The sequence below is a fragment of the Nelumbo nucifera genome, chromosome 6 (genome assembly GCF_055504915.1).
Source record: "Nelumbo nucifera cultivar China Antique chromosome 6, China Antique-T2T, whole genome shotgun sequence".
Classification (NCBI taxonomy): Eukaryota; Viridiplantae; Streptophyta; class Magnoliopsida; order Proteales; family Nelumbonaceae; genus Nelumbo; species Nelumbo nucifera.
This window is the reverse complement of record NC_142654.1, coordinates 66,667,140-66,738,694: the sequence shown is the minus strand read 5'-3', so window position 1 is coordinate 66,738,694 and position 71,555 is coordinate 66,667,140. Positions and strand designations below refer to the sequence as shown.

The 71,555-nt window shown below is 40.5% G+C and overlaps 3 protein-coding genes and 1 long non-coding RNA gene across 6 annotated transcripts; 2 read left to right on the top strand and 2 right to left on the bottom strand.

Annotated features, from left to right (window-relative positions):
* Window positions 1–7,560: 7,560 nt before the first annotated feature.
* SWI3B (switch subunit 3) lies at window positions 7,561–13,124 on the top strand. The gene is made up of 6 exons (XM_010272263.3): window positions 7,561–7,981; window positions 8,359–8,792; window positions 9,851–10,258; window positions 11,602–11,752; window positions 12,513–12,643; window positions 12,718–13,124. The coding sequence occupies exons 1-6, from the start codon at window positions 7,801–7,803 to the stop codon at window positions 12,943–12,945; spliced, it is 1,533 nt and encodes a 510-aa protein (XP_010270565.1). The 5' UTR covers window positions 7,561–7,800; the 3' UTR covers window positions 12,946–13,124.
* A 1,596-nt stretch (window positions 13,125–14,720) lies between these two features.
* Window positions 14,721–20,235, top strand: LOC104606858 (uncharacterized). The gene is made up of 3 exons (XR_736845.3): window positions 14,721–15,768; window positions 16,102–16,274; window positions 16,385–20,235. It is a non-coding gene; the product is annotated as an uncharacterized LOC104606858 (long non-coding RNA).
* A 3,936-nt stretch (window positions 20,236–24,171) lies between these two features.
* On the bottom strand, window positions 24,172–27,335 carry LOC104606857 (Photosystem II reaction center PsbP family protein). Of its 3 annotated transcripts, none has more exons than XR_016077208.1 (10): window positions 27,136–27,333; window positions 26,971–27,043; window positions 26,764–26,888; window positions 26,582–26,647; window positions 25,618–25,698; window positions 25,455–25,537; window positions 25,258–25,333; window positions 24,616–24,734; window positions 24,439–24,528; window positions 24,172–24,367 (listed from the first exon to the last, which is right to left on the bottom strand). XR_016077208.1 is itself a non-coding variant. In XM_010272258.2 (10 exons), the coding sequence occupies exons 1-10, from the start codon at window positions 27,209–27,211 to the stop codon at window positions 24,341–24,343; spliced, it is 771 nt and encodes a 256-aa protein (XP_010270560.1). In that variant the 5' UTR covers window positions 27,212–27,331; the 3' UTR covers window positions 24,172–24,340. The 3 variants fall into 3 exon arrangements, 2 of the variants coding, with proteins under 2 accessions (XP_010270560.1, XP_010270562.1); XM_010272258.2 differs by having other exon boundaries at window positions 24,439–24,483; window positions 27,136–27,331; XM_010272260.2 differs by lacking the exon at window positions 24,616–24,734 and having other exon boundaries at window positions 24,439–24,483; window positions 27,136–27,335.
* A 6,219-nt stretch (window positions 27,336–33,554) lies between these two features.
* Window positions 33,555–54,776, bottom strand: WDR55 (transducin family protein / WD-40 repeat family protein). Its single transcript, XM_010272257.2, has 15 exons — window positions 54,398–54,776; window positions 54,283–54,315; window positions 54,078–54,142; window positions 53,838–53,925; window positions 53,623–53,695; window positions 44,605–44,711; window positions 44,188–44,230; window positions 44,018–44,074; window positions 41,912–41,988; window positions 36,560–36,608; window positions 36,436–36,482; window positions 36,159–36,232; window positions 34,964–35,019; window positions 34,260–34,380; window positions 33,555–33,868 (listed from the first exon to the last, which is right to left on the bottom strand). The coding sequence occupies exons 1-15, from the start codon at window positions 54,490–54,492 to the stop codon at window positions 33,795–33,797; spliced, it is 1,059 nt and encodes a 352-aa protein (XP_010270559.1). The 5' UTR covers window positions 54,493–54,776; the 3' UTR covers window positions 33,555–33,794.
* Between the last annotated feature and the right edge of the window lie 16,779 nt (window positions 54,777–71,555).

Sequence of the window (71,555 nt, the reverse complement as noted above, 5' to 3'; positions counted from 1 at the left end):
GGAGATCTTCTTGCGATACGCCAAACTACTCTTCTGTACCGAGCTACCCTACAAGTGGCTAGCTGCCCGGGGGAGCAATGCCGAGTTTATCGGTGGGCGTCTTATGGGTTGCCAAGTCGGCCAGGTCGGGCCGTGTGCCAGGCTAATCCAGGTCGGCTAGGTCGGCTTGGTCGGATCATGTGCCAGGCTGATCCAGGTCGGCTAGGTCGCGCAGGCCGCGTGCCAGGCAGCACACAGGCCGCGTGCCAGGCAGCACACAGGCCGCGTGCAGGCCGTGCCAGGCCAGCCAGGCCGGTGCCCGAGTGGGACACCAACTTGGTAAGTTGTTGCCTAGGTGTCGCCTAGTTGTCACGAGGTGCCACGTGTCACAATTTCACTAGAGGGCCAAATCTGCCCTCATCAGAAACCACAGTCAAAGTTTTTCCTCCCTCTCACACAGGCACTTGGCTGCAATTGTAGCATTGGTAGATGCTGCATAGAAATGGATTCTGCAAGTGTATCCATGAGCCACACACTAGTGAGAATTGAGAAATGAGGATTTGGAGAGCTCGATTTGGAAGGAGAAATTGTATAAGAAAGTATTTGCCCCGTGCTCGTCTTTAGGCTTTCAAAGTCGGGTTGTCGGATTTCAATAATTTCAACTACAATAGGCTTTATGGGGTTCGGGCAAAAAATTGACAATTCCCAACTCAAACCAACACCCGACTTGTCTTTGGGCAGCTATAGTCACCTTCCAGGCTTCCATCCACCAAGAAATTAGTGATTGGTAGGGGTGCAAGTCGGGCGGGTTGGGTTGGGTTTATTGTCAATCCAACCCCAACCCTATGATTTAGGCCTAACGCCTGAGCTTGAGATTAAGCCCAATCTTTTTAACCTGAGCATAGCCCGCATTGTACTTTGATGCATTCGAATTGGGCTTGGGCTCGGGCTAGGCTCGGATTGGCCAATGAACTCATTCTAAAATTATACATGTATGTATGCATTCATATATGTTTGTATATATGAAAATATATATGCAAATATGTGTGTATATATATATATATATATATAACATGTAAATACATATCTATATATGTATATATGAATGTGTATAGTTGGCCCGGGCTCTGGTTGGGACAAGGTTGGGTTTGGTTTGGGCTACTAAGGGTTAGGCTGGGCCTAGCCTCAAAAATAAAAATCTTGAATTCTTGGTCTCGAGCCTAGCTCAAGGACCGAAAATCCAAGCCCAGCCCATGCAAAATTTTGGGTAGGGTTGCTTTGGGCTCGGGTTGGGCCTGCCCAAGTTGCAACCCTAGTCCCCTAGCAAGGTTCAAAATTTTGATGCATATCGGGGCATATCAGTCGATACGTATGAACGTATCATATCAGTGACTTCCCGATATGCCCTTATAAGGGTGTTTTGGGGTCTAACCTAGTTCAAGGGGTAGACGGGCCTTAAATTGACCCCTCTAAACCAGTTTGAAAGAAAACCTAAAAAAAGGTGAGCCAAGGTGATACGCCACAGGCGATCGTCAATCAGTCTGTGTACAACTATAGTGACCTTCCATAAACAAAACCCCATGATCAGTAAAACCCTTTAGCTAAAGCATACACCACATTGTTGTTGTCATGGGTTGTGTGGTCTTGTTTAAACCATTGTTGTTGCAGGAGAAAATGAGCAACTTTTTCGATCGTCAAGGAAGAAAATTTAAGTCACACATGTTCTCACATGATACAAATAACTGATGGACTGCTAACAATGGGCACTATTGGCAATTTCCAGGAGTTCGGGTAATGTAGTGGCACACTTTGAAGTTTGGGTACTAAAGTGAGACTAGCCCCAAAGTACAGGGTACTAATATGCAATTTACCTAATAATAATAGGATCTCCCATCAAATCCAATGAGATTGGGCAATTAGGGGTGCAATTGAGCCAAGCCAAGCCGAACTTTGGCATATCTTGGCTCGACTCAACTAAAATAATACTAGGTCCACGTTCGAGTTTGAATTCAATTTGAACTATATTTTCCATTTTGAGCTTGATTTGATTAAATATTTGAAGCTTGAGTTCGAATCAAAAGCTCAAAAATGAATATATTTTTAATGTTTACCAAAAGGAATGATATATTTTTGTAATATATAGGATATTATTATATTATACACAAAATATACAATATATTTTCATAATATATATATATATATATATATATTATAAAATATTCTTTTACATTCTATAATATATACGTAATGATGAGGGACAATCTTCCCCTCCAATTATGTCCTGCCACGTAGCGACGGAAACACTTTATGGCACCTCGACAACTCATGTGGCAGGAACTCGCTTAAAGGCACCTCATCAAATCGGCTTAGGGGTTTGGAGCACATGTTCGATTTAGTTACACTACAATTTCGACCTACTCATCCGATCCGACATCCCATGACCCAAGGGACCTCTCTAACCTCAATACTCATTCGACCAACGTGGCAAGTTCTCTCTTTTCCTATCTACATGGAATGACTAGCCCAAAATGTACGTGGGCGTAAAGGCCACCTAACAGCGTTAAAAGATCACTCCCTCCACTTCATGAGGAAGTGGATAAAGACACCTACCATGCCGTATGGGTGCATCTCGTAAATGGCAGATGCATAACCATCAACCACCCGAGTGTGCCAGCCGCGTTTCAACTAAGCCTTGAGGTCTATATAAGGGTAAGCCTCCACCCTCTGAATATATGCATACTTTACACATTGATTCCTACTCAAGCACTTTCTACCACCTCGGAGAGCTAGAGCTTGGCATTCACTAACTTAAGCATCAGAGTTCCTTGCCCAGGAAATCCACCTAGGCCCTCTAACATTGTTTTTTGTAGATGTGCCACCAAAGTTTGCACTTGAGCCCAGATCATCGATCATAGCCAACAAGGATCATGACTTTTGATCTCCATAAATTGGCGTCTGCTGTGTAAACTTCCTGAACACAAAGATTGTTCCCTCTTGCTTTCATCATCATGTCATCTTCGAAAAGCAAGGACACTCATCATTCCAATGGAGGATCCTCCTCCGGGGGACATCCTCAAAATGTCGGGCCCTTTGCTCCACCATAGGGGGTGACTAAGGAGTAGATCGAGGACCTTGTGTAGTTGGTCCGGAGCACAAACATTTGCCTCTGGGCTCGGGAGGAGTGAGAAGCAACAACAAACAACCACCTCAAGAGCAGCCTGTCACATTGGCAGGAAGACAACTTCCAATGCAAATACCGAATGTTCAACTACCCGTTCCTCTAGTGATTCCTCTAGCTCCCACAATGCCTCAAAATAACAATGGAAGCCTCACTAAAACCTGTACGTCGGAGTAGCGGGACAACACTTATGTTCCCGAGGAATAGAGGAGGGCAAACTCTTCCTCCAGGATGGATCACTCGCACTCCATGGTGACCTCAAGGCGAGACAGGTATAGAAGGCATCATCGACGAGCTCCCATGAAAAGCCGACTTAGACCTAGAAGTGACCAGTGTGGCAGCCCATCAAGGGACCAGGAAGCCAACCAATCTAACACCTTTGGTGTTCATAAAGTAACTAGAGCATCTCCCCTCTCACTTGAGATACTCTTAGAGCCACACCCCAATGACTTCAAGACATCGACCCTAGAAACCTATGATGGGACCTCCTACCCACTGGACCATGTGGAGAGTTTTCAAGCTCTCATGTTAGTACATAGGGCCTTAGAAGCAAGCATGTGCATGGCTTTCCCAACCATTGTACAAAAAGCAACTCGACTATGGTACTCGAGGCTTTCGCCTTGTTCCATAAATAGTTGGGACCAACTCTCCAACATGTTTGTGGCCCACTTCACAAACAAGTTGTAGGTACTAGAAGACCATGAAGAGCTTGATGCACATCCAACAGCGGTCTGAGGAGACCCTTCAGGAGTACATACATAGATTCAACTATGAGGCCCTTGAGGTCTGCGACCTTGATTCGATGATAGCAGTAGTAGTGCCCTCCCACAGAGTTAAGGATTTGTGCTTCGCATTCTCCTTAGTGAAGAAATCGCCTCAAGACATGATCGAGTTCCTCAATCGAGCTGAGAAGTACATGAATGCTAAAGAGGTCGTTCAAGCGTGAAGAGATTAAGGAGAAAGGAAGAAAAGAAAGGATCAGGACAAGGACCGAAGTGGAAGCAGTAGCAAGTGGAGCCGGAATGAAGGGAGCTTGTCCAAATGATCTCAAAATTCACCCTTAAGGTACCGTACCTACACTCCTCTCAATGCCAAGCGAGGTGAGATGCTCATGCAGACCAATCACTTTGATTATTTGAAGTGGCCCCCATGCATGAGAAACAATCAGACAAAGAGAAATCATGACCGACATTGCAATTTCCACCACACTGTCGACCATGGCATCGAGTACTATAAAGAATTGAAGAACAAGATTGAGGAGCTTATCCAGCACGACTACCTTAAGTAGCTTGTCAAAGACAATTGACTTACCGAACAACCCAAAGACTGTGACAAGGAGATTGAGAAGGAAGGCCCTACTAGAGTAATTGTAGTTATCATGAGAGGATTGGTAGTGGCCAGGTGCAGCCACATTGCCCAAAGAGCATCAGTCTGAGAACTACAGACCTATCTTGACACCCAACCTCCGAAGTGGCCAAAGCAGGTCGAGACGACCTTGTCCATTGAAGATCTAAAGCATGTCCGCCTACCTCATGACAAACTACGAGGTAAGACGGATTCTAATTGATAGTGGGACTTCTTCTGACATTTTTGTTCTTTGTGGCTTTTGAATAGATGAAACTCAACAGGAAGCAACTCATCCCAACTAATGTACCACTAAACAGTTTCAATGGCAACATCGTTCACCTAATTGGGAAGATTAGATTGTCGGTAACAACAGGGACCGTGCTGAATAGGGTTACTATCATTACACGATTTCTTCTCGTGAAAACACCATCACATAACAATGTTATTTTGGGCCGCCCATGTTTACACGCCCTCTGAGCAGTTGTGTCGACCTACCACCTCGCCGTGAAGTTCCAATTGAGAGAGGAATCAATGTCATTCGGGGTGATGAACTCAAGTCAAGGAAATGCTACGTGGTGGCATTAAAGGGGAAGGGAAAGTAATCCCTATCTATTAACTTGGACTTGCCCAATGAGATCGGCAACAATCGAGGACAACCCGTGGAGTAGGTGGTCTCGGTGTCTCTTTCTGAGACCGACCTAGAGAAGAAGGTGCAGATTGAATCACTCCTTCAAGACCCCCTTCGAGCCGAATTGGTAAGTTTCCTTTGTTTAAATTCTAATGTTTTTGCATGGCCTACCGTTGATATGCCAGGGATCGACCCATTGGTCATAACTCATAAGCTTAATGTGGACTCAAAGTTTAGACCTATAAAACAAAAAAATGGAGAAACTTCACCCCATATAAGTGGAGGGCAATTGACGAAAAGGTCAGGAAGCTCCTGAACGACAAGTTCAAATAAGAAATACCTAGATTGGAATGCCAACGTGGTACTCGTCAAGAAGGAGAATGGGAAGTGGTGCATTTGCATCGACTTCACTGACTTGAACAAAGCCTATTTAAAGGATAGTTTCCCGCTCCTACAAATAGATCAGCTAGTAGACGCAACCTTGGGATTCGAGCTACTGAGCTTCATGGACATCTTCTTAGGCTATAACCAGATCCTAATGCACCATAATGATCAGGAAAAAACTTCTTTTATAACTAAGACTGGCTTGTATTGTTACCGATTTATTCCTTTCAGCCTTAAGAATGTCGGGGCGACCTACCAACACCTTGTAAACAAAATTTTTCATAATTTAATTAGAAAAAAATGTTGAAGTCTATATTAATGATATGGTAGCTAAAAGTAGGACCATTAAACTCATGCATAGACAACTTGACTGTAGTGTTTGGGGTGTTAAGAAAATATCAATTGAAACTCAACCCAAACAAGTGTGTTTTCAGTGTCATGTTGGGAAAATTCCTCGGGTACATGGTAACTTGATGTGGTATAGAAGTTAATCTGGAGAAGATCAAAGCTATCTTGGACATGCAACCCTTGACGTCCGTCAAAGAGGTTCAAAAACTCACAGTCGAGTTGTGGCACTCAACTGCTTCATGTCCAAGTCGGCGGGAAGATGCCTCCCCTTTTCCAAGCTATTAAAATGGCAAAGGACCTCCAATGGACCGAGGAGTGCTAATAAGCATTCGATGACCTAAAGGAGTGAGTATCTTAGCTTGTTTCCATTGTTAACAAGGCCTGAGCCCAAAGACGAACTCTATTTATACCTGTTGGTAAGCTACAAAGTCATTAGTTCGGTATTGATTCGGACAGAGGAAAAATTGCAACGACCTCACTTCTAGTTGGGTACTAGTTATTGATTCTTTTATATTCTTCTTTATTAGTTTTATTTTGTTAAGTTTCCTTTCTTCATTTTTATCTATTCGGGCCTTATTTTTAACTAATTGAAAAATAAGTATTTGTCTCATGACATCACTTGACAAGGGAGTTCTTAGTCCATTATTGAAAAGAGAAAGGAGGTTTCAATATTTAGGAGAAAGGGTAAATTGGTGAAACCTCCCTTGTAGTTTCTGATAGTTATGGGAGGCTCAATACCCTACTTTATTCTAATAGCACTGTCCTCCCCTAAACTTTTTGACATTGTTTCATCTACACCCCCTCTATTATCACAAAAAAAAATAAGATTGCCCTTAAATGTAAACATGTGATTTTCAAAAATATATTTCCACCAATATAATATAAAAAAGGAAAAATTACAAAAAAAAATCAAATATATATATATATATTTCAATAGAAAATAGTAAAAAATGAAGAAAATACATAAGATTCATAAGAAATTAAAAAATGTACATAATTTAACAAACTATACATAAATTGTAGAGAAAACACAAATTTTATGGAAATTATAAAAGTTGCACAAATTTTGGAAATTTTGTTGGTTCGAAAGAATAGGGATCTGGAATCGAAATCAAAATGGTCCATTCCAATTCCAGCCATTTGTTTGGGTGGAATCGGAATCTGATTCCCATTCTAAGCGGAATGGCAATCCCCCATTCGAAGGAATTGACATTCCCGACCTAGCCCCCAGGAATCAGAATCCCATTCTAGTTTCTTCAAATAACAAAATAAAATTACATTAAGGCTCTAAACCCTTTTCACTGCGTGATTCCAACTTTTCTACCCCTCTTACTCATCTTTCATCTCTCCTTGCAGCTAAAAGAAGAACGGATCTGGGCTAAAGCTTCAACGACAAGGTAAGTCACCGTCGATTTTGCTCTCCCTCCTCTCCTATTCTTTTTCTTCGTCTCCTTCTCTCTCTCACACTTTTTCATTCTTCTCTTTATATTGCAGACCAACCAGACTAGGTGTATTAGATTTCTTTTCACATTCTCTCTCTCACACTTTCTCCTCATTCGGCAACTCGAGTTCGAATTAGTGATCTAACCTGAGAGAGAATGGCAAGCTTCTTCTTCTTCCTCTCCATCACATTCTATTCTATGCTAATAACAGGGGGAATATTCTATTCTATGGGGGGTGTAGATGCAACAATGCCAGAAATCTCAGGGGGAGGCCAGTGTTATTAGCATAGAATAGAATATTAAACTCAATTGTAAGAATGTAAAGGAGAGGTTTTAGAAATTTAGCCCAAGCATTTAAGAAATTTATTTATTTATAATGTAAAATCACGTGCATGGCACGTGTAAGTAAAGGGGTAAAGATATAGCAAAAGTATATTCCACTGCCTTCACCGGCTGGCCGGTTCATTTCTTTGACGCTTCCAGTATCTTTAGCCATGGCGTCCCCCTCACCGGTCGAGGCACGTCTCGGTCCCTCGCCGGAGAATCCAGCGACTGCGGCCGTCTCCTCCGTGAAGTCGGAGATTCCGGCAGAATCTTCAACTCCCGCCACTTCCCGCCTAACGGAACCATCTCCTCCTGCCACCGACGTCGTCGTTGTTGTTCCTAGCTATTCCAGTAAGAACGCCTGTGTTATGTAAAACGTAACTTGCATTTGATAGATTTTTTATTTGTTTTAGTCGCTTATAAACCCTAATTTTGCGTGCATCTTCTTAGAATCTATTTCTTTGTTAATAGTTTACTGGGGTTTCCCCTTTCTGATTGATTCGACACTCTTAGGCTCGCAATTGTTGTAACTTTTCTACGGTCTTTGTCACTTATTTTTTGCTTTTCTAGTTCAGAACTCTATGGTTTTTTAGTTTGAATTACTTCCTTTGTTCATCTTCTACAGAACCCTAATTGCCCATCAACGGTGATTGTATTTGTAATCTCTTATTCAGGATTCGAGGGTATCCAATTTGAGTAACTTACTTTTTTTTCTTCACTTGAAATAGGGTGGTTTTCATGGGACAGGATCCATGAATGCGAGCGTCGTTTCCTCCCTGAATTTTTCGATGCCAAGTCACCTTCAAAGAATCCAAGGGTTTATAAGTATTATCGGGATTCAATTATCAGAAAATCAAGAGAAAACCCTTTGAGGAAGATCATGTTTACGGAGGCTCGGAAGTCGCTGGTCGGAGACGTGGGTTCAATTCGTAGGGTTTTTGATTTTTTGGAAGGTTGGGGTTTGATTAATTATACTGGGACAACATTGAAGCCTCATGTTAAGTGGGAAGAGAGGGATAGTAAGTCTGGCGGTTTGTTCTCATCCAATAGTGATTCTGCTGGGAGTCCATTTCAATCGTCATTGTCAAAGAGGGAGAGTTCGAAGAAACTGTGCAGCGGTTGCAAGTCGGTTTGTAGCATTGCCTGCTTTGCTTGTGACAAGGTTTTCCTTTTCCTCCTCTTATTTTATTTTATTTGTTTTCAGCAGCTAACTCTGCTTGACTCATTTACTTTGTAGCTCTAATGTGGCATGCATGGCCATATGCACACTCGCACACACTTACATCCTCTTTTGCACCTTTACAGATGTTGTCACAAGTAATGGTTATAAGAAAAATATTGGTTTGGTTAATACAATGCACTTGCCATTATATGTATACTGTATAAAGACCAGTTATTAGTTCTCTTATTCAATGATCATTCGTCCATTTATTTCCACTGGCTACCAAGTTATTGGTGGTATGTACTGGGGTAATGGACTGCTACTAAAGTTCAGGCAAGGGGCAGTAGTGTTATGAAAACAAGAAAAATAACTAAGGCACAAGGGATTTCTATAGCCTAGAGCCTGAGGTCTAAGGCACAAGATCAGGTTTGGATTTGAGCAAAATGAGAAACCACTTTTGAAACTAAATAGATGAATAAATTAAGGCCATTACCCAATATACGTCCCAGCTATCTGCGGTCTTGGGAGGGGTGAACTGGATGCAGATCTAACCTCTGGCACAAAGTAGTTACTCTCAGACTTGAACCCATGTTCTCATGCTTGTCAGTCTAAAAGTTTACCATTACACCAAGCAATGGCCACTTAAGAAAAACAAAATAGAAACTTAAATTGCAAGAATATTCTAATCTAAATTCTGAAAGAAACAATATATTTCAGAAAATGTATTAGCTCAATTGGTTAAAAGTGGCATGCTATTAACACAAAAGCTGCAGCCTTGTACTTCAAGACTCACAGTATAGTAAATTATGTATTCAACATGAGATTAAGGTTAAGGTTAAACCAACAAAATACAGCAACAGGCTAGGTGAAGCACACTCAACAAAATTAGTCTTGCAGGTGAGGCTAGCTGCCTTCTTAGAGCTTTACTTGTGATCCTGCAAGCATTTTGTGCAATGCAATGAGGGGGCAACTTTTCTTTCTCAAGTAATTATTTTTAACGAGGGGGCAAGATTAGCCAATTTTTTTTTTTTTTTGTGATCAATCTCTTTGTTGGACAGTTTGATTTGACTCTATGTGCAAGATGCTATGTTCGTGGTAACTATCAAGTTGGTGTGAGTTCTTCAGACTTCAGGCGAGTTGAGATTAGTGAAGAAACTAAAACAGAGTGGACGGACAAAGATACTCTACGCCTTCTAGAAGCCCTTATGCATTATGGTGATGACTGGAAAAGGGTTGCAGAACATGTTGGTGGAAGAAGTGAGAAAGAATGTGTTGCTCGTTTTGTCAAGCTTCCATTTGGGGAGGAATTTATTGGGCATCCTGATGTTGCAGAGGCTGACAAGCATTTTGAAATGAAGGATCAGAGTGGTGCAGAAAGTGGATCAGAGAATATTGTTGCATCACTCCCAACAAAGAAAAGGTGTCTAACACCACTTGCTGATGCAAGCAACCCGATTATGGCTCAGGTATGGTTTTGGCCATGAGGTTAATATGATATGAACTTGCATTTTACAAAGGGATGAAAAAAGAAAACTTTGTATTTTCTTTCTTGACCACCTTATAATCAAAATTTTATGAAACATTAGATTAATCTTGAACCTATCAAAAAAATTTATATTAGTTTTGATTTTAGGCACTCCTCATGGTTAGACCTGAGGACAATCTCCCATGCCTGGTTACAGTTGCACATTTCAGTGATCTATTTTTTTATTTGTTTATTTGTTTACTTTTGTTTTCTACTGAGCATGATTCAATTTGTTTATTCGTTTATTTTAGTTTTGTCAAAATTGCACACTTCAGCATCTCCCAAGTCTGGTCACACGTAGGTGAGCTCTTATGGTTCCTTCCCATATCTTTCTGGCCTCTCCATGTAATGCATGGTAGAGGGATTAAACTAGTTTAATGCAAACATACAAACATATTGGCTTAAGTAGGGATTTTCCCTACATGAACCTACCTATTTCTGGCTGGTAGAAGGATCTTGTGGTAAATACAGACTGTCCATCAGATAGGGGACCTACTAGATTGGTCACATTTTCAATCCCACACTTGATATCATCACGTGTCCCATCTGATGTTGATGATATTTACAACCAATAGTAGTTTTTCAAAGTTTAAATTTTTAATGCAAAGCTTACAAACTGGAAGCCTTACCTATAAAAGTGGGTTTGTTTTACATGTGGAGTGTTTGGGATCAAATTCTTTTCCATGAATTGAGAGTGGATAATGGAACTCAACTCTTTTTGAACTCCAATCTGTTTTGCCACGCGTAAGACTCTTTGGTCATGTTTGTGCAAGATCTCTAAAATGAGAGGATTAGTTGAATCATGTTTTGTTTATATGTGCCTGCAAGTCTGCAACCAGACCACCCTTACGAGTGTTTTGTTACTATAACTGATAATTGGCCTTGATGCAGGATGGGTTTGCATAATATGGAAAAGAGAGAAAATACCTAGGAATTAAGACCTAGGCTTCTTTAGGAATCAGAACCTACAGGAACTATTAGGAATCAAAACTTAATATATTTTTTTCTAGGTATAAAAAATCGTAATTGGCTGAAGATTATGTCATTGACTTGAGACAAACCCTAATTGATTTAGGACTTGGAATATTACATATTGTACTTTTATCACTCTTACCTATACATTATTTTTGTCATGTTAATATAATTTCTCACTCAATGAGAAAAACAAACTCAGTGTAATTAGGAAAGGCCTAAGTGCAGGCTTGTATTATCTTCTTAACTCTCTTAAAGAGTGTAAACGAATTATGTGGAAGTTTTAATGAAAAATGATTGATATTCTCTCAGGCTGCATTTTTGTCTGCTATGGTGGGTTCAGAGGTTGCAGAAGCTGCAGCTCAAGCAGCTGTGGCAGCTCTTTCAGAGGAATATCCTAACAATTTTCAAACCGGGGCTAAGCAAAGTGTGTTATCTCTTTCTGATGAGTCCAAACAGCAAGGTATAATAAAATTCTTGTTTCCCATTTTGATCATTGGAATTCAAAGACACATCAGCTTTGGTTTAACCATTTTGGTAAGGGTGTCCTAGGAGTGCAATAGAATTTCTATACATATGCATTTTTTTATACCAACAACTTTAGTTTCTTTTGTTCAAACCCGACTAGAATTTGGAGTAGGGATACAACTTGGGCAGGCTTGGTTGGAGTATTGTAAAAATCAAGGTTTTTAAAACCGGACTGGACGGGGAACCGTTCTGGGGACCAGTTCCCAGGTTGAATGGCCGACCGTTCGGTTTGAATGGATGGCCCATTCTGACTTTAAAAAATAAAAATAAATAAAAAAGGCCAAAAACCATTGTCTGGGTCAATGGTTTGACCGCCCGGGTCAGTGGATCGCTGGCCAAATCAGCAGTTTTTGGCCAAAAAGTGGTTTTAGGGTGAAACAGAACCAGTTGCCTGACCTGTCCCCAGGTTTTCTGGTCTGATCATTTGGTCTGGTCCAGTTTTGAAAACCATGGTAAAAATTTCAATAGACTCTTAGGCCCGATGCAACGTAAAATCTTTAAATCAGGTACCCAACTTACACCCCTAGTTAGGAGTTACTTGGGCGAGCTCGGGCCAGGTGCGTGTTCCCACACATCACACTCTTGCACAAGTTTAGATGGTCTTAGGATCTGAAGTCTTGAGTCCCACCTGCAACTACTCTATCTTTACTTATCAGACTCGACCAATTTCATTAAAATTGTCATTTCTCTTTCAGAAACGGTATCCAATGCTGCAAAATGTGACACCATTACAGATGCAACAGGAGTCATTCTAGAAGCGCAGGCCTTGCTTGATAAGGAAGAACAGGATATCAAGAGATCCATCTCGGGCATTGTAGAAGTCCAGGTGTGTGTTTTTTCTGTCCACTTCTTAGTCCTGAAATTGGAATGTTCTATTAATGCCGTCACTGGTTTTTGCAGATGAAGGAGATTCAAGATAAGATAGTGCATTTTGAGGAAGTGGAATTGCAAATGGAGAAAGAATGGAAGCAATTGCAGCTCATGAAGGACCTACTCTTTGTTGATCAGCTGGCCTTTTTACGTGAAAAATCTACTTCATCCAAGATTATAGAAGGCCTAGACAAAGAACATGTCAAATCTACAGATGCTGTTACATCCGGGAACATCTATCCAGGGTTACGGACCTAGCCAATGTTATTTTCGCTCTCCAAGTGGCCGCTTTTGTTTTTTTTTTTGTTAATGAGTGGCCGCTTTCAAGAGTCGAAACCACAATTTCATGCTTCCCATTGTTCTGAGTTTGTACCATAACACCAGGCAATCGCCCCCAATATTACATGACTGCAAGTCTTCTGTCTTTTTAGTAGAAAGCCATTTCATTACTAACAGCAAAGAAACAGAATTACAAGGCAAAGCAACACAAACACCAGGACAACTAAACACGACTCAGGAACAACCACCTAAACAACTAAACAAAACAGAACAAACCCAACTCCTTAACTTCCACCGAAAGCAACACAGCATCTATTAAAATCAGCAGATGAAATATCTGGCATCCATCTAACAAGGGCTTGACAAAAGGCGCATCCAATGGGATAACCATCTTGGATAAGGGTTCGACTATGATATCTGAAAATTTTTTTGATCGATCAGGCGGATCATCTAGTATCATACACGTTCATGGTAGCCAAATAGGTGTTATTTATCAAAATTCATGGGTGTTTTGATTGGTCAAAACTTTTCTGATACCATGTTTTTCCCCTTGGATAAATGCCACTTCATTTGCTTCTTCTGGAAAATTCTCTGATATGCTGGAAGGGCATGATACTTTTTGTTCTATCATATCTTTCCAGCATCGTAGTTCAACCTTCTTCTTGGGTTATTTACAAGTTCTAGGGTGCACGTGAGGTCTATAATTATACATGTTTCATCATGCCCCTCCATGACCTACATCATAAAAATGATAACCACTTAGGTGGTATTTATCTGGCTCAAAAAAACAGTGGCATAGTGGGCAAAGACCTTTGATTGGTCAAAGCCCTTCGGTATCATGTCTTTCCAGCAGAATGGCTTCTACCTGACTGGCTGACTGGTGTGATATAGGCTTATAGCCTCATGGGTAGAATGCCCCAGTTTTGGTGTCATTTCAGATCACCATGCGTTGGCTTGCATTTATTGGCGTTGATACTTCCCTTCTAATTAAATTTTAAAATTTGACAAAATCCTTTTGTACCTCCTTTCTGGTTTCTAGCAAATACTAAAACCCTTCTTTAGTTTTATCTTGGGGAATTTTTAAAATACTCCCAACTCCTAAGTTTTAGAAAATTGATTAATTCCACCTTTATTGTTTATATCTTTTAGTTTTCTGACAATTGGTTAAGTCCTCCCTTGTCGTTAATATCCGCTAATCTTTCGTCACAATCCATTTACATGTCACGCCATGTGAGTGTGTAATGTATAAAATATTTTTAAAACCCAATATTACCCTTTTGCAGTCAATTTTACCCTCTTTTATTCTTTAAATTTTTAAAATAACTCGTTGATCAATGATTTCATGCTTGAACAATTTTCTTCGACCAAGATCGTTGGTCAATGATTCCATGTTTCAACTTGCCAATATCTTGCATGAGGGAGATCTTTTTAAGTTCACCAAATAAATTTGCAAAAATTCTGAACTGGATACAAAATTAGAAAATTCTTTTGGTCAAAGAAAGTTGGGGAGTCATAAAAAAATAATGTAGTCTTGAAAATCAAATCTGGGTTGTCTGGATTACAAATACCCATATTATCTGTCCTCAAATGCTTTATAATAGAAGAACAGAAACAAAAAAATAATTCATTAACAGCAAAAAGCATCATGAATGAAGAACCGAGTGAACATTATTAGTCTATTACATTTCCAACCAAGAGATGCCTATTTAGCTATGCTATCTGTCCATTGTTATAAGTCTACCTCAGAAGGAAATTCAGTGCCTAGTGGTTTTCTAAACTTCAGCTCTAATAAGGAGCTGACCAGAAGGGAGAAAACCCTACATTTATAGTAAGAATTTGATGTTGCATGCAGAAATTGGGGACTCCAACAAATGAATTGTCTTCTAATCCAATGGGGGCATTGTATGGCTATGGTGGGCAATATTTCAATATTGATGAGGAAGCTTCGCCAAGGTTGGAGAAGTTTTGGAAGGTTTCCTATGGAGTATCCATGAGGCCAAGAAATGGGTACCGTTTATCTGGAGAATGGGGGCTACGTGGTTTGGGTTTCATCGGTACCGGGGCCTTTATGGGGTTTTCAGCAAGGTTGGATGAAGTGGCTAAGTGGCCGGAGTTATTGACAATGCTCTTTGTTTCAGGATTATCGTAAATCAGCTATGCTAGTGTTAGGTGGAGGTTGGCCCATTCATCCCTTGTTCGTATGGGCTTTCTTGCAAAAAAAAAAAAAAAAGGTTTGGTCGATTAGCAGATTTGGTTATGTTTTAAAAATAAACATCAATTTTTTAAGATAAAAATACCTTTTTTAGGGGTTTTTACTGTTCAATCCAACCCCATAAATCTTAGATCCACCCTACAGTTGGAGTAGGTGTCAGTTCGAAATTGATGCCAATTCATGGGTGGATATAGGTATTATAGGTGGAGGTATTTATAATTTTGAATTGTTGTAGGTCTTCATTTGAATTCAGAATTCTGAGGTGGAGCGCATTCAACTTATCCCTTTTTTAAAAACCAGTAAACCACGCCCAATAAACTTCCTATACAACTCAAACATCCTTCTCTAGGTTCAAGTGATTTGGGGTTTTATTCTCCATCTCTCGTATCTAACTTACCGAGTGTGGATGCCTCACTTGCATGATTCCATAATAGTGCCTTGTCTCAGTTCTTGGCATCGTTTCATCTATATCATCCATCATTTCCAATCAATTTTGAGAGATTGGTAAACCTCCACCAATTCAGAGTCACTCATTTCGAGATCCACGGCTGGGTAGCATTAACTCCATCTTCAAGGCAATATTAGAAAATGTAAGTTTGTCCCCTTTGTTGTTATCCTTATGTTCACTACTATCTTTCATGCTAGAGTAGATGAGGGAGGGTCTTGACAGCTAATGCGTCAAATTGAATTCTTGTTTTCTCAGATCAATCTCTTACTTTCTATCACTGAGCATCTATTTGATTCGTGGGTTCACTTTCATTTTTTCAAAAATTTTATTAATTTCTGGATATTTCAATTTGTTGTTTGAATTTACCAGACCTGTCAGATTTTTTGGAAAAGAAACCCATTTCGATTTTGATGCTAATTTTAGTGTTTTGTTTTCATGCTAATCGGATTCTTTTGATGTGAAATCACCAAGTTAGGGAGGGATAGAAGTCGTTGCTTCATGTTAATCTAATTTTAAACTTCCGATTTCTTCCAACAAGAAGTTCAAGCTTCAAGCTATCCAACCACCACTTCCGAAGATCTATGGCTCGCTAGATGGCCCACCTGTTACAGTGTCTGGAATAAAACTCATGTTATACCCATATCTCTGGTTTGTATTCTTTCGTTATTCTGTTCCTTTCTTTTCCCACATTGCTAATTCTTTTGGGTTTCATGATCCTTAAGTCACATTATATTAATTTCATGGTGTTTTTGTTCCAGGAAGTTGTTGAAGAACTAGGAATTTATGTGTTGTCTTTTGATAGAGCTGGGTATGGAGAGAGCGATCCTAATCCAAAAGGAATAGTGAAGAGTACAACTTTAGATATTGAAGAACTTGCATACATTAGTGTTGCTTCAGTTTAAAAAGTTTAGACTAGAGAGGACTACTTTCAGTCCTACTATACCCAAACCACATTGCACTAGAGAGGACTATTTTCAGTCCTACTATATGCCAAGAAAAGCATTGGGGTTCCACCTTTCTTGAAATCTGATTTAATTTCAGGGTTCCACTACTTAGATTCTTAAATTTTTATGTCACTTTAATTAGTAGCTTATTTAGTATTTTGGACCTTTATATTCTTAATTAATGATTGAGCCTACACCGAATAATTCGATACATGCAAGATAGAAGGGCAAAAAAGTTTGTAATCATGTTGTTGATTTTGCTACTTCACATTCAGTTTATTCTCAAAGCAAGACACACAAAAGAAGATATGGGCTCAAAAGTACACCCAAGAGGAAAACACAATAGACTTCAAAATAATTTTTGTCATCAATTAACTCTATTTTGGTTCTAAGTATAGACATGTAAATGCTTTTACAGTTGCTTGGCATGGCATTCTAAGTAACATTTTGTTTTTCCTATTTAATATGGACTATACTTATTTTATATTGTTATGGATGCATTCCTCAGAAAGACGTACCATCGCCGCTAGCAACAACAGGAACCTGACCCACCGCCAGATTAGATTAGATCATCTTGCTTGTTCTTATCTTATTCTATTGCTCTTATCTTATCTTGTTAGTAAGTTATCATATTAGGATTAGTTTATCTTGTTATCAGATTATGATTAGTTTATCTTATTATCAGATTAGGATTAGCTTATCTTATCCTTAGCAAGATAGAATTGGAAGTCTCCCTATTCAGTAAGGAGACTCCCTAAGATTATGACTCTTGTAATCTCCTATTTAAGGAGACACCATTATTGAATGAGGATATCGAATATTCAGTCAAGAAAGAGAGTAAAGGAGAGTTAGGTGATCTCTTGGACAAATCACCATTAGGGCGCCTAGATAGGTCCATCAAGAGAAGGGAGGAACAAGGGAAAACAGAGGGTTTTCCCCGTGGACCGACCCGTGACGAGATCCTATTCCCAGGCCCATAACATTTGTAGCATCCAGGGTCCACGAACTGGAGCATAGGCTCATAGAAACCAGCAGGGAGGTTCGTGAGGTCAAAGACGATGTCTGGGAGCTTCGACGCTTGCTGGAATCGTATTTCTCTAACAGGGAGAGGAATCCAGAAGGGGTTGTAACCACAAACAGCCTCCGACCAAACTTGACGGAGCCGTCCGGCGAACAACAGTAGCAGCAGCAGACTCTTCTTGGTCCACAGCAGCAGCAACACCCTCAACCACAGCAGCCAGACAACCAACAACAGCAACAACTACAGCAGCAGAAGCAACAACATGATCAACAACAGCAACAACAGCTTCTCCGAGCAGCTATTACTAGTCCTAGTATAGTTGCCCCGAAACTGGCCCCTAAGTCTTATGAGCCCTTCAAGGTTCTACGATGGATTGGTAGTGTGTCCTACCAGCTGTAACTACTAGAGACCAGTCGGATTCATGATGTCTTTCACATCGCCTTGCTAAAACCATTTACGGGTGTTCCTCTGGACCAAGTCCCCTCCCTGCCACCCCTGCAAGATGGCAAACTGATTCCCCAACCTAAAGCTGTCATCCGCTCTCGTTTCAATCAAGGAGTTCTTGAAGTCTTAGTGAAATGATGTAGCTTACCATCGGCCGAAGCCACATGGATCCCATTGACAGAGTTCCAAGCCACATATCCGGAGTTCGAGCTTGAGGACAAGCTCGTAGTCCAAGAGGGGAGTAATGTTATGGACGCATTCCTCGGAAAGACATACCATCGCCGCCGGCAGCAACAGGAACCTGACCCACCATCAGATTAGATTAGATCATCTTGTTTGTTCTTATCTTATTCTATTGCTCTTATCTTATCTTGTTAGTAAGTTATCATATTAGGATTAGTTTATCTTGTTATTAGATTAGGATTAGTTTATCTTGTTATCAGATTAGGATTAGTTTATCTTATTATCAGATTAGGATTAGCTTATCTTATCCTTAGCAAGATAGAATTGGAAGTCTCCCTATTCAGCAGGGAGACTCCCTAAGATTAGGACTCTTGTAATCTCCTATTTAAGGAGACACCATTATTGAATGAGGATATCGAATATTCAGTCAAGAAAGAGAGTAAAGGAGAGTTAGGTGATCTCTTGAACAAATCACCATTAGGGCGCCTAGATAGGTCCATCAAGAGCAGGGAGGAACAAGGGAAAACAGAGGGTTTTCCCCGTGGACCGACCCGTGACGAGATCCTATTCCCGGGCCCATAACATATATCCACTCCAACCTTTGTATATGTATTTTCAATTCTATTAATTGATTTATACTAATAGCACCTTTTTCAGGAAAGTATACTAAAAACCATCATGTTCAATGTCATATGGTTTCTAAGTCTGTAAAACACCATTCAGATTTCCCTATACTAAATAATTTGTACACATATGAGAATCATACAGAACCATTAGGTTTATTGGGTTCTAAATGCATTTAATGGTTTTGCTACATGCAGATCATTTTGGAATAGATGTTTGCGAATGTAATTATTGTTTCAAAATTGCAAGCAATCATCTTGTATGTTTAATGCCAGATGGTTTCTAAGTTTATAAAACACCATCCGGTCTCCACTATACCAAATGGCCTATACACTTGTAAGAATCGTATACAACATTGTGGCTGTTGGGTTCTAGATGAATTTGACGATGCATCTATTATTTTATCAGCTACTTAATTTATGAATCAAAATTGTAAGCAATCATTAGGCCTATTTAATGTCGGGTGGTTTCTAAGTCTACAAAAACATTATCCTGTCTTCCCCATATCGGATGGTCTATACACTTGTGAAAAACATATACAACCTTATGGTTTGTTGGGTTTTAGGTGAATTTAAAGGTGTAAATACTATTTTATCATCTGAGTGAAAGATATTTGTAATTGCAATTGATGATTTAAAACTACAATAAACCATCCAGACTTTGTGATGTCGGATGATGCCAGATGGTTTCTAAGTTTGTAAAACACCATCCGGTTTGCCCTCTACCAGATGGTTTATACATATATGAGATCGTATAGAACCATGTGGTTTATTGAGTTCTAGATGCATTTGATGGTGTAATCACAAGTATATCATCTGGGGGATAGATGTTTGCAACTATAAGTGATGTTTCAAAACTGTAAGCAATCATCTGATCTATTTAATGATGGATGGTTTCTAAGTCTATAAAACACCATCCAGTCTCCATTATACCAAATTGACCGTACACTTGTGATAATCATACAACCTTGTGGTCTATTGGGTTTTAGATGAATTTGAGAGTGTATTTATTAGTTTATCACCTGCGAAATTGATGAATCAAAATTGTAAGTAATCATCCAACCTATGTAATGTCGGTAGTGTCTAAATATATTAAACACCATCCAATCTATTTATTGTCGGATGTTGTCTAAATCTACTAAATACCAACTGATCCGTTTATTGCTAGATGGTGTGTAAATCTATTAAACATCTGATCTGTTTATTGTTGGATGGTATTCTATTGCTAGATGATTCCCAAGTATGTATAAAGTATCCAATACTTAACAAACCGGATGGGTTTTAACTAGAGGTGGCCACAAGCTGAGTTTCTCACGAGCTATTCGAGCTCGGCTCGGCTTGGTATAAAACCAGCTTCAAGCCAAGATCAAGTCCGATATATAGGCTCGTTTGCTAGTAGAGCCAAGCTTGAGCCCAGCGAGGCTCACGAGCCTAATCGGGCCTAGTATAATAGATAAATAACTTATTATTATATATATATAATACATGCATTCATACATATACATATACATATATAATAAATAATTTTTATTATATATAAAAGAATATATTTTATATATAATATTTTTTATAATTCTTAATTTTTTGTATGTAAAATAAAAAAAAATATTTTTATATGTATAATTTTTTATTTTTTAGAAAAAGCTTGGCTTGCAGTCGAGCTCAACTCAAGTCTCTAGCTCGAATCGAGCTCAAGCTTGAACACTATTTCTTCAAGCTGAGCTCGAATAGCCAAGTATTCGGCTCGGATCCACCCCTAGTTTTAACACACTTTCACATCATCTAGTACAAAAGCAATTGGATGGTTTGTTCGATTTCCAAATTATCATGAAATGTAGTAAATATCTATCACTAAGGTCATCTAGTTGTAGTTACAGCCTTAAGTGCATCTAAAATCCAATAGACCACATAATTAAATATGATTCTCATAAATGTATAGACCATTCAGTTTTGAATAGACCATATGGTGTTTTATAGACTAGCATAGTAGTTGATAGAACAGATGGTTTCATGCAATTTTAAATTATCAATTATAGTAGCAAACATTTATCACTTATGTGATTTATTGGAATTTATAGCCTCAAATGATCTAACAAACATCTACCACTTATGTTTCAACATAGGGATGCAAATGAATCGGATGGATTTGAATCAACCCTAATTTAAATCCGATCCAACATTGTTAAGGGGCGATCCAATCCGATCAGATCTCATAAACGTGGATTTGAATTCGAATCCGATGAGACCATTGAATCTTTGGATCTGATCCGATCCGATCAGATTTAAAAAATAAATAAATTATTAAAAGAAAAATAAAATATAACAACTTAAATAAAGAAACACAAAAAATACAAGTATCTTTTGATCATATATATACATGCTTTTTATAAAAAAAAATAATATAATAAATTTATAAAAAAATCAATATAAATAATATATTTATAAATAAATAACATATATATCATATCAGATCTTCTTGGATCGGATAGGGGTGATCCGAATCCAATCTATTTTTTATCGGATTGATCCGATCTAAAGATCCAAATTAGGGAGATCTGAATTCGACAAAAAATAAGATCGGATCTTGGATCAGATTGGATCATGATCCAATCCATGGTTTTCAAAACCGAACTGGACCAGACAGTCGGACCGAAAAAACCAAGAACCAATCAGGTGACCGGTTCCATTTTTCCCCAAAACCGTTGATTTTGGTCAGCAAACCGCTGACCCAGGCGGTTAACCGTTCGAACGGTTTTGACCGTTTTTTATTTTTTTTAACTTTTTAAATTTTTTTTGTCAGAGCAGGCAGACCGTTTGACCTAGGAACTGGACCCCTGACCGGTTCGTTCTTTGGGTCGGTTTTAAAAACTTTGATCCAATCCATTTGCACCCCTACTTCAACAAGCAATCAGTAACCAAGTGGAAGGTGACTCTAGATATGCTTTTTCATGGGCTAAAGTTCAGGTTCAAGCCCTTGAAAACTGTTCAACTTTTTACATGAAATCCATGTAAATCCTCACATGTAACCTTTCCCCCTCTTGTTAATAATACAAGTTCTCTTTCTTAAAAAAAATCAATAAATAGGTGGAAATTTTATTGCAAGAAGCATAATCTCAATAGTTGTAGGTGTTGTAGGTGTTAGGTTGGGATCTTCCCCCTGTACTAAAATTTTCCATTTTTGCATACTATCAAAGAGACCTATTAAATTTTTCTACAATATGTTAAGTGTAAATCATAACAAGTAAGACATATCAAATGGTTACGGTGCTTGTGGATGAGAGGTGAAGGTTCTAAAATTCAAATAAATGTGGATAGGCATGGCCAAATTTGCCTAAGTTGTAACCAAAATCATAACTAAAATGGTTGCGTCCTTCCCTCAAACCAAATTTGTTCAAAAGAAGTATCCACCCACTATTGCTGATATCTAGGTTTTGTTACACAGTCTGTGTGTCAAAGAGAAGAATGGAGAGCTTTTTATATCAGGGGCACTTTGGTCCCCAAAAAGACATTTTTCTTGCCTCACTGTTTTTGCAATTTATTTGCAAATGTATCCAATTTTGTCTATGCAAAACTTTATTAATTTTTATGCAAAAAGCCCTATTTGTATGATTGATTAGGAGAAATGAGATCAAAAAAGGAAGTACGATTACCAAAATGCCTCTCATTATAGAACGAACCGGTCAGGGGTCCGGTTCCTGGGTCAAACGGTCTAACTGTTCAAACCAAACAGTCGGCCCATTCTGACAAAAAAATAAAAAACGGTTAACCATTCAGGTCAACAGTTTTTGAGAAAAATCCGATTTTAAGGAAAAAAGGAACCGATCACCTAATCGGTTCCCGATTTTTCAGATCCAACCATCCGGTCCAGTTTTAAAAACCATGCCATGGAGTGTGTTAATGCATTGACGGTCAATCTCCAAAGGTCCGAAGAAGAATGGCTTCAACCTGAAACAAGGAAAAATGGAAAATAGGAGAAATAAGAGAAAGCTGGTCGGGCCTTCAAAGAAACTGCTCACATATCCTCCAGTGAGGGATCAGGCCAAATGTAATTCACTGTAGATGGGTTTCCAGCAACCAATGACAGAATGGGATAATAAGCCAATGACAGTAAGTTATGGAAGCTTTCTTAATCATTATTCTTTTACCAATTTTGCCCTTTTATCATTCCAGAAGGGTTCTTAACCTTAAATTGATGCTTATTTATCCTGAATCAGGTTTATGCCGGATGGGTTTATGTACTCGTACAAATCGAATGTCTCACACTATCAGCCTCTCGAAAGACTTGTGTAAACGAAAATTTATTAATTTAAACAAGATACTTTCAAATTCATGTCTGGCTGGATTGGATCAAATTGGAGTTGTATTTTTCCTAATGTAATTGGATAAGATTGGACTGGAGCAAAAGACTTGTGTATGGAAAAGTCTATTAATTTTGATAAATGGCCCCTAAAAGCTGCCTAAACTTCTGAAGTTTAAACCCCAAACCCCATCACTTGATAACCAATATTTGTTACTTGATTGAGAACACATTTCCTGCGACCATGCGGCATGCAACCCCCAGTGAAATGCAAACACCAGTGCTTGAAAGAAAAAAAAAAAAAGTTGATCTTATGCCTTGAATTTATTACAAGCGCAGGCGCGTTGACATTTTATTGAGGGATGTCCGGATTGTCCTGCGACTACAGTTACAGGAAAGGATGTGAGTATTTGATTTGCATCTTCCTTGTTGTACATAACCATGGAGATTCAAGCCAAAGGCATTTGCACAACCATCAAAGTGTAATTCTATCAAAATTAACATAGAACTACTGATAAAGAATTCAATTAATATAGAACTTGGGAAATCGTTCAACACCTAGTTCAAAGTTTCAAACCCTCTCGAGCCTATTAGAAAAGTATCAATCCTGGATTGTGAAGGTAGTTGTCCAGGTGTTCAAATGGCATTTAAAAATGGAAATATGGAATAACTGACCTGTGTTAAGCTCTAATTCCCATTCTGCCATAGATTGTCTTAATGGAATATTAGTTTCTCTGTGTATGAACTTTTCTTATTGAGAAAGATCAAATCTTGCATTCCTTGGAGTTTTATTTATTTATCTCATCTTTGCTAGAGTAATGATCTTTATTTATTTGTGTTAAGGTGCTTCTTTTTTTATGTCTTTCTCATTACTCGCTGACAATGTTATTGTCATTCAAGAGGAAGCTAGAGGTCAGAAGTACTTGATATTGTGCAAAAGCTTCATTTTCTGCAAATTTTCTTGATTTCTTTCTTATTTTCGTTTTTTCAACTTTTGTTCTTTCTTTTTCTGTAACCATTGCTAGTTGGGTCCTGGTAAAATTGAAAAGTTGGAAATGTAAAAATGAACCGACAAATCAGGGGAATGTCTTAATTACAAAACTGATGGGAGAAATGCAGACGAAAGTGGAATACAGAAAGGAGATGAAGAGTTGAAAGAGAGAGTGATCAGGTGAAATTTCAGCTCTCCTTGCCTTTTCTCATCAGACCAACCTGAAGGATGAAACACTCTGCAAAAGAAATGTAGTTTCAGTAAACAAAACAAAGCGGCTTAGTGAGTCTGTCTAAGAGATTTGCTCACCTTCTCAATTTTTGATCTGTATTTCTCTGACTCCTCTTCCACAAACTGCATACATCACTTACATTTTAGACTTTAGGCCAGGTTATGCCACTTTAATATATCAAACATAAAAGTCATTAGATCAAGTGATCAACCAATAAAACACATGAAATAATATCCATGGTGCGACCACCCTACCTGTCCTGTTACAGTATATAATCTGTTGTACCAACCATTAGATGCCATCCCAATGGCAGAAAATATATGCCTACAGCTTTCACCAGGATTTTGCAGAGAATATTCAATGTAATACAACCCTGTTCAATTTGTTTTTTGACAAATGAGAAAAATGGAAATATCACTAGAGAAAAGTTAAATTGATGAACTTGTTGAGTATGGTTTACCAACCAATGTTTTCAAATCATCATTGGCCCTGGAAATTGAACCAATGACTGGGGCAGCTGAATAGATCTAATTTTTATGATTTTAATTATGACAATGGGTTAACCTGCTGGTTGAAGCACTATTGACCTGGGCAGCTCACTGGTTAGATTTTTAAGTTGGTTCAGGACTAGTGACTAACAAACTTATTCTCTAGATCTCTAACAATTCTTTTACCACCAATATAAGAGATATAGATAAATGCTTGGAATCTTTAAATTGTGTAGATTTTTACGGGATAAACTCAACATGAGATCTATCTCTCTTGCAATTGCTTTTGGTGAAGTGTAACTAATGAGCTTTCTACACAGTTCTCACGAGTAATTTAGTGGTGCCGTGCAAATTTCCAATATTTGAACCCTATTTTCAAGGCCTATGCAATCATGGAGAGGAAGGTACCATTTGCAGCTTTGGAGTTTATAAGCTTTGCCGCCAAACCAGGAGGCCTTTGCCAGCTCCTGTCCAATCCATTAACCTGTTGATGGCAAATCAAATGGTCATCTATCTATGTCATACATACATGTAACAAATTAAGTGATATTTGTCCATTGGAGACTTAGGCAAAAGAAATGCATGAATCTAAAAGTAAAACCCACCAGATTCTCAGCAAAAGCATCAACAGTTCCAAAAGATTCTAATCTGGTAAAATCCGCACCAAGCCCCGTGATTACAACACTAACTGAAGCAGCCCATCAAGTGTTTCTTAAATTGAGGAATCAACTATTAATATATTGATCCACAAGAAAACTGCATGAATACCATTGGAACTATAAACTTCTTCTGGATAAAATGCGGTCACAGATCTGAACCCATTATCTTCTCCTGCACCAACTTGCCAATCTGCATAAAGTAGTATGCATTAAGCCATTAAAACGAGTATGGAAACAAAATGCTAGGAAGAAATCCATATATACTAGCCTTAACACTAGCATGGAAAGGGGAAAAGAAATCTCAAAACGCAAGAAGCATCATGAACTAGAGCTGTAGCATAGAATAGCACAGGAAGTATTAGTTCAGTTCAGATAAACACATAAATTAAAGTCTGCGAGATCAGTATCTCCAAGATGTTGCCAGCTATGTAATGATCCCTACCTGACCCAAAACATCTCTATGCATACATTGCCCTCCAGTCCTTTACTCACCCATAACATTAACATACCCACATCACAATGGAGCTTAACCAGACACTTAAATAGGGCATCTCTAAAAGATAATATGAAGAAAAGGCAAAATTTTGGAAGTAATATCGAATTTCCTAGTGACAAGGTTTTACACATTGTTGTACATTTTCTCTGGGGGATAAGCAGAGATCCAATGAATACTCTTTGCATAAAACCTTCTCTTGATTTTTTTTCCAGGTAAAAAGCCCATCTTGAATTCTTGATTGAACAGCCCAAAGCACAATAGGTTCCATTACTCTCAAGACCATGTCGAAATTTTCAGAAACGTACTGACCTTTCTCTTATAATCAACCATCTTTAGTTATCAAGAAAAGTTATATACACAGAGAGAATGAAAATATCAAAGCATAAGAACAAAGGAATCATCTTTACTTGTCTAAAGAAAAATACAATTTAAGCAAATTTCAAGTTCCCAACTAATGTATGACGCTGCCGTCTCATTGTTACTCCAAATTATATGGCTAATATCTGAAGAAACACACAAATGTCAACAGAAATCTAAAGAAGAATTGATTGGGATTTTAAAGTCTTATTGCTTTCACCTTTGGGAATCAATATGTTGAACTTATTCACATCATCCGAATAAATGCGGAAGTCCCCCTGTACATCTGCAACCCGAAAATTAGGGGAAAAACAATTTTAATTTCACTGAGGTTTTTGTGCGGTACTTTGAAATAATCGTAAAATCCATTATTCGCAGAGAGAGAGAAAGAGAGACCACTACCATTCTCTGCAGCAGAAGCAGCAGCGACAAGAGATGGAAAAGAAAGTGCCCCAATCATGAACTGAAATATTGCCTCCCTCCTTTTATTCCCCGTCCTCGATTGCTCTTCGATGCTGAAACGGTACCTAGTGAAGAATCAAAAGAAAAATTAATAAGCGCCCAATAACTGAGGAAGAAGTACAAAACAACGAAGACGAACAAAGTTACAGTAGATTTTCATCTCCGTCAGTTTTCTTAGAGCATAGAACAATTTGCCTCCTGCAGTTGGTGACAATTAGACCTGTAAGAAACTGAACCCAGTTAGTTCAATTCCAGTACAAATCATCGCAAACAAAAAGAGAGAAATCAGGCTCTGGGTTTGGTGCTCGAAACTCTTTTGAGGCGTTAAGTTGCAGAACTCAGGCCGTATGGATGGGCGACACAGAGATGAAATGAATGCCGTAGCCATGCTGATGTGGTTTCCTGAGTGTACGAGTGGTTTTCTGCGCTACTGAGTTTTGATTTTTTTTTTAAGGTAGTTAATTATAAACGAGTTCAGCTTTCGTCGGGGCAAAGCCCATCTTAGAATTTACAGCAGCCATTACAGCCTTGAATATTTCCGTATTTATATGCTTTATTTTATGAGGAGATATTACCAATGCAAGGTTGCAAATGACGGTTGGAACGGTTGGATATAATCATGTGTCAGCTGATATTTAGGATCTGTTATTTAAGCAGGGCGCTCACACCGACCTCATATCCACATTTTATCATGCATTGGGAATATCTTCGTGAAGGCCCCACCGTCTCATCATGTATGGTGTAATCTGACTGTGAGGCGCCCTGTGTGAGAAGCAAATTTGGTCTCGATTTTGATCAGGTGGGTCATAAGAAATCCTGATGGGGGGCCTACTTAAAAATGATTCCAATTCCATCTTGGGCCCTTTATTTGTTGTTCGGCTTCAGCCAGTTTAACACCCATTCAAACAGCCTTTACAGCCAAGTTCAGCTTCAGCCAGTGCAACGACCATTTGAAAGCCTTTACAGTTTTGCATTGGGAATATCTTCGTATTTATGCATTTTATTTCATGAGGAGATATTCTCAATGCAAGGTTGCATGAGTTTGTTTGAATAGTAAATAGGCTTGCACTACCTGAAGTCGGTCTCTTTACAGCCTTGCATTGAGAATATTTCCGTACTTATGTGCTTTATTTTATTGGGAGATATTTCCAATACAAGGTTGCAATTGCATTGATCCAAGCCAAAAACATTTATTTGCTATACGTTTCACATTGACATAACCTAGTGAGCAGTGGATAATGGAGATTAAATCTATGACGTTGGAAAGATATGATATTGGAAGATCTTTGACCAATTAAAATCCACCGAGCCTTCAACTAAAAAATTAATAAGGGTAAACTATTAAACCTTTTAAGTTTTGTTGAAACCTTTCCTAATTGGTAATTACAATCATCTCCCTTGAACTTTTTGATAGTCGCAAATAGACCCTTTTATTAAAATACTTAATAAAAAAAGTCAGAAAATGTCCAAAATACCCGTATAGTAACTATCGAGACTTATTTCTACAGAAAAACAATACAAACTTTAAGTGATTAATATGAAGAGAATTTGGAATATAAAAATTTGGTCAAAATTAAGTATTTGCATGGGTATTTTGGACATTTTCATGGCTATCGTTAGAGGATTCTTATAGAGAGGGTCTAATTGCAATTATGTCAGAAAGTTTAAAAGAGATAATTACAATTAGGGCAGGTTTCAACAATTTACCCAAATGGGAGACTTAGAAATTGAAATGAATTTGGTGGGAGAACGGTAAGTGTAAACTAGAAAAATAAAATATTAAATGCTGAGACAAAGAAAGTAGGGAATTGAGAATAAGATATGGATACTATGAGAAAGTGAAGTCATAGGATGAATGGCTTGTTGATCACTCCAGTGATCTATAGTAGATGGGTTGTAGCGGAGCCAGGAATTTTCTATGGCTTAAGAAGGTTTGGGTTTATTATAGATCTTTTTAAAGAAAAATTAAATAGGGGTGGGGGGTTCAAGGACCCACTTTATTGCGCTCTTTTGACCCAGTCTCCACTTAGTAACCATTATAAATAATGGTTCTTGATGATGCACGATCAGGCAGCTCCCTGTTAGAATGAAACTCAGATGCCAAATTGGCAAGTTCGTTGAGTCGACCTGCAAAAAGACAGTATCAAAGTACTTGGGCTGCTCTACCTGAGGTGAGCACTCCGATGCTTAAATTAGTGAATTGGCGATTTTAGAAAAGCTAAATAACTGCAAAAGCTAAATTGCGCATACCTCATGAAATGGGGAATGAGACCTTTATATAGGTATTGTTTGGCGTGAGTTCCACGCATCGCATCCAAGATCTCCAGGAAGACGTGGTTGACCAGTCTAAAGTTCTCGGAGGTTGTTTCGCATGCAGACTAGGCTTTTGTGCCTTCCTCCAAAACATTCGGTATGGGAGTTGACTTCTAGAGGACCCAGGAATGGTGGGAAGCCCGCGGAGGAAGTTAGCGAGCACGTCTCGTAGGTCGCCACCTAGACCTCAGCCAAGTCAGTAAGTCCTCGAGGAGGTCACTGTTCATGCCAAGGTCACTTCGATCGATACTAACGAGGTACCACAGGTCGGCAAGCCCTTGAGGAGGTCGCTCCTCACACCGAGGTCCCTTGGACCGATAACGATGAGGTACTACAAGTCAGCCCTGAACGAGGTGCTACTAACTGCCCTGTCGAAGTGCCTGAACTGTGTAAGAGGTGCCCTAGACTGATTCTGGGATGCATCCCCTTGACTCAACAAGATACATGTCTATCCATGTGACATTGAAGTGTCAAAGGAAAAAGGCAATTGCCACGTGTAAGTGTAACTAACTCAGCGGAGACCCAAATCTGCCCTCATCAATTCTATCAAAAAGTTAGTTTGGGGGGGGGCAAGGACCCACAATATACTTGGCTCCGCCCTTGGTTTCATCTTTCATGAAATAATAAATCCGATCCACCGAGCTAAGTGTCACACAAAAAGGAAGCCAAACCAGTCATGTACGTACATCACCAATTGTGTTGGTAGCAAATTGGCGATAAAGGGAAGGGATTGTCTTTGGCAATTTGGCGACATTTCATTGGGAACATGTCCCAATCCCACGTCTACATCTCAGCCTCAGCGTGCATTGGGAACATGTCTCAATCCCAATACATGGTGGGAATGTGCTGTGAGGCGCCAATATATTCTCGGCTTAGGAGAGGAAAGAGATAACCAGAATAATGTCGCCTCTTGCTGGAAGAATCTCAGACAAAGTCGGGGCACATTTCATTGGATTTTCAGCAAGAACCACAGCATCGAGGTTTCCTTCATCCTTCTAGTAAAAACTCGTGCAGTGGTACCACTGCTGTTTCAAATTTTAACGTGTTGGATATCTTATTGTCGTAGGCCTCGGTTTCGATTTAGTTAAGGGTGATTTAAATTCCTTTTGTTTATTATAATTGCATGGAGTAAGGATAGTAGGATACACACAAGACTTGCACATTTATATTTAATCCAATTTCTTGTAATTCGGTTTTTAGGTGTTTCTGAATCTAAGGCCATGTTTGGGAGTGTTTAAATACTTATTCAAAATAAGTGTTTATTTGGGTCATTAAGCATTTATTTATATTTGGGAAATAAGCCTAAAATAAGTGTTTACTTTAAAAATAAGGGCTTATTTTTTAAGCCCAAATTTCTAGCTTTTTTAAGTGCTTATTGTCTTATTCAATTTTTTTTCTTCCCAAGTTCTCTAGTTGACTTTTACAAAAGCACTTTTACAAAAGCATTTTTGAGAAAGCATTTTTATGGAAGCACTTTTATGAAAGTACTTTTACGAAAACACTTTTATGAAAGTACTTTTCTGAAAGCCCTTTATAAAAGTACTTTTGTACTTTTACATAAGTGCTTTCACAAAAGTACTTTTGCTCATAAGTGCTTTCTTAAGGGTACTGTCGACAAATTTCGTGTATTTCAATTAGCACAAAATATGGAGACATTACAAAAATGAATTTGTAATAAAGAAAACAAACAAGGGAATGAACTCTCTTTGATTTTCACTCGATGACATGAGCAACCTCTAATTAACGATCAAATTTGGTGAAGACGAGGGTCGGACTGTTTCTCGTACTTCTTGAAGTGTTGATGTAGATTTCTTTAATTTTGGTGCTTTGGAAGATTTGATGTAGATTTCTTCACTCCGGGCTTCGCGCTTGATCGGCTGTGAAGGATGCTTCTTTAAGAAGGGCCCTTTTGTAGTGGCTTGATCTTCTTTGAAGAACTTGAATCCAAGTGTTGTAGAGAACGAAAAAGCTTTTCCCTTCTTTCTTCTCTCTTGATCTTGTAGTTGCTGGAGGTTGCAGGAGTTTATGGTTGCTTGCAATCTTCAGTGTTGGTGTTTGAGAGCTTCTTGCAGTGTAATTCTCTTAAAAGGAAGAAAAAGCCCTCTCTTCGTAGGCAAGGCTATTTATAACCAAGGGTAGGGCTGTTCATAAGAATGCCCAACCCGACCAAACCGACCAACCTGGACCAACCCAACCCGAATCAGCCGAGTTTTCATCCGTACCGGTCAGTTTCGAGTTGGGCACATACATAACCGAAATCTCGGGTCGATTTCGGCTTTCTTGCGTGAAAACCAAAACCAACCCAACCCGAACCGAACTAGTATTCTACTAGTTTGGTAGTTCCTACTTCCTAGTTTTAGTAGTTTCCTAATTCCTAATAATCTTCTACTTTTAGACTTCTACTAGAACTAGAACTCTAGAAGGCCCATTAGGCAATTACAATTAGAATTCAATTAGGTGTCATTTTTTAGTTTTTTACCTAGATTAGAATTTAGAAGGTTTCTAAATTTTTATTTTATTGATTTACCTAGTTTTTTACTCTAGAAGGCCCATTATTGACACTTGTTTTTACATGAAGAATTTATTGATTTTATTCTTTACCTGAATTAAATTTAGATTTATCTTGGACTCTTGAATATCAAGTTATCAACTAATTCAGATTTTATTTGGCTTTGTACAGGAGCAAAACCGAAATCGACCCAAACCGACCCAACCCGACTCAAACCGACCAGGTCGGTTTGGCCTGTCAGTGGGTTGGTTTCGGTTCCCACCTTAGCTAACCCGACCAAGTCAGGTCGGTTGGGAAAATCTCAAGAAACCGCCCCAACCCGACCCGTGAACACACCTAACCAAGGGTTAAGGCTGCCACCTCAGCCCACTTAACTAACCAATCCCATGTGAGGGGTGTTAGGTTAGCATTAACTCCTATACATGCACCATTATGTAAGAGTTAGTGGTCTTGCCAATAGGAACACCTTATTACAATAGGAGATTGGCCAAATTAGACTTGATACACTTGGATCCTTAGGCCATCAAGACATTTTTATGTAGACTTGGGCCTTAAGCCCATGGAGGCCCATATTATTGAAAGGTTATGTAAATTAAGCCCATTTGTTTGGCTTAAAATTCACACGTCTACAGGTACTTTTATAAAAATGTTTTTGTAAAAGTGCTTTCATAAAAGTACTTTTATAAAAATGCTTTTCGTAAAAGTGCTTTTATGAAAGTACTTTTATGAAATCCCTTTATAAAAGTGTTTTTATAAAAGTACTTTTACAAAAGTGCTTTGGTAAAACTACTTTCGTAAAAGTGCTTTCGCAAGGGTACTTTTATAAAAATGCTTTTGTAAAATGTTTTCATAAAAGTATTTTTTATAAAAATGCTTTCATAAAAGTATTTTCATAAGTGTTTTTATAAAAGTACTTTCATAAAAGTGTTTTTATAAAAGTGCTTTCAAAATGGTATATTTTGGAAAATTGAAAGAAAATTAAGGACAAAATAGTCACTAATGCTTATTTAAGTGCATATCAGAGAAAAAGACTACCAAACATCCAATATAAAATATGTGAAAATGTTGAATGCCAATGCAAATAAGTGCTTATTCGAATAAGCACTTGTTTTTAAGTACTTATTTTTAACTTAAAAAAAGTGAGGAAAATGCTTATTCGAATAGTCACTCTGCACTCCCAAACGTAGCCTAAGAAAAATGAGGAAAATGCTGATTTTCTATTCGATGATAACTATAGAATTGGCTGATGTCACGTCATATTACTTGATTTATTGTAACGTCACTTACATGGGTAAAATCCCAAAGCATCACTTCGACCATCCAAAGCATTCCCCATTTGAGTGAATAGCCATTCCCTCCCCTCCCTTGGGAATGAAATCCCATTTCAACATATTCCTATTCCAAGAGATTTTGAACAGACCATTCAAAATTCCAATTGCAAGAGATTTTGATTCCGATGTCCTCTAACTTTGAGAGAGAAGTCCGTTTATTGTTTATGGTTAGAGTTTCCTTCTTAATCTGAGGTAGACAACCTTTGGATATGGGATCATCTCATTGTCGTTGGTTGGTATAAAAACAGGATGTCGCAAGCACAGTTAGAATACTAGTGAATAGAGACAATCGGTTTGATGATTTACCAAAAAAGAGACCATAGGTTTGATGAAAGGCTATATTGGTTTCGACCACTCACTTGGACCCCTAAACATCCTCCACACATAAAGGATATGCAACTCCTGCCAGGACAAATACCCAATGAAGAAGACCACTGATTTGTCTTCTCGACGTAAGAAAAGCTTTAATCTCAATATCTTCCATAACTCATAAGGTCCACCTATCATTTTGACTGGTGGATACTGAATGTCAATACACATTAACTTGCGAATGATCATTTCAGCAAGCACATAGATCATATCCACAAAACCCTACACGAACAATAAAATAATTGTTCTCACTTCAAGAAAAACCAGATATCTAAATAGATAGGTCAAGGATGAATGGAGCTCAATTTGCACGCAAAATTTTCAAGTGTCATGCCTAAAAAGCTAAAGTTAAAATGAGAATTTTCTTTTGTAAGCATTTATCAAAAAATTAAAATAAAATAAAATAAAAAGAAAAGAAAAACCGCGAAGCCTATTTTTAACCCACTTCATTACAAATCTGCGAAAAAACTGCTAGGAGCACTCTGAAGGGTCTTTCCTTTATTTGCCCTCTTTCTTGTGGCTCCTGCAACCAAAAAAGAAAACAAACAAAAAGATATCGTTAGTTGATGACCAGGCATCACTTGAACGTATCTAACCACCAAATTACCTGTTACCCCAATCCCTGAAATTTTCAACTTTTAGCTTAATCCTACTTTTCTGTGAGTAAAATATGCATCTAGTCAAATATTGCGTAATGACATTCGTTGTCAAATATAATAAGATCTTGTCAAATATAATGAGATCTTGTCAATGTATAGAATGCAGGGGCTAGCAAAAGCCAACTAGAATTTTTTCCTAGAATGCAGAATCTTAAAAAAGTTCTTATCAAGCTTAGACTAAAGAACATTAACTAATTCATACTAATGAATAATTAAAAAAATGTTGACCACAAAAATATCCTAAAACAAACGCACCTTTGGAAGATTCCTGGGGTTCAATGTCAACATCCATCTCACCACTATCACTGTCAGACACGTCTACATGACTCTTCTGGGTATCCCCAGAACCTTCCAACAAATCACCCAGATCCCAAAGCTGCAGGCAAGAAATACATAAAAGCAAAACCATGACATAATTAAATGCAATATCAGGATGAGACATAGTTGACAGATACAAGGAAAAGTACATTTTGGAGGCAAGATACACTTCGGTTAAATTTTATCAGTCAAATTTCCAGAAAAAGAACAATAAAAGACGTAAAGGTCAAGAAGGCGAAGAGACAAACATGGTGTTTGGCACTATGGTGTTTTAAGTCTGAAGTTTGTAGTTGAATTATTGCATTGAAAATTGGGAAAATGAGATGTTTTGGCACAAAACACAATGCATATTTGTTTATTGTAGCTTTAAACATATAGGTGCCACATTGAACAATAGAAGTGGAACTATCCCCCACCCCATTTGGGAGAACATAAAAAAGACATTTCCCCCAACACCCCCATACACATAACCCAATATAAATGGTGATACAAATGTTTGAAATTGAATCTGCCCAATCAAATATAATTTTCAAACGAGAACACAAGGTGCATGTGTGTGAGAGAAGGGGCTATAACATAGACCATATTTTAAGCAGTTTCCACTTGTCCTTTAGGATCTTTTTTATACAAGGTGTCCACACCTTCAACATTTGATCATGTGAAATACTGCCAAGAAACTTCCTGTCATGAGAAAAGGCTGCAAAATCAAAGACAGTAATAAGTTAGGATACTTAAATTGGCAATCTAATCAATATTCATCAAGATGAAGATAAGAAAAGGATAGAGCTAGGATATGATATATACAATTGCACAAACAAGAAATTTAACATGGAGTTTGGCACCAATGCGTTTTACAAGCGTTCCATTCCACCAAGAACTAGGCATGCTACCTCCTGTTATTGTGAGAAACAAAAGACAAAGTTTGGGTGGAGATGAATGATGATTGAATGTTTAAAGTGCTTTCACTTTATTTTCAGAATATTTTCATCATGACAACTGTATGGCATCTCATAAAACTTGTCAGATTTTCCAAATTTCAATGTGCCACATCACTTGGGTGATTCGAGAAACGTCATTTTGACAATTCAAGAAACCCTTCCTCTCGTGAATCCCAAGACTCATCATAGCAGCAACATTTTTTCCAAAAATAGCATGACAAAAACAATTAAATAGCATTTCTATTTTTTCTGATGTAGCAAGCTGGTGACACAGAATAGTCATGAAATGAACCGGTGCCAAAAACCCTATAAAATACCCAGTGACCCAACTAATGTATAGCGCATACCAATTACATGGCTTAGATGTGACCAAAACGCAGAAAGGTGACCTATCATTCTATAGATCTCAATAGGAATATCTCCTTCATGGCTTCACCTAAGAATAACTTTGGCAAAAAAAACGCTCTTTTCTTATTTTTATTATTGATGATTATGAACTTTTCTCATCACAAGGAGTTCAATAAAAAAACATAAAGGACAAGAATTAGCAAATGATCGCTCCATACACACCAACACTCACACTACATATGGGGCTGTTCAATCGTTTATGCTAAAGATTTTATGAGCAAAGGCAACCAACCCAATTCCCAACATGGCAGAATACCCCAATAAACAAAATAGCCTGTCCTATCACAACCGATTTGTCAAAAATCAAAATCATGCAAAAGAAAAAATCCACTTTTGGCAATGAATAACAGAGGAAGGGTTTAAAAATGAACAGGCCCCACAAACCTTACTGGACTACTGTGCAGATATTACAGGGGAACTTGGATGTCCGTCCCCATCCAACATTTAAAAGAAAAAAGTAATAATAAAACCATGAGTTTAATAACCATACCAAGACGCTCAACAGGATATTCTGAATGCTCAGCAATTGGTTGTATTACTCGGTTGGGTAAGATGCCTACCAAACTACACAGATTAGAAAGGAACCATCAGAAAAGTAAGAATGCAATTGCACTAATGAGATTTATTATAACTCTAAAACATGTCATAGTATGGCAAACATGCAGGTGGGAGATGGGTTTGACAACTTTTACTTGGAATATCTTGTCAATCCCTGCATGTGTGCCACATGAAAGCTAGCCGCAACTCAAAAAATAAGTTATTCTCACCTGATCAGACCATTCTCTGATCCAGTAATGACTCTATCTTCATCGAGCTGGAAAAAAATGGTTTAGAAGAATTTTGGTCCAGAAAGCAGTTACCAATATAGTGCAAGGGACAGAAAAAACTTACCTTCAGCAGTGCATCAACGGAGTTTGGACAGAGATTAATGAATCGGTCACTGGAAATTAAAAAAAAAAAGGTGAGATACTTGACAATGCAATCTCTCACAAGAATAATAAATGTGCTACCAAATTATTTGGTTCCTGTGTTAAACAATCCATAGCATGGGTAGGTTCAGTTTCACTGTTCACAATAATTTTCGTCTTGAATCAGTGCCTGCAAACAGTTCGCAATTCTTTAAAATAATTCATGAATGGTTCATAACTAAATGAAGTTTTGATAAATTGTTTAATAGCCAAGCTTATGCAAATAAAATGTACAATATACTTATTTATAAACACTGTCCATTAAAAGGGGTGAAATTGTATAAATAGGGGGGGAGACATCTCATGTTTTAGAACTCTCATTGGTTTGTTCACTGTTAACTATGTTCCCTTCCCCATTCTAGACACTTCATCAAGGTCTTTTATCTATCACCTAAAGTGGCAAATAGCTTGCCACACAAGCTCACTCGTTGAAGCCTACAAAGTTGACAGGAAAAGGCCCTGGAAGGAATAGATACAAGTAGGTACAAGCTAATTATCCACTAAACATGATACAATATACAGGTGTTGTATGCATAAATACATTTTTATCAAGACACTATATTTTTTTTTAATGTTAGAGAGGGGATACTCATGCACATTAGATAAGCCTAGTCAGGGAAATAGTAGTATATAAGTAGAAAACAGCGAAGGGATCTGGCAAAAACAAAAAGAGAAACTAAATACAAGCAGGGAATTAATTAAACTGCTCTCCCCCAGCCTGGTACCCACATGAGTTCTGGTCTCTCAACCCCATGGCTAATAGATAAGCTAAGCATTGACAGGTATAGAATCCACCTGAACAGGATTTTTTTAATAGAAGGATAAAAACATCATCAAAGAAAAAGGGAAGGGCACAAGTTTTTTTTTTATGAATGAAGGGAAGGGCACAAGTTGTTCTATGACAGCCAACGTCTAGCATCTCTAATAGCAAATAAAGAGTCAAAGGGCCATTACATCCAATCAGTTACAACACGGACGGAAATTCCCTTCTATTAAAATAATTCACCCCGTCAACCAACCCAAGTTCTTGTAAGAGAAACACTTAGGCAGATGCTCTCTCCAACAGGGCCTGAGAAACTTAAACAAATATCACCATTATGATTTCTAAAAACCCCTTCTACCCTGGACAATCCAGGATTACCTATTCCACATCCATCAAAATTTAGTTTTATTACCCTGCAGTTCAGAACAATCTATTCTTAGAAGGAGCTTCTTCTTTGATGACCAAAGCTAGCAACCAATAGGCCACCTCAAGGCAACTAGATCACTTAAAGAATTCAATTCTACACTATTCTCGAGATATATTCCATCAATTTTTTCATTTCATTCACTCCAAAGCACCATATACCATATACAGTTCCACTCCACATTATCCTCTTCCTACTTTAGTACTACTCTTTTTTGGTACGTTATTTAAGTTACTTCAGTACCTAAACAAAATCATACAACCAGTATACCAAATAGCAACTTAGCAAGTAAACAGAAATTTAGAGAAGATGGATTTGATGAATGTAATTTTTCCACCAAGAGAGACTTGGTTCCTTTTTCACACAGTTTCTTGGAGAATCTCTCCACAACTGTGACCTGGAAAGAGATGGCACTTTGATAACACTTCTAACCTTTGAATATTTTCAACCTCTCTAAATTCACAGAAAATAACAATGTCATTGGCAAATTGTTAAGTGAGAGGCCACCTTCACTTCCCTTCCCACTCTAAAACCCCTAAAAAAGAAAATATATGAACAAAGAAAGAAGACGGATAAAAAAAGGTGATACATAAGACATCACCTCATGAAAGAAAACCCAACCACCAACCTCACTCCCAAACACTCCTCAAAATAACAATAAAAAACACACTGGTTATAACTTCTCCAGCTGAAAAAGAGAGAAAAGGAAGTGAAGTCAACCAACCACTTCCACAATGCATCTCAAAATACTACTTACAGCACCACTACAACCACTCAACACTAAACTCCACACCTCCAAATGTTAATAAAAAAAAAAAAAAAACCAACGAAAATTCAGAAAAAAAAAATTACTCCAGGTTAAATCTTCTCAAACTTTGCTCGAACCTCTGCTCCTTCAGGTTCTAAATTGGGAATAACTTACTCTTCAAATTCCCTTTCTTCGCTCTCTTCATCTTCTTACTAGGTCCAACGCCAAAAATCCTTCCTTTTAATCTTGCAAAGACTTTAGAAACATGAACAGTGTCAGTGTTCTTTTTATTTCTAAGTCACCTAGCTGCATTAGGCCTTTTATCCAACTTCCACTCCTCCAAAGATTTGGCATTGATTCTCTCTAACTCCAAAACTGCATTGTTCTTAAAAATCTGGGTGTAACTTTGCTCTTTGACCAGCACGGCTACAAAGCCTACTAAGCATTTCAAACACCAGAATATAAAGCAAAGGGAAAGAGAGCCACCTTTTCTGTAGCCCCTATAGCCTTAAAGATACCTTTTAGGGTGCCATAGTAAGAATGCAATAATGAAGCCTACTAAAGAGAAGGGAAAGAGAACCACCTTTTCTGTAGCCCCTATAGCCTTAAAGAAACCTTTTAGGGTGCCATAGTAAGAATGGAATAACGAACAGATGACATATCCCATCATCCATCAAACCCATCTCTACTCAAAGTCCATATTGAGGAAACCCCAGACTACACAGTCATAGACTTTTTCAATATCCAATGTACAAACAAGACATTTTCTCCCAAGAGTCCTAATATCATCCACTGCTTAATTAGCAGCCAGAATTTGACTCACAATCTGTCTCCTATGAACAAAAGCCCTTATGGTGGAGAGATCACCTCTTCCAACACCTTTCTAAGCCTCTTAGTAGTTGGCAATAATTTTTCAGAGACTTTAAACCAAGATAATGGGTCCGAAATCAAAATACATGAATCACATTGTATGAACATGCAGAAACAGAAGCTTCATTTTACAAAATAAAATCCCATACCTAAAGATCAAAGTGGGGCCTTCAGCTTTTGCAATGATCCTTGCAATCACCATAATATGGTTTTATGAGAAAGAAACAGAGGTGGGTTTGGGCAGTTTTTAATTGGTTGGTAGTGGTAACAGAGACAGGGAGAGATGCAGCATAAGTGAACCTGACCCATGTGACACCTTAAGTCCATATACATGTGAAGACCTTTGTGTCAAACACAAGACAAAAGTAATTCTTGCCATTCCGAAGTCTTCAACTCAGGGCTTAGTCCTTAATTCATGGGAAGGTATTTGTAATTTTTGCCTTTCTTGTAGGAAGCTTGTTGTGCAAGCTAAGGTTTCCTTTTCTCTTGCCCATGAATAGTCCCCATAAAAGTAATCATGGCCCCTTCCTCCCTCCCTCCCTCCCCAGACCTTGTCTCAAATTCCATGTTGAGCCAGTAGATGAAGGATACTTTATATTTTATGGTGATTAATTATCTCTAGAGAATCATGGCCCATCATGAAATTCTAATGTCAACTATTAAAGGATTCGGAGCAATGGTACATTGTTCGGATCTTTTTGGTGCTCCTCTAGACCTTTATTGTGTATTTAATACTTGAATCAATAGTAACTGATAGTATGCAATCTGAAAGCTCCTAGCTAGAAGATCACCTGGACACTAGTCGTGTAGCGAGCTGGACCAAGCTGCAGGACAAAGGATCAAAGAACCCGAGGTGGCTAACCCAGTGAGGCCGCTTCGATGCTTAAGTCAATATTGTATTCTAGTTGCGAGCTAAAAGCTTGAATGCTAGAAGGCTAGTGAGCAAGTAATCGCACGTACCTGAGTCTTGGGGGTTGATGCCCTTATATAGTTGGGCTGTCGTAGGTCTCGCGAAATGCTCCCGGAATCCTCGGCCCATGATGTAGGAATCCGTTCCGCTTTGGAAGGGAGGTAATGTACCAATTAATGAGGCTTACTGTTTCCCTCCGATTCGGGCGGGGTAAGGATAAGGCCTACAGTTACGTGGCATGATCCCGAGAAGTTCGGAGACACTGTCGAGCTCTTAGGTTCATTTACATGGCACCTCAGTGCAAGTGGGTACCGAGGTGCTCCGGGTCCGAAGTGGCCGAGCTCCCGAGGTCCCCTGATCTGCTGACGTGGCACTATATGCCGATTTGTCATTTGGCTGGTAAGCCGCGTCCACGTGTCCCTTACATACTAGGTCGGGCCAAATCACCCCTCATCAGTAACTCTTATTGCAGGTTTGCAGCAAATGTATTTGTTTTGCATATGTATGTTTTTTATAGGAAACAGTAACTTTCATTATGAAATTAAGAAGTTAAACAAGATATTACAAATCCAGTATTCCAAAGCTGAAATGCTGACCCGCATTCATAAACACTGTTACAAAGCAGCCCAGGAAAGTTCACTCCTGTTTGATCCTTGTTTGGCTAGAGCATCAGCCAGACCATTTGCTGTTCTTCTCACCCATTGGAAGTTTGCTCCAATTTCCCTTGCAAGCAGACTTCTCTCATAACTTGCTTGTGCTTCCAGATTCCCAAATTTCCAGATTTCAACCAGTCTATTAATAATCTTGAATTCCCTTCCACTTCAATCTGTTGTAGTCCCATCTGTTTAACCAGTCTCAGACCTTACAGCAGTGCTAATACCTCAGCCCTTAATGAATCACCCACTCCTATAGGCCCTGAAAATAGAGCTAGAATTTTACCTGCCCGGTCTCTAAAGACTCCCCCTACACCTGAGGGCCCTGGGTTACCAAAGGGAGCTTCCATCAAAATTGAACTTTATTTTTTGTTGTGTAGAGCTGCCCAACTCTCTTGAATTGTTGGGCTATATCTTGAAGAGTTTGCTACAGTATTCCAGCCCCTGATTATATCATCCACTGTGAATTCCTTAAATAACTCATCTGCTTTTACCCAATGCACTATCTTGATAGTGATGCAATCAATCAAGTCCTCCCTCGATTTCCTTTTTTCTTGAAAGATTCTATTGGTTCTTTCCTCCCAAACTGTTCATAAGACTACAGTTCTTGATGCAAACAAACACAAAATTGAATACACACATATTGATGTCGCCATCAGATATGCAAATACAAAAACGTTTTTTGTCCCAAAGTTTAGATTCATAAATGAACTAAGGACAAATTACCTCTAAACAATATTTTGCAGTATCAAGTACATTTGACCAAAATTTGTACTGAATGTTTAGTTCTTCAAACCAAATTATACACAAAACACTTTCTATGAATAAATTATACACAAAATATTCCTATAGCAAATTTTTCCTGTACACATGCTGAACTGCTAACAATGTGCCTACAGAAACATACCTGCAATCTTTGAAATGTCCCCATGAATATAATAACAAAGTACCAGTCTGAGTTCCACAAACAACTTTTCGACCATTCTGAAAAGAAAGAAGAAAAAAAAAACTTATAAGTGGCATTGGATTAAAAAAGTAAAAACTTATAAGAAACAGATCACAATGGAAGAAATGACTTTTCTCTCCCCACTTTGGTTCGAACTTCTAAGCCAGACATATAGATAAATGTTGATCTATACAATTTTGAAATCAAGCAATCAAAACCTTCTTCCAAACAGAAATTAGAAAATCCAAGTTACCTTTAGGCAACAGTTAATGTTTTTTTATATAAATGGTGAAGATTTTATTAAAAATAATCTCTTAACAAAATTTAAACAGAGGCAGGAGATGCAGCCCCTGTTACATAATCTGAATTACAGATGAGCCACAAACAATTCAGACTTGTACACCCCTTGTTTTGCAAAAAAAAATCAGCTAACCCATTCGCTAGCCATTTAAATTTTTTCATAGAATCCCTATATTTCCAAACCACTGTTGCTCGTTTCTCTGGGAGAAAGTTGCCATTTAAACTTTGATGGCAGTTGTCTTGGAAACCCAGGGTTGGCTGGCATTTGGAGGAGTATTTAGAAATTCTGGACACATTCTTGCTGTATTATCAGGCCCTGTTGGAGAAGTAGATTCGGTGTATGCTGAATTCGAAACACTCTTGCAAGGAGTACAAATTTCTAGAGACAACTGACAGATTGGTAATTGAAGGTGACTCCAAATGTTAGTGCATTAACTATGACAGTTAATGCTTTGATATCTGCATAATAATGTTAGTGTATTCTTATAGGCACACCTATATGTCCATGAATATATACATTCAATAACAAAGTTCCTGGCTCTACAGCTATTTCCTACTGCAATGATAATCTGAACAATAATTTAAAAAAATCTCGCATAGAAAGTTAAGCATCTAGATGAACAAGACTTTTCTACCCAAAAGATTCACATTTTTTACAGGATATAGTATTATCAAAGCATCAACTGGTCAACACACTAGTGAGTAGGACCAGACAGACTACACCACTGTACACTCACTAATAGGTTGATACTCATGATGCAGTAGTCTAGGACGACTAAGCATTAACTAGGTTGACTAGTCAATTAACAACTAAACTAATCTAGATAACCACAAAGTTAGCCTAGGACGACTAAGCATTAACTAGGTTGACTAGTCAATTAACAACTAAACTAATCTAGATAACCACAAAGTTGGCTTAGGACGACTAAGCATTAACTAGGTTGACTAGTCAATTAACAACTAAATAATCTAGTAACCACAAAGTTATTTTAAATTTTGATTTGTCTGTTTGTATTTTGTTATATTCATCCTGCAGCCTTAAATATTTTTTATGGAACATGAGTGATTAATGGTATATAAAATAGGAAAAAAGGCACAAATTTAAAAAATAAAAAGAGTAGAGGATCCTTTTACATTTTCTTCCTATTGGTGGTGTGCTGTTACACAGTTCTGAGAAACAAATTTGAAAAATAAAGGATAAAATTAATTTAGAAAAAACCTTGTTTTCACAGATTATTTGGAGCCTAGGCAGCAACTAGTCATTGCATTGAGTAGGCCAAAATAACATATCATCGCCTCACTTTTTTTTGGCTTCATGGGGCTCCACAACGGGGGGTGGCCCATCCCCTTAACCCCCCCCCCCAACCCTTGTGGCAGTGGGATTTGATCCCAGGTCTTTGCTACAACGAGTCAGAGATCCTACCAACTGAACCACCATCAGTTGGTTGCCATTGCCTCACTGCATTGATTACACTGATGGATGTAATGGTCCTCTTCTTTTAAGCATTAGAAATTTAGAAATTTCACAACAATGCATTACCAAGCACAATAATCTAAGACTTCGGAAAATCTGCAACCATGAAAGATTCTGATAAGAAAAATGCAATTAATTGAACATAAAGGTTAATTATGAAGGTGTGCTGACATGCACAGCCAGCCAAATTCGTGTCTCTGTGTGTAGTGTGTCTTGACAAGTGCATCCACGCATCAATAAATGCTATAGAATCATAAAGAATCCAAGGCTTCAAGTTAAAAGATGAAATCCACCTTCATAATAACCACAGACAGCAGCTCATCTTCGGAAAACTCAGACTGTGTTAAGACCTATCATGAACATTCCAAAATTTCAAATTCCAAAGGAACATGTCAGTTCAGCATATAAAACACACAAGCAATGTAGTAAAACTGTTTATCATCAAGGGCAATGACTAACCAACCTTATTTCTTCGAAGGCTGCAAACAGATAATGTCCCATCTCCACTTAACAATGAAAAACAAATGCCATGTTAGGCTTTGCTTCAAACATTTATTAACAAATACAACTATATCATATCAAATTGAAAACCTCTAGGCAAAAAATGGGGGTGATCATGGACCAGGCCCAAGCAGGGCTTAGCACCTATTACAAGGGGCATAGACCAGCCTACAATTTTAAATATATATATATATAATATTTATATAACATGATATATAATATATGTAAAACATATGCTATGCTTAATATAATATAAAATATTATATATAAGATATATTATGTGTCATATTAAAATACTTACATATAATAGTGGCAAGAGTGAACTCTGAACCATTTAATAGTTACATTGAATGTATAAAGCAAGTAAATTATGGTCTACCTCGTTGCCAACAGCTTCATAGAATCAGATGCAAATGTCATATCAGAAATGTATTCTTCATGGGCATCAAATGAGTTGCAGCAAGAACGTCGCCGGGTATCCCAAACCTTCAAAAATACCAAACATCAAAAAGATCTAAGATAAGAAACTACTATACAAGCCTCAGAGTCTCAGACAAACTTATTAAAACAAGTACTTTCCATATAGTGGAGAAGACCATATCTGATCATGCAAAAGTGAAAGCATGGAAGTTTATGAAGTGAGCTTTTATTTTTTGTGAACTAAGCATTAAAAGAAACAAGGAAATGACAGTAAAAAGGGTTGGCTACATGGATTAATGAGCAGTGTTCTCAATAACTTTACGATGGTCAGCCACAGGTGGAAGGACTGAAGGAGTTGAAGTTTTGCCTTGGGAGTTAGATCCCCCCCATCTTTGTTTTGTTTCTTCTCCTAGTGTGCCAGTTTGGGAGAGTAGGATTTAGCATTGGTTGCCTTCAAAGAAAAGAGAAGGGAATTGTGGATAGTCTTGGAAATGGGGTGGTCTAAGTCATGGAAGTGGAGGAGAGAGATGAGAAGGATAAAGCAGAAGAAGACAAGGAGGAAGAGGCTGATGGGTTGTAGACAATAATTAAGGTTTGTTCTGTGGATTCTGCTTGTGTCAAGCATACTTGGGACAAGGCTTCATTGGATGAAAATAGTGATAAATCTCTGGTTGCTGAAGTGGTAGTTGGAAAGCTGGGTGTAGATTCAATTGCTGTTTTTACCTCTACCCCAGACGAAAGAATTTGGATCCCAGACCCTAAAGGTTCCTTCTCGTGCACCTCCTTTCATTCTCTGGTTGCTCAAGCTCCTTTGGGGTCTTCCTTTCCAGTGAATGAGGTTTGGTGCAAACCAGTTCCCCTAAAAACAGAGGCTTTTTTGTTGGGATGTCTTTCATGGAAAAATCAACACTCTAGACATGCTTCAAAAGATGAGGAAAAATGTTTCTTTATCCCCAAAATGGTGCACACTCTGTAAGGAAAATGGTGAGACCGCTTGTCTCATTCTAATTTCTTGTCCATTTGTAACCTCTACTTGGGAGTGGTTCTTTGACCTCTATGGGTGCAGGTGGACTCTACCTACAAGCTTACCTACCTAGTCTTTTTGCAGGTGAAATCTATAGGTGGCCAAGGAAAAGAGGAAGAATTTTATGGAGATGTACTAGGGCTGCTGTTGTTTGGACAGTTTGGGAAGAAATAAAGGTGAGACTCTTGGACAGTTTGGGAAGAAATAAATGTGAGACTCAAGGATGTGGAGAGAAATGCGGATGCAAACTTAGATTGTATCCTCCTAAGGGTGATTCATTGGGTTAAGTCCATGGACTTGTTCTCACCATTCTCCTTTGATGATATAAAAAGGAATTGGAGGGAAGTGGCCTTTTCGTCTACAAGAAAGACTAGAATAGTTCAGATTTGGGAGCCACCATCGAAAAGCTTTATAAAACTCAATTTTGATGGGAGCTGTTTTGGCAACCCAGGGCCTTCAGGCATAGGAGGGGTATTCAGGGATAAAGATGGAACTATTTTAGCTTTATTCTGGGGTCCTATTGCTCAAGGAGATTCAACTAAAGCTAATTGTCTGCTGTGTTGTATAGGGTCCAATTAGCAGAAAAACTAAATTTAAGAAGGCTGTTAATAGAAGGAGATTCCCAAGTAGTAGCAAGCTGGTTAAAAAAATGAAAAGAAGGCAGCCTGGTTTTACCGAGATTTGTTAAAGAAGATCAAGTGGCAAGCCACTGGGTTTATTCTTCTTGGGAGGTGAGGTTTTTGCTAGAAGAGCTTTTGAGGAGTATAAGAAGAAGAAGAGGGATGAGATTCGTAAGTCCAAAGTTGAGGAAGGGGGAGAAATTTGGAATAAGGAGGGAAGGAATATTATTTTGATGATGAGGTCTGAGCTTGTTTGCTTAGGTGATTTCTTTGGGATGATCTCTAAGTTGTTAAAAAGAAGGTCTTCTTGCTGTGTTTTTTTGTCTGCCCTGTTTTTTTTCCTTGTTGTTTAGTAGGATTCTGCTTGTTTGTATTTGGTGGGTGGTGCTATCTTAGCACTGGATTTGGTTGTTCTCAGTTTTCCTTTTTTCTTTAACAAAATTTGTCCTTAAAATAACTGTCATGGCATTCCCTTGGTTCCACATTTAAGGGCAAGAAGACCAAAGGAATGTTTTCAAAGGCAAGCAAGACCACAAGAAGCAGTTCTTTCTTTTTATATCATTCATTCTTCACTGAGAACTTGAGAAGACTGTTAAAGGCTTGAAGAAGGCTAGACTGAGAGAAGCCATTAATTCTTTCCTTCACTGAAAAAGGGCCCCTTCCTTCTTCTTGATTTCCTTCTTTCTTTTTTTTCTCTTTGTTCACTAAAATAGGGGTGTGCCTCTTCTTTCTTTCTTCTACTGAAACAAGGGTCTGCCATCACCCTTTCTTGTTCTTCTCTTTTTTCTTTACCCACATCTTCTAGAAACATGGAAGAATATATATCAAACTTCATCTCATATCTCTTTACCCTTAAACGTTTCCGGAATCCTGGATTTCATATCTTCCAATGTTTTCAAACAGTAAGTTTGTAACAAGTATAAAGATGCCAGAAAACCTTCAGGTGCAATCTTTCTATCTCTGGTGCACATATGTATGGATCCGCTGCTGAACTTTTCAGCTCTCTTCTGTTACGACTTACAGCCCTAAGGCTCAGTTTGGAAAGAGTATAAATACAAATATGTACAAAACAAATGCATACAGAGTAATACAAAATACAAGGTTTTCTACCCTACATACTTTTTCAAACTAAGCCTAAATGTTAAAGTGCTTGGCTTGACGTGTTCCATCAGTCTTAAGGATTCTGGCATATTGGTCAAACACACAACATTTGATATCAAAGCCTACCACCACATCTCAAGTTCAAATCACGAAGAGGGCTACCTAGATCAAAACGGAAAGGACTACCTCGAGCAGAGTGCCAGGGAAAGAGCTACCTGCCACCGGTGTGAACCGTCATGGAGAGGGTAACCTGTCACTACTTTTAGAGTGAAAGCTGCCCAGAGTGAAGCCGCCAATACACCTGTTCATGGGCCAGGCTCAAGCTTGGCTTTTGCCAAAATTTGAATGGGCCCGGCCTGTGAACAAGTCTAGCAGCCAAGATATCGGCTGCGGAAGCATGGTGGTATGTTACAGTTTGAATTATTGAAGTGCTTGGCTTGACATGTTCCATCAATCTTAAGGCCTTTGGCATATTGGTCAAGCATACAATACCATGTCTCCATGTCACTCTGATGCCACATAAATGTGCACCTTCCAACACACCTTAAGCCCTTCCCTCTCTTCATCTCTCATAGTTGCTTCCTTGTTCTATCAGACCTTAAGGCCTTCCCTCTCTCTCCATCTTCATAGTGGCTTACTTGTTCATTATAAACATGTATTTCTCTACACCATAACCATTTTTTTTATTGATAACAGAAATCTTTATTAATAAACAATACTTGTGAAAATTAATTACAGAAAATGGGGAAGTAAACTATCTTAACTCCCTAACATCAAAATGACAACAAAATACTAAAAATGTACCCAAAACAAAGAATCCTTAGCCACCCCTTGCTTAGCTAACCCATCAGCCATTGAGTTAGCACTTCTCTTCACCTAGCTGTATTGCACCTCTAAGTCCTTACACAGCCAATTAAATTTTTTCTTCCCATTTCTGTAGCTCCACAAGCCACTGATATCTCCTTTCAGCCACCTAATCACCACCTTTTTTTTTTTGATCAATAACACTTTCATTAATTCATCAGTAGAAAATTTACAAGTGGAAGACAAACACACTTATCTTCCAAGAGTCACAAAGAGCTTCAAGAAAGGAAAAAAGAAAATACAAAGACACTAACGTTACAGCTTAGCCCAAAACAATGAATCCCTTTCTGCCCCTTGTTTAGCTAAACCGTCAGCTAGGGAATTAGCTGATCTTTTAATCCAACATGTCTTACCTAATCACCACCTTTGAGTCCCCCTCTATCACTAAGCATCTGATGCTTAATTCTCTTGCTCTTTGGATTCCTTCAAGAACTGCTAGAATTTCGGCCCTAAGAGTCCACCCTCTCCAATTGGCCCAAAGAACATGGCAGTAATATACCCCTCCTCATTCCTGAAAACACCCCCAATCCCAGAAGGCCCCAGATTCCTTAAGCTACATCCATCAAAATTCAGTTTTATGAATCCAGCGGGAGGGGGGTCCAAGTGGGACTACAGTTCCTCTTATACATAGCAGCAGTAGCAACCTCTTTCCACTTTCTCAGCAAGTCTGTCATAGAGAATTCAGAGAATATCTCCATTGATTTCAACCAATGAGCAACCCTTGAAAATATCAAATCTATAAGGTTTTCTGTGGTTCTTTCCTTATCCGAAAAAATTCGTGAATTTCTTTCTTCCCATATTGACCAGCACACTACAGCCCTAATGCTTCTCCACATAATATTCCCCCTTTTCTTAGGCCATCTAAAGAAAGAAAGAGAGAACAAGCATTGCACACTCATATGGGGATTCCAAGTATACCCAAAAAGGGAAAACACCCACTCCCAAACAGTCTTAGTAACTAGACAAGTAACCATAATATGATAACCCGTTTCCCCATCAGCTTTGCAAAAAATACACCTATTGGGAAGTAAGCAGCAGTTGGGCCTCTTTCTTTGAAGCAAGTCGTTTGTGTTAACTCTTTCCAGGAAAATTTCCCAACAAAAACTACCAACCCGAGGAGGAATGGGTTTGCTCCAAATCTCTTTAACAGGGAATGACAGCCCAAGCGGAGTAGTAGGTTGGACTAATGTCTCAAAAAACGAAGCACAAGAGAAAGAGTTGGATGAAGAAGGGGTCCAGATTCTGGTGTCTCCCTTACTGGGGTTCAAGAAAACATTTTCAAGGATGGTTAGCAAAGATGACATACACCCCAAATCTGTATCCCTTATTGCCCTTCTCAACCCCAGATTCCACCCAAACCTAGAAGAAGAATCAGAAGGAACTAAGAAGTAGGAAATGGGTTCATTTTTCAAATCTGACAAAGTAAACAATGATGGAGGTTGGTCTTTCAGGGGTAGGTCCCCAACCCAAATTTGCTCACAGAATTTTATTCGATTACCGGAGTTCAAATCGTACCTGATCCAAGGGGAGAAAACTGGAAGCATATCATGAATGGCTTTCCACGGGGATGCGGCAATAGTCCTTGCCAAAATTCTAGGATCCCAATCATTCTCATCCAGCCCATGTAAGCTAGCCACAATCTTCGTCCACAATTTGTCCCTTTCCAACGAGAATCTCCACAACCATTTCCCCAATAATGCCATGTTCCTTTTCCTGATATTCCCAATCCCAACCCCCCCTAGCTTCTTGCTCCTATTTACCACTTCCCACCTCACCTTATGGTCTTTCTTGTCTACTCCTGGTTCCCATAAAAAATCCCTCATTAATTTTTCCACCTTGTTGGAGACCTTTATAGGAATCTTAAATACTAACATGAAGTAAACAGAAAGGTTGGAAAGGGTAGACCTAATCAAGGTGATTCTCCCCCCAAGAGAAATATAATTTTTCCTCCAAGAAGCAAGCCTTTTCTCAAATCTCTCAATTACCGGGTTCCAACAGCTTTCATTCTTGGGGTTATCTCCTAGGGGGAGGCCCAAATAAGTGATAGGCCACTCTGAGATAGCACACCCTAACACACCTGCACAATCACTTACTTCCCTTTCCTCCAAATTCACTCCCACCACATAACTCTTATCGAAGTTCACTTTAAGATTAGACATCTACTCAAAGAGTAGTATTGTTCAGTTTTAGGTTTCTGATCCATCTTATATCCCCACCCTCACAAAATATGATTGTGTCATCTGCAAACTGCAAGTGTGTAAGTGGTACTTCACCCCTTCCAACTCTCCATCCTCTTATTAAGTCTCTAGAATCAGCTCTATGTATCAGTCTCCCCAGGACAACTGCAATCAGAGTAAAGAGAAAGGGGGAGAGTGGATCACCTTGTCTTATTCCTCTCATGGCCGGAAAGAAATCCACCGAAGTTCCATTCACCAATATCGAGTAATGGCAACTCCTGATACAACCCCAGATCCATCTACACCATCTGTCTCCAAAGCCAAAACTTTTCATTACCTCCATCAAGAAGGACCAGTCAACTAGGTCATAAGCCTTCTCTAAGTCTAGTTTGCAAACCACTCCCTTTTTCTTGGATTTCCTAAAATTCTCTAAGCTCTCATTTGCAATCAAAATTTGACCAGTGATCTACCTTCCCTTCACAAAAGCTCCTTGATTGGGTGTGATAATGGCTGGAAGAACTTTCTTAATTCTTAGAGACAAGACTTTTGCAATTATCTTGTACAGACTATTCACCAAACTAATCGGCCTGAAATACCTTGGTTGTGATGCCTCTTTCTTCTTAGGGACCAATGCAATGAATGTGGAGTTTAAACCCGGATTAATGATTCCCCTCCTGTTAAACTCCTCAAAAACCAACACTAGGTCATTCACAATATCCCAACAATCCTAATAAAAAGCCATTGTAAATCCCTATTTATCAGTACACCAAAATTTTATTAAAAAAGAATAGGACAATGTTGTAAAATAGTTTTATGCCTAGCATCCCTAAATTGTCCCAACTCCCACTTGCCACCCACATTCATTTCTTTTTACAACTACTCATCAGGGGGGATCAATCCCCAATACAGCACCTTTCTATGGGAACCTGGTGATTCTAAGAGGGATCATAGGGTAAAGTGGGCAATGGTTTCTAGAAAGAAAGACAAAGGGGGATTAGGGATTGGAAATATCAGACTAAAAAACAAAATTTTGTTAGGCAAGTGGTTGTGGAGATTTCCTAAGGAGCAAGGAAGTTTAAGGCATAGAGTGATAAGAAGCATTTATGGATTGGCAGCAAATGGATGGGATGTTGGAATCGACCTTAGGGCTTCTTGCTCTTCCCCGTGGAAAGACATTGTTGGTGTCCTACCCGTTTTCTCATCTTTCATCAGGTATGATGCTAGCTTGGGTGATAAGGTTCTCTTTTGGGAGGACACTTGGATTGGGGACTCTCCCCTTAAGGATAGATTTCCGACCATCTACCCCCTCACTCTGATCAAATTTGAAGTAATCTCTTTTTTCATATCTCTAGGGATTCTTAGAATTTGGGACTAAGGAGAGGTTTGAGGGTCTCAGAAGTGGGATCGGTAGATGAATTATTTTCTCTTTTCAGCTCAGTATTTTTGGACCAGTCTTGTCCTTAGTAGAATTTGGACTCAATCCTCTTTAGGTTGTTTCTCTTGCTCTTCCTTTTTTAGCGCTCTGGTGCTCCCTACTAACCTGGTCACTTCCTTTCCTATTAAAAAAGTATGGAATGCTTTGATACCTCCAAAGGTAAGGGTTTTTTGTTGGGAAGTGGTGCTCCAAAAAATTAATACCTTGGAAGTGCTTCAAAGAAAAAGACCAAATTGGTGCCTACCCCCACATGCCAATAGCCTATGCTTAAGGAATAGTGAGACAGTGTGTTGTGAAACTGAAGCGACCAATGCCCTCCCTTTACAGTGTGTTGTGAAACTAAATTTTGATGGCAGCTCTGTTGGGAACCCTGGACCCTCTGGAATTGGGGGTGTGTTTAGAGATGCAAGAGGAAGAATCCTAGTCATGTATTCTGGTCCAATATGGATGGGGGACTTGCTTAGAGCAAAAGTGATGGCCATCCCTCAGGGGCTCAGATTGGCTAAGCAATTGGGAATTCAACGGTTAGAAGTGGAGGGAGACTCAAAATTAGTAGTAGGCTGGCTGCAAACAAATAGCTTGGGAACATGGTCCCTTAGACACAACCTGTAAGGGAATTACTGAGCCTCACAAGGGAGCTGGGTGCACGTGTTAAATGGACTAGGTCAGCAAATGCTTTAGCTGATAATCTAGCAAAGCAAGGTGTAAATCGGGAGCCTTTGTTTTAGGTTGTTTTGTAATTTGATTTATGACAAGGGATCACTTTATGTCCCTGTAGGTGACAGTTGCATTTCTGTTTGTAAGCAAATGAAAGTTACCATTTCCTATCAAAAGAAAAAAAATACAGCACCTTTCTATTTGGTCTTTGTCTTGCTAAACCATGTGCTCTATGTTAGTAGACCTTGGGATCCATCAATATCTAGTTCTCAGTTCCACAGCCAAACTCTCAATCTCTCTCATTATGTATCTATATTTCCAAGAGCCTGTATCGTTCCTTCTCAGCCAGCTTACAATCATTAAGTGGTCCTTTAATAATAAATCTTTTACAGCACGTATAGATCAGGGACTTTAAACTTTTCTTTTAGCTCACTATACCTTTAGTTGATCATCATCATCATACAAGGTTCCAAGCCTTATCCCAACTACTTGGGATCAGCTACCTTTTGTTGATACATATGATAAATAAGAACTTAGTTTTGTTGGTTCATGGGGATTTCAAATGGATCAGGTCTAAGCCATATTGTTATAAGATTTGGATTGCATCAAAATCCAATCTATTGACAGCCCTAATAAATTCCTAAAATGTAAATCCAAACTAGTACTCCCTCAAGGAGATTAAATGACATGAACTATGATTAAAGGAACCGCTCGGTGTCAGAATTTAAAGGGCACCACTCTTGTCAGATGAATCATCCTATTCTGGTTGCTATGCTGAGACAGTTTTCCAATCCAATACTGGATAATATAAGATTCACCGTTTAAATTGAAATATTTCTTGTACTTCAAAACGATGGTGTTCTCCTTTATAATTTTCTCTTTGGCTTTATTCGTGCAACCAAACAGCAAAAGATAGCACAGTGTAACTCTGTGAGTCAAGCGTAAGATTAAGCATACGCGTGTTCCAAAAGCTAATGGCCCATAAATTTGAACACTTCTGACTCTGAAAACCGATGGAAACATGGACGTATTATAGGTAAAATGAAGATATGTTATTCGTAGCACAGTTAACATGAAAATACTGAAAGAGCAAATGCACCTTAATACACCCGTCATCGTCTCCTGATGCGATGGTTGTCTCCGTCAAGTTGACCAAGCGGTTTACAGCAGCTCTGCGTGAGAACAATGTACCATTTCAATTGGGAAGTGGCTGATAAATTATTAAAAAAAAGGAAGGAAATAAACAAGGTAAACCCCCCCCCAATGAATGAAACACGTGGTAGAATGAATTAGTGTGATAACATGAATACTAACTCATGAGCGTCTTCCAGACGAGCAATCACAGAACCCGTTTCCACGTCCGTGGCAAGAATGGAGCAATCAGGAGATCCCGTCAGGATTGCTGATTGAATGTGAAGGTTCCAATCCAGCACACAAAATTTGGGAAAAAAATAGAATAAGAAAATATCAGTTCTAATTACCAAATCAAATATATGAAATTATCGATTTTTTTTTGTTATCTTTGGATGGAGAAAGGCAAGTTATGAGTGTTACCACGCCCCCCGTCGATAAACCGAACAGCTCTACATGATTCGCTGTGTGCATGAATCTCGAGCAACCTATTGAAGCAATTACAGACAACAAAAAACACATAACAAGAGAATTTGTGCAATAAGTGAATAAGAATACAAACGATCTTCAAAACAAATTGGACTCGAAGTAGTGACTAATCAAACAACGCGATGATTATTTGCGTTACCTCTGAGGCTGTGAATCAGCAGCATAACGATACCTGGTTAGATATTAAGTAGAAATGCTTAGCATCATCGAAGCATAGACAAGATAAAGTAGCATCGATCTCTATACAAACTTACAGATGAAGGTCGCCATTGATCAGACCTGCAGTGACAAGAGAGCTTGACGGGTGGAAATCAACATCAAAGGGGAGTTTTCCCAGATTGATCTCCATTGTAGCTTACCAAGAGACTCGATTTTGCTAGCAGTAACAGTACATGAATTATACAGCCGAAGAACGTGTCTTGCCGGTCTTTGTTCGCCGCTGCAAAGAGGTAGCCGCCTCGCCAGTCTTGTTTGCAGCTGCAGAAGGTGGTAGGCGTTGCAAGAAGAAGCTGGCTTCCCTCAGATGCAGACTTCCCAATTCCCAATACGGCACTTGGGAGTTGGGAATGGAAAAACACAAAACAAAGGCGAAAGTAAAAACCCTAACGGCCTTAACTTGGCGGTTAATCGTTCTTTTTCTGATTTCTTTTATTTCTATTTTAAAGGTAAGCCGCGAACCGTTAACCGGGTGACTGTCACCTACAGGGACGGTTCGATGGTTAACCGTCCGGGTCAGCGTTTTTTATCAGTCCAACTAATTCAACTGCTTTTTTCGTAATAGCGGCTCAGGGCATAAACGGAACCGGGATCATCACCAGTTTCCGGAACGGTTCGACCACCTGAGTCGATGACGTTTTCAAAACAATGATATCATCTTTTGCCATGCTTTATTGTAACTGAAATTAAGGTTATGTTTTGGAGACATGCAAATAGAGTGTAAATGCAAATTAATATATAGAGTGCATACAAATTCAAAGTTGGGTTAATTTTGCATTTACAAGTATACTTTTTTATCAAACATCTTTTAATGGATGCAAATACAAATCCTCATAAAGTAATATAGTTTTTTAACAAAAATCCACTTTAAATGCAAATTTATTTATTTTTTCAATATAAGTGATAAAGGGTGATTTGGCACGACCAAGTAAGTAAAGGATACATGGACGCGATCTGCGCGAAGGATGACAACTCAGCAAAGGGAACCTAGTCAATAGAATTTAGAGTTCGGGTGTTCGGTCACAATAGACTTCATTGACTGATACGTTACCCCCCGACTAAAGCGGAAACGGATCTCATCCACTCAGGCCAAAGACCCCATAACCGTTTCGTGAGACCCACAACAGCTCAGTTATAAGGACAACAACCCCTCCAGGGCCCGGGTATGTGCAATTATTTCTACATTCAAGCTCTCTAATACATATCATTCAACTCTCAGCTCGTAGTACTAACTTAAGCACCGGAGCGACCTCGCCAGGTTAGCCACTCTCGGGTTCTCTGAGCTCCACAGTTTTGCAAGCCAAACTAGCTCTCCACGCGGCCAAGTCCCAGATCATCCTCCAACTAGGAGCATCCAGATCGTGCTCCATCATTTGGCGCCGTCTGTGGGAATTCGATCGAAAGGTCATTCCAACCTCTATCTTACTCTTAATGGACTCTTCCAGCAATACCGGGAAAAGGTATTGACATGAACGTCACCGGGGGCAAGATCAACAACAAACTCTCCCTTAAGGTCTCACGGTGTGTATCAGTCAGTTTACAATCCCCCTCACAGTTTCCAGGGTCCCATCATTATCAGTACCGCAGACCATCCCATAAGTGAGCATCTCGCTCCCCCAAGTGGGCACCACCTTCTCAGATCCCTCCGTGATCCCCCCCGGGGTTGGGCACTCCTAGTTCAATGACCTAGTTCAATGCGTCCGGACGATGCAGATCCAGATGCAACAGGTCCAACAGTTCTAGCAATACTTTCTCTACTAGCAGTATCAGCAACAGTTCCACCATTGCAGTCGAGTTAACAATCGGTTCCGCCTCGACACGCCACTCAGCGTCAGGGCCAGAATCGGAGCCCGCACAGATCCGCCCAGGATGTCCATCGATCTCCCCGTCAGGGTGAGGGGACATCGCAAGTACCTGTACCTCCCAAGAGCTAGACTTCACCACAGGGCAAGACAGATGGGCAGCGCACTCCCCTTATCTCTTAGGGGGGAACCCGGGAGATAGGCCTGAAGTCAACCAGCCCGACAGGAGTATCCAACCGCAACTTTCACGGCCTGAGAACAATAGGTCATGAAGAGAAGATCATCAAGTCGAAGCCTGAGACGTAGACTCGAGACAAGCCCCCTCTGCGCCTCACCATGACCAGCGTATGCTTCACGCCAAGGAGGAGTCAACGAGAAGGAACCCCAATCCACCTCGCGAAAGTGTTCGGGAGCGTGAGAGAGCCAGGGTCGAGGTACCAGACCAGACTGAGGCTAGCAGCACCAATGCCAAACCTGCAAAGAAGCAATAACGACGGCGTCGCAAAACTCGCCGCTCTTTGGCCAAAAACAGTATATCAGCAAAGCCCAGCCAACCAGTGGAGCAAACCAAAGAAAGAGAAGAGGTAAAATCGGTGGCAACGAAAACTACGCCTACTCTATTGAGTCGGTCATCCCCCTATCACCCAATCTCCTAGCGGCCCGATGCCAAAGGATTTCAAGGTCCCCACGCTAGGCAAGTATGATGGGTCGTTCGACCCTAATGACCACGTGGATGCCTTCCACTCTCAAATGCACCTCGTCGGGGCTAACGAAGCCTACATGTGTGTGGCTTTCTCCACCACATTCAGAGGAGTAGTTTAGACCTAGTATAGGAACCTCACACCGGGCTCCATCAACAGCTAGGCTCAGTTTTTCAACCTGTTCACGGCGCACTTCATTACTAGTAAGAAGTGCTTGAAGTCACAAGAGAGCCTTCTGAACGTGGTGCAAAATGAAGGAGAGTCTATCAGAAGCTACATCAAGCGCTTCAATGAGATGTGTTTGCAGATACCGGACATCGATCCAGTGGTGCACCTCACTGCAGCGAAGAAGGGGATCACCCACAAAGAGTTCAAGTGGCATGTGGTAGAAAACAAATCGAATAACATCACCGAGTTCCTCAAGCTGGCTGATCAGTTCATCAGCACCCAAGAGGAAATCAACCAGAAGATTAACAATTTGTCGGGTGAAAAGAGGAAGAGAGAAGATGAAGGGACAAGCAACAACAAGCAAAAAAGAAAGAAAAGTAAGTCCTCCAGTAGGAAAAGAAGCAAATCCCCACGTTCGAGAAGTCCCCCTCGTGTGGCTACAAGTTAGGTCAGCATTCCAGGACCCCTTCGGTAGAAAAAACTAACTACACCCCCCTTAACGCGAAGAGATGAGAGATCCTAATGGTTATTAAGGACTCCTCCATCATCAAATGGCCACCCAGGCTAAGGGGAGACCCAGCCACAAGAAACCCGAACGTCTACTGCCACTTCCACCGTGATCATGGTCACAACATGGAGAATTGTAGGAATCTTCGTGACAAGATCAAGGAGCTTATCCACCGCGGGTACCTGAAGAATTACATTCTACGGGAAGACAGAGGGCAGGGAGATCAGCATGGAGATCATCAGGGAGAACAGAAAAGGAATGCCCCCGAGACTAACAGGCAGAACGAGCAGCCACCTCGATAGTTACTAGAGGAGAGACCAGTCCGCGGCGTGATCAATATGATCATCGGTGGGTCTATCATTGCGGGGTGCACATCAACAATAGGGAGGGCATTGGTCCGTGAGTTGGAGAACGAAGGCGAAAACCCACCAAAACGACCTCGACTCGAAGAACCTATCTACTTCACCGAGGATGACGTGCGCGGGATTCAATATCCACATATTGATGCCTTGGTCGTGAAACTCAGAATCAACGACTTCGAAGTGAAGCAGATTCTGGTGGACTCGGGTAACTCGACGGATATCCTCTTCAAAGAGACCTTCGATAAGTTGCAGTTATAGTGGAGCGACCTGAAGCCAGCAGGCGCACCCTTGGTAGGGTTCAACGAAGAAGAAGTCAGACTCCTTGGCCGAGTCACAGTACTAGTGGAGGCAGGCACGTGGCCGAACATTGTGCGATTCGAGCACACTTTACTGGTGGTCGCGACTCCATCCCCTACAATGCGATCATAGGTTGGCCTATCATGCACGTTCTACGTGCGATAGTGTTCACCTATTACTTAGCGATGAAGTTCTCAACTGATTACGGTGTGGGGGTCGTGCGAGGTGACCAGCTCAAATCCCGTAAATGCTACGTGGCCACCCTGAAAGGAAAGGCAAAGCTAGTGGATGATGTCGAGATTGAACAACCAACGGAGCATACAGAGGAGCGAGTTGCCCCGATAGAAGAAATGGTCCACATGCCGGTTTCTGAGACTGAGCCGACCAAAACTCTTCAGATCGGCACCCTGACCAGCGAACCACTCCGAACACAACTTTTAGGCCAGTAAGACAAAGAAAACGCAACCTCACCCCGGAGTGATGGAGGGTAGTTGTTGAGGAGGTCGGAAAGCTCCTCACCGCAGACCATCAAGGAAGTCCATTACTCAAGCTGGGTTGCCAACCTGATGCTGGTGAAAAAGGCCAATGGAAAGTGGTGCATGTGCATCGATTACACTGACCTGAACAAAGTCTGCTTGAAAGATTGCTTCCCACTGCCCAAAATTGACCGCCTAGTAGACGCGATCTCGGGGCATGAGTTGCTGAGTTTTTTGGATGTCTACTCCGGGTACAACCAGATTAAGATGGACCCTGCTGACCAGGGCAAAACTGCATTTAAAACCGAATTCGGGCTGTACTGTTATAAAGTTATGCCCTTTGGTTTGAAAAACGCTGGGGCAACGTTCCAGTGACTTGTAAATAAATTTTTTGAGCCGTTGATCGGCAATAAAGTGGAATGTTATGTTGATGACATGGTCGGGAAGACCCAACTTTCGAGCTCTTTGTTGTATGATTTAAATGATATTTTTCAAATTTTAAGGAAGTATAATATGAAATTAAACCCGAACAAGTGTGTCTTCGAGGTCACGTCGGGTAAATTCCTAGGTTACATAGTGAACGGACGTGGCATCGAAGTCAACCCAGAAAAAATTAAAGCTATTTTAGATATGAGACCGCCCCGGAAAATAAAGGAAGTCCAAAGGTTGACTGGCCGGGTAGCCGCCCTAGTGTCATGAGGTAGATCTGCAGCGGAAGAAACCCGTGTGGCGTCCAGGCCAGAACAAGCCTTATGTGTGCTTGGAGCTAGGAGTTATCCGATGAGATGGCTCCACCAAGGTTAGTAGCACTCGATCATGATCTCAAGGCTCATGGTCGGGGCACTCTGTTGGCTCTTGCCGGTCCATGGAAGGCGTCACTTACGTGCTAAAGGGGATAGCCATGTTGAGAGGTGACTTGGCGCCGATGTGAAGGAACTCTTGTATGTCAATGATGTAAGCACCCGATGTGCCACTGATGATAGGCAACCGTTGGGCCAGAACACACCCATGCGCTAGGGGCAACGGGATAGCTCATTCAGCTTAGGCAAGGGGCTGGCGTAGTGAAGGGTTATGCTTAGGCCAGGCCCACATGCCAAACCTCCCTTGAGTGTTGGTGGCGCAGTGTCAGTCCATGCACTATCCCCATGACCATGTGTGCACCATGGGGAACCCTGGTAGCCATGCTAGCCATTAACATGGGTCGCCCCGCAAGGGATGTTGGTCTAGGAGTGCCAAGGTCAAGCACCCAAGGAGGTCAACCACCCCACCTCAAAGAGTATGTTAAGCTTTTGGTGGTCCACCTGAAGATGACATGAAATTTCCCAATAATCTTATTGGCAAAAATGATGGTGATGTCCCTTAATGTAAGCCTGTCAAGCATAGGCAAGGCTAAGCCTGTGTCAGACCGTGAAAGGCTCCCCCACTCAATCCCTTGTCGTCCTTGACAGTGGCTCCTTTCGTGAATGGGCGTCTATGTCTCGCACCACCCACTTGCGTTCCAGTTTCTAGGCTCGCCTAGCCAACCCGGGTCTCGCCTATTTGGTGTTCATTTATGGGGACAGAACCATTTCACCATGCCGCCCTGCCTAGACTTTACCCTCAGTGTTGAGGTTACTCAAACCGCGCGATGGCTATGCCGTTGAAAGTGTGTGAGAAGGGCCCTCGAAGAAATTGGATGTGTGTGCTTCGCGGAGGTCCGCCCCATGTATCATCTTTTACCTCATAGCTTGACCGTCTTCATGGTAGCTTTTCGGTGGTGCTACCGAACACGGTGTGATAGGTCTACTCCTGCTATTGGCGATGTGCCTGGGTACCCTTTCACCATGCTAGCCTGCAAACTTCACCTCGCCGTATGTGGGTTACTCAAACCTAGTGCACGGCTTACGGCTTATGCTCTCTTGGCCCTCGAAACTACACTTTGCCTCGTCGACTTGGGCTACCTCTTCACTCTGAGGGGGCCCCAATGTGTTGCTGCCTCAAAGAGATCTTACCGAGTTGTGCACAAGTGTGGCAACTTTTTCCCATGATGTTGCCGACCATGCACTCACCTTTGTGATGTGTGATGACTGTTATGAATGTTCCGCCTGTGTGAGCTGAGCATGTCCTCCAGTTCAATGCCGGTGCTGGGCCGCCATGCTCCAACGGCCAGTGTACCCACATTCCTAACATTCCAATATTGTGGCTTCAACCGAGGACCCATTTGTGCTAAACTGCCACTTCAGTGATATTCCTTGACCAACCGTTGACACCGACCAATTTTGGATTGCTGCCCCTGCCACAGTAGCGCCTCTAACAAGTTATGGAACAATGGCTCATCCATCATGAAACCAAGATGTAGGTGCACCGCCCACAACTCACTAAAATGAACAGCAACTAATGTCCGTGATGAAGCATGGCACCTTCCATGAAATGGCCCATGCATCTGCCCCCGCATGAGCACAACGTCCAATGTGTCTGCCCCCACAAGGGCGTTGCTTTGGGGTCATTGGAATGGGGACACGATCAATGGCCTCTTGCCAAGCATGATGTGATTTCTTGCTTGCTTGTACCCGGGTGGAAGTGCCTAGGGACCGCACCCCACAATGTGTTGCTTGTCAAAATTACCGCTTCAACTGGCTCTGTATGCATTTGCTCTGATACCAACTGTCACGGGGGTAGGTCTGCAGTGGAAGAAACACGTGCGGCGTCCAGGCCAGGACAAGCCTTATGTGTGCTTGGAGCTAGGAGTTGCCTGATGAGATGGCTCCACCAAGGTCAGTAGCACTAGATCATGACCTCAAGGCTCATTGCCGAGGCACTCTACTGGCTCTTGCCGATCCATGGGAGGCACCACTTACGTGCTAAGGGGTGATGGCCATGATGGGAGGCGACTTGGTGCCGATGTGAAGGGACTCCTGTATGCCGATGATGTAAGCACCCGATGTGCCGCTGATGATAGGCAACCGCTGGGCTGGAACACACCTGTGTGCTAGGGGCAATGGGATAGTTCATCGTAGTGAAGGGTCATGCTTAGGCCAGGCCCACATGACAAGCCTCCCTTGTGTGTCGGTGGTGCAGTGCCGGTCCATGCACTGTCCCCATGAGCATGTGTAGGTGGTCTGCTTGAAAGAGTGCGTTAAGCTTTTGGTGGTCTCCCTGAATATGACATGAGATTTCCCAATAATCTTACTAGCAAAAATGAATGTGATGTCCCTTAACGTAAACCTGCCAAGCGTAGGCAAGGCTAAGCCTGTGTCAGACCGTGACACTAGGCCGGTTCATGTCTAAGTCGGCAGGTCAATGCCTGCTTTTTTTCAAAGCAATAAAAAAGAACGAGGACTTCGAATGGAACGAGGAGTGCCAGCTCACGTTTGACGAGCTGAAATGGTACCTAAGTACTCCGTCAGTTCTAACCTGACCTGATGAAGGAGAAGAGTTAAAGCTCTACCTCTCCACGAGGGACGAGGTTATCAGCTCAGTACTTATCAGAAAAGTAGATCAGGTCCAACGACCCATCTACTATGTTAGTAAAGTTTTGCAGGATGCCAAAATCAGGTACCCCGAGATCGAGAAGCTAGCGTATGCACTTGTCATAACAGCCCAAAAACTACACCCATACTTCCAGGCCCACACTATCGTCGTCCTCACCAACAGGTCTCTGAGGTAGATTTTGCTCAAGCCCAAGGTGTCCAGAATATCGACGAAACTGAGTGAATATGACATCCGATTTGACCTCCTCCCAACGATCAAAGCCCAAGTCTTGGTGGATTTCGTCGTAGAATGTGCGTTCAGCACGCCGACCCCGAAACTGTCTGAGCCTGCCAATACGTCGGAGGCATCGACCAGTGCGGCACTGGTCCCCGTCAAGGTTGGACCAACGTGGGACGAGGAACCCTAGATCCTCCATGTATATGGCTCAGATTCGAAGCGTCGAACAATGAGGAGTATGAGGCACTAGTCGCCAGACTCAACCTAGTGAAGAAGATGGGAGCCAAATACCTCATCGTATGCAGCGATTCATAGTTGGTGGTCAACCAGGTTAACGGTGCCAACGAGGCTCGCGACCAAATCATGGCAGCATACCTAGCCAAAGTCAGAGAGATTCTACCGAACTTCCACTCTTGCTTCATTAGGCAGATACCGAGGTCCGAGAATGCTGAGGCCGATGCACTATTTTGATTGGTCAGTACTAGCGAGAATATGAAGCAAACAATATATATCGAAGACCTGCCTCGCCCCAGCATTCTCGGGGGGGGGGGGGCAAAAGAGGTCGCTCCCATGTTGGTAGTGGAACCGAGCTAGATAGACCATCTCGTCGACTATCTGTTCCACAGGACCTTACTAGAACGCAATGCAGCTCGAAGGGTAGAGCGATAGTCAGCTCGATTCTGATCGATGGGCAGCTGTATAGGAGGTCCTTCACGCTCCCCTACCTATGTTGCTTGCGACCTTCACAAGCAGATCAAGTGCTACGTGACATCCACGAGGGACTCTGCAGAGGACACCTAGGGGGCAGGGCGCTTACCCAGAAGGCACTAAGGCAAGGATATTACTGGCCTACCATGAAAGCAGATGTCGTTGAGCTCATCAAGAAGTGTGACAATCGCCAAAGGCATGCCAACATCTCCGACTACATGCTGCCGATCTAAAATACCTCACCAGCTCATGGCCGTTTGCTCGATGGGGGATAAACATACTCGAACCTTTCCCCCCGACAACTGGGCAGAGGAGGTTCCTGGTCGTGGCAATGGATTACTTCTCGAAGTGGGTGGAGGCCGAGCCCTTGGTAACCATCACAACTTGCAACATACAGAACTTCTAAGAAAACATAGTGTGTCGCATCGGACTACCTTGGGTGTTAATTTCCGATCACAGGACACAGTTCAAAGACATCAAGTTTTAGAATTGGTGTGCGGAGATGGGAATCTAGCAAAATTTCACCTCGATGGCACACCCACAAGCGAACGGACATGCTGAAGTAACAAACATGGCGATTCTCCGTGGACTAAAAGCTCGCCTAGCCCGAGATAAGGGATTGTGGGTAGATGAGTTGCCTAGTTTCCTTTGGGCTTACCGAAGTACCATCAAAACCACGACGGGTAAAACACCCTTCAACCTCACATATGGTACAGAGGCGGTGATCCCAACAGAGATCGAAGTGCCAACATTGCAACTTGAGGCTTACGACGGGGAAGCAAACGATGACGAGCTTCGTACCAACCTGGACCTGATAGAAGAGGTACGAGACTTGGTCTACATTCTGGCAGCGGCTTACCAGTAGAGAGTAGCTCGGTACTATAACCTCTGAGTGAGGAAACGACAGCTTTGTGTCGGCGACTTGGTCCTTTGGAAAGTTATGGTGCCAGAGCCCGGTGTAGGTAAGCTCGGATTGAATTGGGAAGGTCAATGCCGCGTAAGACGTGTGTTCGGGGAAGGCACATATAAGCTCAAAACCATGGAAGCGAAGCAGGTACCTCGTGCCTGGAATATCAACAACCTAAGAAGATACTATCTATGAGCAAACGACTCTAGAGCATATGAGAATTTACCAAGTCCACAACACTACCAAACTAGAGAGAGGACCTTAAGTCACTCCCAGAAGCCTAAGGGCTATAGTGTCGAGTTGACAGAAGACCTCAGGATGATATAAGACCCAATCACCTCTCCAGCATGGGCAGAGAACTCCTAGTTGCCTCTTCGGCATAGGCTGCTTAAGACACGGTCGCCTCTTCGGCATGGGCTCGTTAAAACCTAGTCGCTTTGGCATGGGTAAAGCAAAAGTAGCCCGGGTGCAAACAGGTCGGGCATGTACACTCTATAGTGTCTGCTCACTCCAGCGTACAATAACGATTGTTCCTATTCGAGTTCGAGGTTGTCCACTCTTAGACATATTTTGCACAAGGAGTTTTGGCAAAAAGACTTGTATTCCATTAATAAGATGCTTCAAGTACATAAAAAAAGGAGGGGAAGAGAGAGAGAAAACAAGATTACAATGCAGTCCTCGGCAACTTCAGCCTCCTCTCCCTCTCTTGCCATCTCGTCGTTGTCACTTTCCGCCTCAGAGTCCGGATCCTTGGCAGCTTCAACGGCCATCTCCTTGGTGATCTTGGATGTGGGGATGGCGCTAAGGTCAAGGTGAGGAAATTCATGTCGGGTCAACCACCTACTAAGCTTAAACCCCTTGCGGTAGCCCGCTGTCCCAACCTCTCTCGTATCTCCGTCGAAGATTTGTACTCCTCGATTGCCTTGACTTTGGCCTCTTCTATCGCCCGAAGCAAATTTTTCGTTCACTCCTTCACAAGAGCCTCTAGGTTTTCATTCTCTCTCTTAAGTTCCACCTCGCGCTCCAACAACTACTTCTTTTCCGATTCAAGCTCCTTCTTAGCTCGCGCATCGTTTTTCAGCTGACTGATCTCGCTGCAAGCTAAGTTGAGCTCGAAATGTGTAGTTCGGGAAGACTCCTCGGCTTCGAGAGATCGATTTAAGTTCACCTCGGACTGGAAGGCCAAAGCATGAATAGAGGAGTTCACCTGCCAAAGAAGAAAACAAGTATCAGTATGAAGAAAAATCTAAGTATCAAGTAACCTGAAGGCTAAATACGTACCACCATACAGTGAGTGGCCGCTTGGGCCCTGATCTAAGCAATCGACAAGTCAACCCAGTTAGTGACCTCCTCGAAGAAGTAGTGATCGTTGGTACAGGCTGAGGTTCTGAAAACGTGGTCGCCTTCGGCACGCGGGGTGGAATGGCCTTGCTTGGGTCCTCCTCAACCAAGTTGATCATAGGAGGATGTTCGGCGACAGGTGGGTGTTCGGAGGCAAAAGTAGCGACATCACAGGTGGTGGTCTCGGTGTGGAGGCGAGCCTTCTTGGAGGCCCTCTTCTTCTTCTTTCCCTTCTGTATGCTTCCGAAGAGTTCATCGGTAGGGATGTCATCCATGGCAACTGCAACAAGTGATGAACCAAGTTAGATATGACACCAAACTAAAACAAACAGGAAAAATGTACAACAGTTAGCGACCTACCAGGAGGACTTAGACCGGCTTGCACGAGCTTCTCCTTGGTCATGAAGTTTACGAACTTCAGGCCAAGCTTCGCCCAAGATCAGACCTCCTCCCTTGTCTTTGGGTCCAGTCTAATGTTGGGGCCCTGGATGGCTGCCCTCCAGTGAGTCGAGAAAGGCCACCCCTCGGTGTTACGAACCACGAAGTAGCGTCTCTTCCAGGCCGGAACCTTGTTAGGACACATGACGAGTTCTTTTTGATGGAAAGGATCGAAGATAAGACGTCGAGGTCTAGAGGTCGGTTGTAATCGTGGAAAAGGGCAATGGTACCTACGATGTTATGGATGTAGCTGGTCTATGGCAACGTCAAAAAGCTTGATGATTTCGATTATGAAAGGATGGAGTGGAAGATGCAGCTTGGCTACGAGCTGCTCCTCGAAGACCACGATCTCGTCATGATGTTGATCCCATGGAAAGTTGCCTAAAGGAATATAATAAACAAGATCATTAAGAAGTCTGTACCAAGCTACTAGGGCTATGAGCTTGTCCGCTGTCATCGTGGATGGACCGAAGTTGTCCGACGGGCGACCTCGATGTGAGGTTGAGGCTGACTTGCCAGAGGCTTCTCACTCTCGCCTAGGTGAGTCCGCCTCGGACGGATTGGAGTCCACATACTATGCTGAAGTGCCTACCTCGACAGGTTGAGGCTCTGTGATTTGTGCCAAGGTCCCCACCTCGGCCCCAGCGGACTCGCCGCTCCCATCTAAAAGGCTATCAAAGCTAAGGCTAGACATAGTAACAGAAAGGACAAATGAAACCGAAAGAAAAGGGAGACGAACTCACCAAAAGAAGACCGAAGAAAGCAGGACGACCTCGGACCCGGTAATAACTGACACCGAGTTCAGAGACTTGAACGTGACCTCAAGGACTCTGGATTCACGATTTTGTGGCGAAGAAAATGGGCCCTACAGCCCCTATTTATAACCAGTATATCCAGGGATCAACGGCCGAGATTTGCATGATCCAACGACTCCTAGGAAAACCGGTTGCACACAACTCGAGGTTGAAATCAGTTTAGCGCGCATTTTGACATCTGTGGAGTTTATAATCAGCTTGGCGTCCGCGTGTACCTGATACATGATCTGGGTCACTTCCTGGTTGAGCCAAACGGTCGAACAGGTCCGACCAACGATCCACCCTCCATATTACTTAGACTTTGTGCCAAATCCACTTGGGCTCGTCATGAACTCCACGCGCCGGGTCAGGACCCCTGGCACGAGGAGTGGGCGGCAATTGATGAAGGGTGATTTGGCACGACATAGTATGTAAAGGTCACATGGATGCGATCTGCCCGAAGGATGACAACTTAGCAAAGGGAACCTAGTCAGCAGAATTTAGAGCTCGGGTGTTCGGTCACCTCGGTACAAAGCCACTTCGGCATGAAGTCACCTCGGCGTAAAGGCACCGCGGCACCTAATCCAGTTCGGGGCCCAAGAACCGAAGTGACATGTAATCAACTCCAAAAGCCTCCCAGTAGACTTCGAATCCCACAAGATCACGCCAAATAACGGTAGGCCTCATCCTCTCCCTGCCCAGATCGGGCAGAAACAATAGACTTCATTGACTAATACGTTACCCCCCGACTAAAGCGGGAACAGATCTCATCAACTCAGGCCGAAGATCCCGTAACCATTTCGTGAGACCCACAACAACTCAGCTATATAAGGACAACAACCCCTCCAGGGCCTGGGTACGTGCAATTATTTTTACATTCAAACTCTCTAATACACATATCATTCAATTCTCAGCCCGCAATACTAACTTAAGCATCGGAGCGACCTCACTGGGTTAGCCACCTTGAGTTCTCTGAGCTCTACTGTTTTGTAGGCCGAACTAGCTCTCCACATGGCCAAGTCCCAAATCATCCTCCAACTAGGAGCATCCAGACCGTGTTCCATCAATAAATATGCCTCCGAAACTGTGTTTTTTCTCATTGTCAATACATAAATGCATTATTTCCAAACATCAGCAAAACTAAACCAAAACGCATATTTACACTGAACTGACATTTTTATACTTTATTTGCACTGTTTCCAAACTTAGTCTAACGGTGTTCACCAACTAGTTTGGTTCAATTTGCAAAAGATTTCAGCCCAATTTGGTAAATTAAGGGTTGAAACTTTTTCAAACAAAACCAAACCATTTTTGTGTATAAACAAATCAAATCAAACTGTTCTATTACAAATTTATCTGATTTCTAATATAGTTTGGGCTGTTCTATTAGGTTTAACCTAATTATAAAACTCAATAATATGCATACCTACAAAAATAACAAATATAATTCAAACATCAAATTGAAATGTTAACACTTAACAAGTGTCACTATTGTTATATAAATTACATTTGCACTTTCTCAAGCATAAAAAACTCCTTAGCCATAAAAATACAAGTTAGAAATTGAAACAAACAATATCCCCGTCCAAGTGCATATACATATGTATGATTTAATATATATATATATAAGGTATTACAAAGATCCCATTGTACTATGGAGTCAAATGACAAATACCCCCCCCCTTGTACTTTCATCATTTGCAACAAGGCCACTATGAATTTTATCTTGCTACAAATACCCCATTGGTAGTTAAGTTAAATAGCAGAATGCATTAAATTACCAAAATACTCCCCGAAACTCTCTTTACTTTCTTTTTCTTTCCCATTTTCTTTTGAAACCTAACTGCCATTACTCTTCATTAGTAAATACTTTTGTCATATCACCGGTGACTATCGCTAGAAAAAGCAAAAATCTCCATAAAGTTAATTAAAAAAGGGATACTTAACTAGCGTTTGATAATATTTTAGGTTTGGTGTCCGCAAAACTTGCTTTTCAAATACCAAATTTTATTTTTAGATCTGAAGTTATAAGCTTGCGTCCCGGATCTTAACGCGCTCAAAGCACAAAGTTGGAAATACCCTTCGAAAAATTTAAAAATAACACGATTTACCCCTATTTAACCCCAAAACCCTAAAAAAAAAACTCATTCATTTGTGTTTTCTCTTTCATGGCTGCCTGTGCGTCTGAATATGGACTCACAAAGCATAACCAACATCCAACTGCAATCCCTCCTGGCAAACTGTATATGCATTCAGAAGATCGCCGTCGTGCGTCTGAAGCTCTAGGTTTCATTGCCGCCGCCTGCGCGTCTGAATATGTCATCGTGTTCGGCAACACTGGCTTCTTATCGTCTCCGATAAACCGTACCTGCGTAGACTGTTCGCAGAAGAACAGTCTACGCTTCAACTGGCTTCTTATCGTCTGAAGCTCTAAGTTTCATTGCAGTCCCTCTCGATAAACCGTACCTGCGTAGACTGTTTGCAGAAGAACCTAAATCAGCTTCAACTGCCCCGGCAAGCACTCCGACAAAGGGCCTCTGTCTCCTTCGAAGTTTTCATGTGGCTCAACTGCTCCGAAAAGCACCAAATCCTCGGGGTTCACATCAACTTCATCCGTTTCATCACCATGGACTCACGGACCGAACTCCACCTCAAGAAAATGGTCTTCACCGCCCGTTTCGTCTCCAGCAACTGCAATCCCTTAACGTTTTCTTCATCGCCCGCGGCATCCCCCAAGAAACTCACAGAAATTGGTCTTCACCGCCCTTATAACAGTTATTTTTTATTTATTATTTTGAATTGAATATAATTTATTTTTTATGATTTTTTATAATAATTATTTATTAATTTAATGTTTATTATTATTGATTATTTTAATATTTTTTAACTATTTTAATATTAGTGATTAGTTATTTATTATTATTTGTTAATGATTAAAATTATTATTTTTTTATTTATATTTTATCAATAGTATAAATTGATAAATTATTTGAATTTGATAATATAAATATATAAATAATTTTATATGAAATAATATAAATTGAACTCAAATTACCAAAATATTTAGGGATAAAATAATAAAATTAAAGAATTTCAGATCTTAAAAGTTAGATCCAACACAAACAACCTTATTTGTTTTATTTCACCTTCAAATATCACATTTGATAACAACTGAGTTGCTAGAGACAGACCTTCCAACAAAGCCAGAGCTTCAGCCATTTAAGCACTATCACAACAAAAATGGACTGTTCTTGCCAAGAGGAATGAACCAAGATGATCTCTAAGAACAAGTCATGCTTTCGCTCTCCCACATTTAAATGCAGCATCAATGTTAAGTTTTAACATATGGATGTCTGTTTTAACCAAGAGATAGGACCAAGTGTTTGCAATTGTGCAGAATCTTCTTTGTGAGTAGTTGTCAAACACATGGTAAGTGTTACCTGTGCCTTACAGATAACTGTATGAGGATCAAACGCAACACCATCAAAGAGTGTAGCATTCCTGGCTTGCAAATAGTCTGCATAAGAATACCACTTGAAAGCAATAAGCCTCGACCAATAAATCCATTCTTCATATCTTCATACCACCATAAGTAAAGGAAATCTGTAGGCTATGTTTGGTTTGAAGGAGAAGGTAGGGAAAGGAAGGGAAAGACAGGGAAACTAATACAAGGTTTGTAAAGGTTTCCCTACCTTTCCCTACATTTTCCCTCAAATCAAGCATAACATAACTTCAAAAAATTTGCAAGTAGTAGGCTTGAAATGCAAATGTGAGCCGAACCAGACGGCTTGCGTTGCAGGGTAGAGAAAAGGGTATGTAGAAGAATCCCGTCGGTAGTAGAACACACTGTCAATAGAACAACTATGTTTCTGCAGATTGTCAATAGATGGGAGAATAACTTTGTGTTTCCACAAGTGAGTCCCTGGCATGTCAGATTTATATTTTGCGAAGAAGAGGAACTAGGAGATGAGGAAGACAACAATTTCAGTGTTGGCGTACATATAAAGCGCCCATGAGGAGTCTTACACCACACTAGTCTATCCGCCACTTGTGAGTGAGGATACGGAAGAGGAACATTTTGAATTTTAGTAACCAAGTTTGGAGGTAGAACATAGTGTAATTTAGCCAGATTCAAGACCCGAATATCCTTCGTAACACGGTCTTGTGAGAGTAGCTGAAGTTTGTGCTTCCCAGTCGTTGTCGTACACTCATCGATAGCCATAAATAAAGCGTGCTTAGATTTTATAAGACTGAGATTCAGGCCCAAGCAAGCTACAAAAAGAACAAAATGACCCAAACGTTCACAAGTTACCTGGATGAAAATCGTTTTACCAGAAAGAAAACTTGAATGGTCTTTCTTCCAGCAGGGGGTCTGCTGGGTTGATAGACACCTTGATCCTGGCAAACCGAGCCCAACGCCTAACTTCAGAAGGGGATGGTTCATGAGGGTAACCATGTTTTTTGGCCACCTTTAAAACCGATGACATATTCATATAATTCAAAGGGAAACCACTTAGACTGAACCCATAAGTTTAGTCGATTAAGGTCATGATTATCAGGAGAAATATCGGGTTTTTCTTTGCAGAAAAGAATGTGGTCATTTTCATAGAGCTAAGGTCCCTTTTCAAGCACTTGATTACGATCAAAGACAGAAATTTGGCCACAAAAGAACGGGTGCCAAAATCTTGAATGAAAGCAGGATCCATCTGCCAGGCTTTACTGACCATCTCTTTTAGACAATAAACTATTAGAAAGTGTATGCCCTTAATTCCAATTAGATTGATGTACAGATATATTTCTTGTAAATGAATAAAAGTACATTATTGTTTTATGTTGACATTGGTATGTTTCTATGAATTTACCCCTTAAATTGGACCTTTATGAGACTCGTGTTAGTTTAGAATGTTCTCAGCCGTTTGGATAGGTTTGGGGAGTTTATCCTGCCAAGGGTGACACTGATTTGCTATCAAAGAATTTGAGGCAGCTTGTCTCAGCTGCTAGGGTTAG

Excerpts from the sequence above, each read along its gene's own strand:
- SWI3B (XM_010272263.3), top strand. The coding sequence starts at position 7,801 with ATGGCGTCCCCCTCACCGGTCGAGGCACGTCTCGGTCCCTCGCCGGAG. Across the intron at positions 8,793-9,850 it reads CCTGCTTTGCTTGTGACAAG|TTTGATTTGACTCTATGTGC; the intron begins GTTTTCCTTTTC and ends TTTGTTGGACAG. Across the intron at positions 12,644-12,717 it reads CGGGCATTGTAGAAGTCCAG|ATGAAGGAGATTCAAGATAA; the intron begins GTGTGTGTTTTT and ends TGGTTTTTGCAG.
- WDR55 (XM_010272257.2), bottom strand. The coding sequence starts at position 54,492 with ATGGAGATCAATCTGGGAAAACTCCCCTTTGATGTTGATTTCCACCCG. Across the intron at positions 41,989-44,017 it reads TGTCTGTGGTTATTATGAAG|AATGGTCGAAAAGTTGTTTG; the intron begins GTGGATTTCATC and ends CTTTCTTTTCAG. Across the intron at positions 35,020-36,158 it reads ATATCCTGTTGAGCGTCTTG|CCTTTTCTCATGACAGGAAG; the intron begins GTATGGTTATTA and ends TTGATTTTGCAG.
- LOC104606857 (XM_010272258.2), bottom strand. The coding sequence starts at position 27,211 with ATGGCTACGGCATTCATTTCATCTCTGTGTCGCCCATCCATACGGCCT. Across the intron at positions 24,735-25,257 it reads AAACTCCAAAGCTGCAAATG|GGTTGTATTACATTGAATAT; the intron begins GTACCTTCCTCT and ends CAAATTGAACAG. Across the intron at positions 24,484-24,615 it reads TATATACTGTAACAGGACAG|TTTGTGGAAGAGGAGTCAGA; the intron begins GTAGGGTGGTCG and ends TGATGTATGCAG.